General features: G+C 37.7%; 1 pseudogene; it reads right to left on the bottom strand.

The window, feature by feature from the left end:
- Nucleotides 1–43,659: 43,659 nt before the first annotated feature.
- Nucleotides 43,660–58,485, bottom strand: LOC118846791 (annotated as a pseudogene).
- Nucleotides 58,486–72,089: the final 13,604 nt, after the last annotated feature.

The following is a 72,089-nucleotide window of genomic DNA, read 5'->3' as shown; positions in this document are numbered from 1 at the left end:
AGTAGCATTTAAGGCCAAATTTGAATTCAGGTCTACCTGCCTCTGGACCAAAAGGAGGAACCCCATGCTTTGACTCCCCATGGTGATCCCCATGGAGAAGTTAAGGCACTGTATGACACACAAGTAGCCAGACCATTCACATAAGAAAGTCAAACCGAAAATCTAGGCCTTACCCCAGAGAGTGTTCAATATGTTGGAGTAAATGTTGTAACACTGAACCAGTTACCTATTCTCCAATTTTTCTTGAATACCTGGTGGTAAGCAAAGATGCAGGCTGAAATTGTACACAATATTTTCAAGGAAAAATGCCATCAAAATATCCTGTTTATCTGGAGAATGAAAGTACCTGAAAGCCTTTGGCACTTGGGGACACATTTTATCTCTGGAAGGAAAAAGGAAGATCATAAGCAACATTCTAGTGGTGACAGTCCATTTCATCCAATTTGCAAGGGCTTACCAAAAGACTACTCACGTATGCAAGGTGCTACATGGCAAGAACTCTATATAGAGCTTCCCTGCCAGAATCCATTTGGATCAAGGTAAACTTGAGAGCAAACGTATTCAAATAATATGCAATTTGAATGAAATAAAAAAGTCTAGAATGCAACCATAGCAGCATCCTCAGTAGACCCACAGCCAGCAGACTCAAAGCTTTTTAATCACAGCCTAGAGAACATGGTGGGAATTCTGAGACCTGAGCAGAAAGCTCACTAAAGTCAGCATGAGGTATTCTAGTGCATGCATAAAATTCTGCCAAGAATTATGCCACAAGTTTTAGTCTGTACTTGCTAATGTTTAGATAAGAGCCATATCTTCCTATTGATCTGTGCTTTGGAGTTTAACATGTGAAGACTCACAAACTGATCTGAGAGAACACTTAAAGGAGGCTTCTGCTTAGAAGAATTCAGAAAGGAGGAGACAACAATAATATTCTCAAGTTCTCCAGCAGCAGCAGCTCCAGCCAAAGGACAGAGTTCTGCAACACAATCTTGGTGTGCAAGGAAAATATAAAATAGAGGATCAGTAGAAAGCCATCTCATACCAAATAGCTGAAAAATTGAGTAACCTGACAGTCTACAAGATTGCCCCAGAGAATAGTAGGAACTCTAGAAAAGACCAAAAATCGTAACCATCTGTGGCTTTTAGTAGAGTCAGTCTTATTCTCTCCTATCTAGGAAGACAGGAATGTTGCAATCCCTCTGTATTCAGCCATATAATCCCCTAGAAAAATAAAGTCCTAGAAGTTTCTTCCAATGAAAAGATTATTCCATGGACTTAGCCATTAAAGGGAATATAGTAGGATGATCGTGACCCTATTCCAATACCAAATTCTCATTTTCTCTTATATCCCCTCTCTCCGTATCTCTCTCTCTCTCTCTCTCTGCCTCTCATCTCCTCACCCCAGATTCACAAAGAAAGTGATGCAATGAACTCCAAGAAGTTCCCATCTACCAAGTACAGACCTTAAGTTGGTGCCAGACATTGATCTATATCAAGGAGATTTGCATCTAGATCCGATTGGAAAATAAATGCAAGTTAGTACCACTGACAGGTTAGGAAAACTTGCCAAAGCTGTCTCCAGCCCGAAGGGTAACTCTGCCCCAACAAGAGATATGAGAGCAGGCTGAATCTTGGGGTTGTCCTTTTCCCGATTAATATTCCAGTTGTGGAGGTCCTCAGGAAACTGCGTCAATCTAAACTACAAATACTTCATTAAGGAGCTGGAGATAGTGACATAGCACCATAACAAGATTCCCTTTGAGAGATATCTCAAATCTAAGAGTAACACTCTAAGTATGGAATACTATATAGTATTTTTAGTGTTTGAAAGACCTGATACTGAATACCGATTCTTCCACTTACTTATGTGACTTTGAGTACATCATTTAATTTTTGTGTACCTCAGTTTCCTCATTTTAAAAATGATGGGTTTGAGTTACATGACCTCTAAGGTTGACTCCAGTTCTATATTTATGATTTCTATCCTGGTTTTTGTTCCATATATAGTGCAATGGACCACTCGGTGCTTAAGAATTGAGATAAAATTTGTTTAATTAAAAAAAAATTAATGACCCCGAGTAAAACCAATCCATGAGGTGGTAAAAGCAGTCCACTTTCAGAGTTTTAGTACCATATTTATATATTCCTTGTCCAAAGGGCCAATAATGGTGCTAGGTCAATCCATTCAGTAATAAATACCTCAAAGTGACTTCATCTGCTGCAGAGTATCTTGTCTCACAAGAACCCCATTTGGTGCTGTGGGAGGGTGGGGAGTTTACTCAAGCCATCCCATTTCTACTGACATCCTGGCTCCCAATAACAAGTAAGTGGTGAAGGGTTGCCATTCTAGCAGCCCCAAGCACTTCTTTTTTGAGGGAATCAATGTAGTTCTAGAACCCTGGATGTTAGGTAGCATTCGTTGGAATTGTTTATAGGCTCCTGTGAATCCTTGTGTTTTGTATTTTCATTGGAATGAAATGAAGGCTGTCCTTCATCTAATGGATACCTTTAGTATCTATTAGTGCACAGAAGCTGAGGGACCTTTTACCCACATCTGTGAAGACCTAGATATAAGCTATATTCTGATATTCCCAAGGAAGATTCTAGATGATGTGAAATGAAACAAATTGTAAATTACAGCGGAAAACCTGGGTAGGGAGCATTGGAATATGTAGCCAAAGGTATGAATGGTGCAAAGCCCCACAAGATTGAATTCAGTGTGTGATTAGGAGCTCAAAGGTTAAAAGTAAAATTAATTTACTAACAATTACCTCCATCTAAAAATAGAATGTGTTGCCTTGGAAGGTAATGAGACTTTCATCATTACAGATCTTCAAACAGAAATTGGATGGCATTTTGTTAGGAATATTGTAGAAGGAATTCCTGTTCAAGTAGGAATTGAACTGCTTGATCTCTGAGGTCCCTTTTAACTGAGATTCTATAATTTTGAAGCTTTCCTGTAGGCCCGTAGCATACTTTAAAGAGACAGCTAGTTTAGAAAGCGAGAACTAATTGGGTTTATGTACCAATTCGTGAAATGACTTGATTTAATGAATCTCTCCTTCCCCTTACCACTCCTGTCCCTCTGAGAGACACAGAGGTGGGTGGGCTCACCCTTCCTAGCAGGCTAATGCATATCCACTTGTGTAACTCTTCACTCAGTAAGGTTTTTCTTTTCATTTTTTTTCTTGTCATCTCTAGGCAGCACAGACAAATAGGAAGTATGAGGTGAACTGCCTGGGGCAGTTAACATAAAAGCAATCACCCAACATTAATCTAATATCATACCATGAGGAGGATATTTGAAAAGAACTCTTTTTGTGAGAACACGGCTTTCTTGTGCTCTATAGAGAAGACACCAGGGGCAAGTGGGTGGGGTCGACACATGGAAGGAGTGGAGCTGGAGCCTGCCGTGCTTTCAGAAGGTGAAACTGCTCTTTAGTTTGACTGAGCAACCCCCAGTGAGCAATCAGCAGCCCCTGAGAGAAGATGTCAAAGATGGCACCCGAAAGTGAAACCTCCCAAGTACTTATTTGAATGAAGCATTTTCACATGGCTTGCCAGACAGGAGCACAATGGCAGTAAGACAATGGCTTTCTTTTCTTTTGAGTCTTTCAACTAGGGACACTAGTGAATGCCGGAATGTCTAGGAAATACCAGGCACAGGAAAACAGGTGAAGGAAATGCATATTTCAAAATCTGCCCAAGAACAGACTCACTATACCAGACTTCCAACAATGGGCTTTATTAAATTTTGATTCTGATTTGGTAAAATGTACTCCAACCTATACATGAATGAATAAACCTTTAAATAAACATGCATTTGGGGAAAGAGACTGGAATATCAGTAGGAAGGGGTTCTAACCATGAGAGATTTGTTAGTCAGTCAAGCATTGATTAAACATTTCATATGTGCCAGACACTGTGCTAAGCAGTGGAAATACATCACAAGCAGAAAGAAAGAACATCTTTGCCCTCAAGGAGCTTACTTTCTAATGGGGGAAGAAAACACATAGAAGGAAATTAAAAGAAAGGAGGAAAGATGGAGGTACCAGGTTTGGAGCATGGTAGACAAAGTCTGAAATTTAGTCTGGAGAGGAAAGAGACATGCCCAGCCCAGGAACCATCCCCAATTGGAGGTTGTGAGATGAGTCATCCAATTAGAGAGAGGGACCACAGAGGCAGAGAGTACTCCCAACTGAATACAGACATCATTTACTAGTTAGTTTAAATAATAGCATAGTTATTCAAGTCCTAGGAGGAAACTCAGACAAGGAAATTATAAGGAAAGTCTGGGAACCTCAGATGCCAAGCACATTTGAACTATGCCCCGCAAAGGAAATTAGGGCTTAGAGGAGGCCAGGCTCAGTCCTACTGAATTACTTGAACTAGTAGCTGAGGAGTTGGAGTGACTTCAAGTGATTTATGCAGATAAACTTTGAATAACTATTTCTAGAAAACCTTAGTTTAAAGGAAGTATAACTCTGATTAGAGCATATCCCTTTGCTTTCACATTGCAAGGCCATGATACAATTCACATTTAGGGCTTTTAGAAAGGAGAAAGCATAGGACATGGAAATCATTTGTTCCGCCATACATAACTAAAATCTGCTTTGGTGTAAGCATCTTACTTTAAGGACAAAGCTCATGAGGATACTTCCATAGTGAATGGCTGTACATTTAAAGGTGACTACTCATTCTTCCTACTCTACCACTCCTTTTATATTCCTCTTCTTCCTCAGTTACCTTCTTATCAGCTTGAAGTAGATATTATAACAATAATAAACTGCTCTAAGCTGCTTAAGAATAATATAAATGGAAGCAATGTGCTTCCTGTACATAAAGAGAGATGATACTATTAACCACCATAAATCATGTATGCATACTCAGTTGCTTTTACAGCAGTGGGAATGAATTTTTCTTCTCCATCCATATCCCCTATTCTAGCCAAGGGTTGTATCTGATACCTAGGTTTAGGCAAGGAGTCTGAAAGAGTGAGAATACTGGTCTGTGGGTTGAACAGACACTTAATCTGAGTCCTCCTGGATTCTGTTTCTATCTTTTAGAGTAAAGACTGATCATTTCAGATGCTAATCCATTTAAGTTGTAATTTCCCAGACAATATGAGCCATTAGTGATTAGTTAGTTCACCTCAAAGTGCCAGAGTAAGGTGCACTCTTAGAAAGGCAATGACATAATTGCAATCTAAGTGGTCCAGATAACTGGCTATAGATCTGCCAAGTTCAAATAAGGTGAAAACCTTGTGAAGATAAGTGGTTTTTTTACAGTTTTTCCTTTTGTATCTTACCACAAAGTTTTTCTCTCAAGTCTGTAAGGAAACCAACATGATAAATGGACCAATTTCACCTGAGACAGTTAATAACAAAAAAAATTCTAAAAAATACACCATTTTCAATATTGCATAAGTTATCAAATACAGTAAAAGAACAGTTGTGAATAATAGCAGCATTGTAGGAGTGGCTCAGTATTTACCGTGCACATCACTTGCATGTGCATTAAGTGGTTGGCATGCATTGTCTCATATTTCCTTCTCCCTTCTAATATTTCTGAACAATAAAAGCCTTCAAATAATTCACTTAGTCTTTTTAGTCTAATAAACATGGACTGGCAAATAGTACAGCATTTTCCATGACAAAGATCTAGGTTATTATTTTTCCCTTTGACTTGGCAACATGTATTATTTATGGTGATCTCTTAATATTTTATCAATGCATATATAACTGAAAGGCCTTTCTTGAAAATAAAAGGCACATTCAATATTTCTAACTAACTTTATGATGAACATTATTACCCATGCCTCAGTGTGTCCCAAGCCTTATTTTTCTTTGTTTTTTGAGTTCCAGAATACCTCCAGGAATTTTTAATTTACATTTGAATCAGAGATTTCCAAATGTGACACTGATCAGATGTTGTTTCATTGCCAGCTCTTCAATAAATACTCCTTAAGCAAATAGAGCCCCCAAGTCCATCAGTTCAGGAAAAGGAGAATCATAATGATTAATCATTAGCCATTAGACTTGGGGGGCTCTATTTGTTTAAGAGCTGGAAGGGACCTTATAGATTACCTAGTTGAAGCCCCTCATTTTTACAATAGAGGAAACTGTGGCCCAAACAAATTATGTGACTTGTAAATGACACGGATGGGTGCCAGAATTGTTCTTTCTACCACAACTAGCTATCATCTTCATAAAGTTTCTGCATAGCCTCCAATTCATTCACTTCACTGTATTCTCACCCCCCAAAAGAAATATATATATATATGTATATATATGCATATATATATATATGGAAAACAGTGCTTAAAGAACTTTCCATCAAGTGACTTTTTGTCAGCTTATTCAATAGTACAAATATATTCAATATTCAGCATATAACTATTGAGCCTTTACTTTGTACACAGCAAATATTCCAAAATTCTACAGTTTTGCTTAGCCTAAAACAGGCCCCATCCCACTTCTGTCTCATAAAAATTATTTACGAGGCCTTCTATCAGTTGTTAGAGATAAACAGAATAGGAACCTGGCTTATTTATAGCCAATCACAACTTCAATTAATTAAAAAAAATCAATCGACTAGAATTGGATTTTTTTTTATCACCTGATAAGTGTCTACTGCTGGGATAAGGTCCATGGGGGTCTGGGGAAGGGGAGGGGAATTAGGGAGGAATGCAAAAGAGGAATAAACCACTGTCATTGCCTATGGGAAGTTTATAATCTGGTAGGGAAGATAGGAAATAGGATAGGAAACAATAAGTAATCAAGACAATGTATGATAAACTCTAAAATTAGGTAGGACAGACAACTTGTGAATAGCATAGCATATACTTAAGTAGGAACTAATTGTCAAAAAGGATTTGCCAGTAGTCAGCTATAATATAATAAATTGGTCATTTCCTTCAACAATGCAGATTATAACCCACACATACGTCTCCATGTGTGACTGTTATCCATGCCATCCCAGCAGTTTGTCACAGGGGATGCACCTGAAGTGATGAAACAGCTTCCTCAATTTATCATGACATCATAAGGATACCAATATATACCAAAGAACATGTTTAAAAAAAAAGGAATGAGCAAATCAAAGAGGGCTAAAGCCATCAGGGCTTTGAACTAGGCTTTGAGGGATAAAAAGCATATGAACAGGAAGAAAGGAGGAAGAAGGACATTCCAAGTGGATATGATAGCATGGACAAAGGCAGAAGCAAGATTGACTGTGATGAATGCCTATGAGTGAGTCAAGAGTAAAAAGACCGCTCTAACTAGAGTAGAAAGTTGTTGGTTGGTTGGTTGTTGTGCTTTGTTCTCAAAAGGACTAAAATGACATCACTATGTCAGAGTCAAGTTAGAGTGTGTCTGACTGTGGCTGATTAGACCAATACAAGCTCAGAATGCTTTACCACAGGTCAGGCATAAATAGTCCACCTCAACATTTGGGGTGGATTCTCTGAATTTGCACATCTCATGTTCTTTTTGAGCTACTTCAATCCTGCTTTGCTTCTACAGCACAGCACCTTCTTTGATAAGGGCACACCGTGATGGGTGATCCTGTGCCGGTGTCTCCCATATCATGCAATGAATTTCAAAGTTCTTTTTTTATATTTTTTTATTTATTTAATATATTTAGTTTTCAGCATTGATTTTCACAAGATTTTGAATTACAAACTTTCTCCCCATTTCTACCCTCCCCCCCACTCCAAGATGGCGTATATTCTGGTTTCCCTGTTCCCCAGTCAGCCCTCCCTTCCATCACCGCACTCCCCTCCCATCCCCTTTTCCCTTCCTTTCTTGTAGGGCAAGATAAATTTCTATGCCCCATTGCCTATGTGCCTTATTTTCTAGTTGCATGCAAAAACCTTTTTTTTTGTTTTTGGACATCTGTTTTTAAAACTTTGAGTTCCAAATTCTCTCCCCTCTTCCCTTCCCACCCAACCTCCCAAAGAAGTCAAGCAATTCAACATAGGCCACATGTGTATCATTATGTATAACCCTTCCACAATACTCATGTTGTGAAAGACTAACTATATTTTGCTCCTTCCTATCCTATCCCCCTTTATTGAATTTTCTCCCTTGACCCTGTCCCCTTTCGGAAGTGTTTGTTTTTTATTACCTCCACATCCATCTGCCCTCCCTTCTATCATCCCCCCCTTTTTTATCTTCTTCCTTCTTTCCTGTGGGGTAAGATACCTAGTTGAGGATGTATGGTATTCCCTCCTCAGACCAAATCTGATGAGAGCAAGATTCACTCATTCCCCCCTCACCTGCCTTCTCTTCTCTTCCTACAGAACTGCTTTTTCTTGCCACTTTTATGTGAGATAATTTACCCCATTCTATCTCTCCCTGTCTCCCTCTCTCAATATATTCCTCTCTCATCCCTTAATTTGATTTTATTTCCTTTAGATATCTTCCCTTCATCTTCAATTCACCCTGTGCCCACTCTCTCTCTCTCTCTCTCTCTCTCTCTCTCTCTCTCTCTCTCTCTCTCTATATATATATATATATATATATATATATATATACATATATATATATACACACACACACACACATACACTTATACATACACATTCACTTATACATATATATATACATAAACACACACACACATACACTTATACATACACATTCACTTATACATATATATATACATAAACATATATATATATGCATATTCCCTTCAGCTACCCTAATATTGAGGTCTCATGAATCATACACATCATCTTTCCATGTAGGAATGTAAACAAAACAGTTCAACTTTAGTAAGTCCCTTGCAAAATCTTTTTCTTGTTCTTCTTCTTGTTTACCTTTTCATGCTTCTCTTGATTCTTGTGTTTGAAAGTCAAATTTTCTATTCAGCTCTGGTCTTTTCACTGAGAAAGCTTGAAAGTCCTCTATTTTATTGAAAATCCATATTTTGCCTTGGAGCATGATACTCAGTTTTGCTGGGTAGGTGATTCTTGGATTTAATCCTAGCTCCATTGACCTCCAGAATATCATATTCCAAGCCCTTTGATCTCTTAATGTAGAAGCTGCCAGATATTGGATTATTCTGATTATGTTTCCACAATATTCAAATTTTTTCTTTCTGGCTGCTTGCAATATTTTCTCCTTGATCTGGGAGCTGTGGAATTTGGTGACAATATTCCTAGGAGATTGCTTTTGGGGATCTATTTGAGAAGGCAATTGGTGGATTCTTTCAATTTCTATTTTACCCTCTGGCTCTAGAATATCAGGGCAGTTCTCCTCGATAATTTCTTGAAAGATGATATCTAGGCTCTTTTTTTGATCATGGCTTTCAGGTAGTCCAGTAATTTCTAAATTATCTCTCCTGGATCTATTTTCCAGGTCAGTGGTTTTTCCAATGAGATATTTCACATTGTCTTCCATCTTTTCATTCCTTTGGTTCTGTTTTATAACATCTTGATTTCTCATCAAGTCACTAACTTCCACTTGCTCCAATCTAATTTTTAAGGTAGTATTTTCTTCAGTGGTCTTTTGGACCTCCTTTTCCATTTGACTAATTCTGCCTTTTAAGGCATTCTCCTCCTCATTGGCTTTTTGGGGCTCTTTTGCCATTTGAGTTAGTCTATTTTTTAAGGGGTTGTTTTCTTCAGTATATTTTTCAGTATTTTTTTGGTCTTGTTTAGCAAGTCATTGACTTGTTTTTCATGGTTTTCTCATAATCTTCTCATTTCTCTTCCCAATTTTTCCTCTACTTCTCTAACTTGTTTTTCCAAATCCTTTTTGAGCTCTTCCATGGCCTGGGACCAGTTCATGTTTTTCTTGAAGGCTTTTGTTGTAGGCTCTTTGACTTTGTTAACTTCTTCCATCTGTATGTTTTGGTCTTCTTTGTCACCAAAGAAAGAATCCAAAGTCTGAGATGGAATCTGGGTGCATTTTTGCTGCCTGGCCATATTCCCAGCCAACTAACTTGACCCTTGAGTTTTTCAGTGGGGTATGACTGCTTGTAGAGTTTAGAGAACTATGTTCCAAGCTTGGGGGGATGTGCCAGCTCTGCCCTACCAGCACTCCTCCCTCCCCAAGAACCCCCAACCCAGACTGGACTCAGATCTTCAGCAGGCTCTTCACTCCTGCTCTGACCTGCCACTTAATTCCTCCCACCAGGTGGTCCTGGGGCCAGAAGCAACTGCAGCTGTACTTCTGTAGCTGCCCCACCTCCACTGCTTCCGGGACCGTAGCTGAACTGAGAACTCCTTCCACTCCCGCAGCTTTTCCCACTAACCTTCTCTGTTGTCTTTGGTGTTTGTGGATTGAGAAGTCTGGTAACTGCTGCAGCTCACTAATTCAGGGCACTAGGGCCTGCTCTGCCCAGCTGCTGGTCTGGTTGGTCTGCACCACTCACGCTGGGCTCTGCTCCCAGCTCCATGTGGGATAGACCTCACCCAGAGACCATCCAGGCTGTCCTGGGCTGGAGCCCTGCTTCCCTCTGCTGTTTTGTGGGTTCTGCTGTTCTAGAATTGGTTCAGAGCCATTTTTATAGGTTTTTGGAGGGACTCAGTGCGGAGCTCATGCTAGTCCCTGCTTTCCAGCCGTCATCTTGGCTCTGCCCCCCTGAATTCCAAAGTTCTTGAGAGAGAAATTAAGAGTGTTTTTTCTGACCACCATGTGAGTGCTTGCCATGTGTGAGTAATCCATGAAATAGTCTTTTAGGCAAGCATTTGTTTGCCATTAGAAAAACATGGCCAGCCCATCAGGGTTGCAGTAGAATTTGAATAGTTGTTGGTTTAGTTTGAGAAATGATCTCATTGTCTGGTATCTTATTCTGCCAGGTGATCTTCAGAATCTTCCTAAGACAATTCAAATGGAAGCAATTTAGTTTCCTGCCATGGTGCTGGCAGACTGTCCAGGTTTCACAGGCATAGAACAATGAGTTCAGTACAATGGCTCTGTACACCTTCAGTTTGGTAGTCAGTCTAATACCTCTTCTCTTCCACACTTTCCTTTGGAGCCTCCCAAACATTTAGCTAGCTCTGGCAACACATGCATCAAACTCATCATCAATGTATACATTCCTCAAAAATATCCTGCCAAGGTAAGTGAATTTATCCATTACCCATAGCATTCAAAATTTTGCATTTGTTATAACCAATGATTCCATGTATGATCGTGTGGTGCTGGCTAATGGAACACCTATTTTTTTTGGTATTAATTGTTAAGCCAAAATTAGCACTAGCAGTAGAAAATTGATCCATACTTTGTTGCAAGTGAGCTTCTGAGGCTGCATTGAGTGCACAGTCATCTACAAACAAAAATTCATGCACCAACACTCCCTCCATTTGGATCTTGGCTTGTAGCCTTTTCAAGTTGAAGAATTTACCATCAGTGCAGTAGCTAACCTTGATGTCCTGTTTGTCCTCATTGAAGGTGTTTGACAATATGGCTGAAATATGCTAAAAAACATGGAAGCAAGGGCACAGCATTGTTTCTCTCCATTGGTGACTGGGAAGCACAGGAGCACCATCCATTATCCAAAATCCCAGCAACCACGCCATCATGAAATTGACATATGATGAACTTTTCTGGACAAGCAAATTTTGACATTATTTTCCATAAGCCCTCATGACTGACAGTATCAAAGGCCTTGGTCAGATCTAAAAACATTGTGTTTAGACCTCTGTTCTGCTCTTGGCATTTCTCCTGGAGTTGTTGGGTAGCAGATACCATATCAACCATTCCTCAGCCCTTCCTGAAGCCACAGTGGCTCTCAGGTAGATGATCATCTTTCACATGAAGGATCAATCTATTAAGGATCTTGCCAGCACTGACTAAGAGACAGACCCCATCCCTGTGATTGACAGAGGACAATCTATTTCCTTTACCTTTGTAGAGATGGACAATGGAGGCATTCTTGAACTCCTGGGGGATAATCTTCTCTTGCCATATAACTCAGAAAATTTCAGTCAGAGTAGAAGGGACATGTAAGGGAAAGTCAGAAGAGGATACTGAGTAAACAGGGCAGGGCTGGATTTTGAAGTATCTTCAAGGTGTGGTAGAAGACTTCATGGTTAATATAGTAGGCAATAGCCAATTATAGGTTACATCCATAACACCTCAAGCTGCTACACTCCAAGGTCAGAGACTGATGGGAACTGGATTTATAACATTTATTTGGCAAAACTCTATATCCACAATGACTCCCTTCTACCCTTATTCTAGGAGTCTTTTAATGACTCACCTCATCCACTACCCTCCAATTCTAATAGAACTATTTATCAACAACCACAGACTTTGCCTCACACCAAACTCTGAGACCAATATGTCCACTAGAAATGGCAAATTAAAAACAATAAATTAATCCCTGAATCCATAGTTGGTAATTCAGAAGGGAGTTAGGGTTCTTGATTGTCATATTCTGATTTCATGCATTGTTTCCAATCATTATATTATTGTGTTGTTCCCTGTGACCAAGCCCTTATCTCATGCCAAGAGCTCAATAAATGTGTATTTGTCCTTTTCCACTGTTTCTGAGTCCCTCACAACCTAATTTTCTATTCTAGTAATCTATAATTCTGGAATCTGAGCTTTGGAAGGAAACAGAGGCAATTTTAGTACAAATCATACCAGAAAAGAAATCCTCCCCCCCACTACAAGCTAACAAGAGGTCATCCAGCCTCTGCTTAAAGACTTCCCATCATGGGGAATCTATTACCTCCTCCTTGATTCCATTCAATTTTTAGACAGCTCCAACTCTTATGAAGGTCTCATTTTTCCCCACAAAAGGAGTTGAAAACTCTCTCTACAACTTCCAGTCATCACTCCAGTTGTTCTGCCACAGTGGCCCTGGAATTTGTAATTTGTCTTCCCACAACCTATACGCTTCCATCTGCATTTTCTGTGGTTGTGTCTTTGTTACCTTTTATTAACATCTCTCTGGAAGTTATGTTTTGCCTCAACCTCTGCCTTGTGCCTGCTGGCAGAAATCCCTAATGCTGTTACCTGTCCATTTTACAAGGTCTCCACAAGTTCCTTTCTGCTGATATTGACAGCATATCTTTCTTATCGAGTGTTGGCAGAGACTTGCCCCAACCACTCACCCTATCTCTGTGGTTCTAACTTGTTCCTAATTCTACCCATTTTTCATCCAGCCTGGAATACTTCTGAGTGGTCAGTGAAAGGGGATTTTTTTCTACTCTTAATATTGATATACTTCAATCTCACACCTATATACACTATCCACACCACAAAATAATCTTGCCCTTTTCCTAAAGGCAATCGACCAATTGAAGAATCTTTTTCCTTAGTGTTATATTTCAAAAATCCATTCTAATGCTGTGGAAGAAGGGGTAAAATTAATTCCCATATTAAGAAGAATTAATATAAATTAATGACAAACCATATTAGAGCTAGAAAAGTCATCCTCTACAAGCTCTGCCATCTACTTACCCATGACCTTAGGCAAGTCACAACCTCTCTGGGCATTGATTTTCTTATTTGAAAAATATGTTGGTGGGACTAAATTCCAGCACTAATTTTATGATCTTATAAAACTTAAGTTACCATAGCTTAGACAAAATCAATAGCTTTACAACTTTCAGGATGTTAAAACCAATGTGGGTAAAATTGGTGCTACCACAAAACAGAATCAATATCCCAAAAACATAACCCAAATCTGATACCACAAATTTAGGAACCAATGAAGGTTTATTGAGCTTACAAGCAAGGGAGCCCCACCACAAGAGAACAAAAGGACAAAGCTCATATAGGTTTCAGTTTAGGCTAGTAGGGAAGGTAATGAGGGATGTGGTATCCCACAATTGGACAGACCTGCTGCTGGGGGCCAGTAACAGTAAAGGTTCTTATTCAGGTTATCTATCTCTTGTAACCCACCCCCCCACACCTCATCCCACCCCCACCCCTGCCAAGGCTGGTCTTTCAACAGTAAGAAAGGTCACACACCTGGTGGGGGTCACGATGCAAAAAGGGTCAGGGGCAAGATAAAGGAACTTCAGACAAAATAGAGTTGCTTTAGCTTTCTTTGCTGCCCACACCAACTGTGTGAAAGTAAACCAATCATATTAACAATATAGCTCAGTAGCTACAAAAGGATATGTTTTTGCCCATGACCACATGCATTTGCTTATTTGCTGACAATTTTCTCTTTTATCATATTGAAGGGAAAGAGGGAGAAAGGTGAGAGAGACAAAGACAGAGACAGAAAGAGATAGATGGAGGGAGGGACAGAGGGAGGAGTAAAGGAAGGAAGGAAGGGGAAGGAAGGAAGTGAGGAAGGAAGGGGGGAAGGGAGGGAGGAAGGAAGGGAGGAAGGAAGGAAGGAAGGAAGGAAGGAAGGAAGGAAGGAAGGAAGGAAGGAAGGAAATAAGGAGGGAAGGGAGGAAGGAATTGTATTAGATTTTCTAGAATTTCCCTCTAGTTTTAAAATTCCATTAAAAGACTAGAAACTATTTCATGAGCATGTGACACAGATCTTTTCTGGTATCCAAATTCCTATTTATAACCTACTAGGTCAGGAGGTTTAAATAAGGTATTATATAAAGGTCAGGAGTTCTTTACTCAGGTAGAAAATATAATCACTTAACCTAGTTAACTTTTCGATGTTCCATGGTCCAAAATGTAATTCTAACCCTAGCCAGTAAAAAATGAAAAGCATACTCATAATCACTAGAGGGATTAGATGAAATAGCATGCATGGAGCTATATAAATAATGTCAATAGATAGATAGATAGATAGATAGATAGATAGATAGATAGATAGATAGACAGATGAATTTTCTACTGTGGATGGGTCATTGGCATCATCTTCATATCTGAAACATGGCACATGAATGATACCTTTTCTGTACTTAGAATCTCTATGGTTTCTTGTATTATTCACCACTGAACCTTCATATTCCTTTGTTTCTTTACCATCACAAATATAAATTAATCATTCCCAACTTGAATTTCATAAACTCCCCATCTCCTTGGGTTTATAAGCTTTCCCCTTCATCTTACAATAATGAAATGATGATTGACTGGAGGTTCTGAGTGTACTTTTCTGTCCCTCAATCTAGCACAGCTTTTGTGAAATTAAAACTTTTCCAAATTCATCTTTTAACTGAAATCCATCTAATGTTCTTCACAAAGCTGCATTTTTATGATTCAGAACCAGGGGTGGGGAGCCTGCGGCCTCGAGGCCACATGTGGCCCTCTAGGTCTTTAAATGTGGCCCTTTGACTGAATCCAAATTTCATGAGGCCACATGTGGCCTTGAGGCTGCAGGTTCTCCAACCCTGGGGCCTTTCTGAAAGTTCTTAATACTATTGCAATCATTATAGCTGCTTCAATTTATTTGACCTATATTTTAAAATACTTTTCTTTTATGTGAAAAGTTGGCACTATTCACCTACCATAAAGAGGATATGATTTGGGGATATTTTGTTTTGTTTCATTTGTTTTTCCCAGACAGATAACAGATTTCACTGAACTGCGTTCTGTTTTACCAATGCTTTCTTCCTACTCCACACCACTGATTTGAAAGGGCTGACTAAGACTAAAGGTACGCAGTGAGTGGATAGTTATGCACCAGAATAAAGTTAAATGTCCCATATGGAAATAAAAGTCGTGACCTTAACCTTGTGACTTTTCCAGTTAAATGAGCTAACAAATTAAAGGCAGTCATATCTGCAGGAATAGTATGCTATTTCTGGTATAGGAGTATAAACCAATTCAATTTAATCCAAAAAGGATTTAAAGATCAGTAAAGTGGGAGGCATTGTGTTCAGCATTGGAGACAAAAAGACAAAATGAAAAATTTTCCATTCCCCCAAAGAGCTTGATTTTGAACAAGAGATAAAATATATAGAAAGTTGTTTTTTTTAATTAAATCTATCTTTGATTAGTTTTTCTATATGGGATACATTGCCTTTATTCAACAAAACTATTTTGTACCTACAATGTCATTCCTTTCCAGGCCACACGACAGAGTTTTCTCCACCATGGTACTGTGCCTGGTACCTTTGTCTCCTCTTTCTCCTACCTTCCCCTTCCTTTAATGTATCTTCCCCAAGGACCGCCTTATTCTATATATTCGTATTAGTGCATTGCCTGGCATATAGTTAGCACTAAATAAATGCTTGATAACCATTAACCACAAAATCTCATAGACGGAAAGAATTTCCAAAGCCATCTAGTCAGAACCATCCCTAAATAGCAATAGCTTCTAAAACATGAATGAACATAGAGCAGGTGCTTAATAAATGCTTGTTGGTTTACTGACTTAACTTCTAGTGAGAGAAAGCTCACTACTATGTATGAGGCTCTGGGCTAGACTCCAATTTCAAACTGTCAGGAGTATTCTATCCTGAAACAACAATAAAAACAAAATACATCTTCCACCTTTCTCCCATCAGCAGGATTTGGGGACTTTGGTTTAGTCTTGCTGTTTGTTTAGGCTCACACACTTTGGCTCATAATAAAAATCCAAATGTTCTTCTGAATATCAATAAGCCTCCTAGCTAAAACTAATAATTCGCTCCAGTTCTATATATAATCCACATTCCGTGCTTCACCAATAATTCCCTTATTTTCTTAAGCCAAAATGAAGGAGTACAAATTTAATTTAATGCTCTGCTCAGTCTAGACACACTCTATTGAATTCTACATTTAATTTGCATGGAAGCAGCACTAAAGCTTATGTCTGCATTAATTTACCAAACATTTTCTCAAAAGCCCTGACATAGCATTGTCTACACATGACTAGGGGCACCCTGGAAAATCTCACTTATTTGCAGTGATAAAACAGGGGTAAAAATCACTTTATTTTTCCTCTTGTCAGACTGATAAAAAAATAAAGTACCTTACTTGACTACAAGCAGTAAACTTTTAACCCAAACAAAAAGAGGTACAGACTAGAAACTTGAACCCTGCTTTGTAGGAAAGCAAGTACATTACTTCACTATGTTAATTTTCCCCAAAGTGTATTTGAATGAAAATACTTTGTCAGACTCTATCATTATCAAAAATCACTAGAGGTTATTCTGTGGGAAAATGATGATACCTTTTTTATAAAAATGTCTTTCTTATTCCAAAACTTGGTTTAAAATATATTTGTTTGAACCAGAATGGTGACAAAGGGCTATCGCCAATGTCATTTGAGAACTCTATTTTTTTTTCACACATCAAATGACACCCCTGAGGAAAAAAGTCATCTATGCTTCTATTTTAGCCACATGAGCATGCGTTTGTTCTAGTGTATCTAGGTGAAAAAAGGAAAGAGAAAATGCAAATTTACCTTAGAATTGGAAAAATAAGTTAATGTGACTATACACACTGAATTGTTTCTAGGACAGAGTTGCTAAATAAATATGGATGACTACAATGGCAATGATATGTGAAGCTAGGGCTACAGTTTCTGTGACCAACCTGTACTTGCTTCTCTACCCAGTAAGAACCCAGAGATATGCTGTCAATCAAATTCACACTTTGTAATGTCCACCATCCAAATATCAGATGGAGCTCTGGAGACAGCTAGGTGGTGTAGTGGATAAAGTACAGGATTCAGACTCAGGAAGATCTAAGTTTGAATCCTACCTCAAATACTGCCTAGCTGTATGACTCTGGGAAAGTCACTTCACCTTCTATGCCTTAGTTTCCACATCTGTAAAATGGAGATGATAATAATAGGGCTGTTTTAAGATAAATTGATTTAACATCTACAAAATGCAATCTTTAAAATAGTAAATAAATAGTAGCTATTATTACCATTTATATAATAAAATACATTATAATAGTATTACATAATACATTATATTATATATGATCAAGAATATATTAATATAATATATAATTATAAAATATACTTAATACGGTAATTTCCTCTTGACTCTGCTCCTATAGTGTCACTATTCTGTTGTTGATCTTGAATTTGGTATGGATTATTAATTAATTCCCCATTCCATTAAAGTTTGCTTCTTTCTGTCTGTCCCACTGAATTTCAGTCAAGGTCACTCAGAATTCATGCTATGGAAAACCTTTGTAAGAATAACAGCAATATATCAACACAGGCTGACATCATTAGATTTACTAATTGCCCCTCCCACCAGCCTATAATCAGTCCAGTTCCCATAATAAACTCCAGGCAGCAAGCATGATGAGCAATGCTTATAACCTGAGCAAAGGGCAAGATTTTCACTCTAGCCTTCATTCTCAAATTGATGCTATATACATCTTGAGGTCTGTCATGCTGAAATCTGCAGGACCACAGTGAGCCTCACTGGGTGTTCTGATAGCCATGACTCCCCACATCCATGCCTTGAAAATGGGTGTGAATCTAGAAAAGTACTTCTGCCACTTATTCAATAACAGGTAAATCTTAAAGTATTCTCCTCGCAGGATAGAATGCTGCCTGAATATCAATGTTCCAACAATATTAACTTGCTAGACAGTGGGTAGCTTAGCTCAGGAGCCCTATCTCCAAAAACTTCCTTTCTTTTCTCTTAATCCTTTCTTTAAATACCTCATCATCTCACCATGATGATTATCATTCACTCAAGCCATGAGAATACTCAGGGCTGTGTGGATCCAATGTGAATACTGAAAATAAATGGGCTCCATTATTTTTGCACTGAAAGATTTACATGTCCCCCAATCTTGCCTCATGTAAAGAATATGAGATTCGTCCCTTTAATAGAATGACTGTAGCTATTGACTTCTGGGTACATAACCAATCTTTCAATGAACAAGCAATTATTAAGACAATGCTATGTGCCAGAAATAGTGCCAGAAATAGTGGAGCTCTGGGGAGAGGTCGTAGATAAAGATATAGATTTCTGAATTACCTACTTAGAAATGATCGTTAAAGTGATGTTGATGTCACAACCATCAACTTAGTGACCCAGTGTCATCTTCAGTGTCATCTTCTATTTTTCCTTCACTCTTACTTTCCAGATGAAATCTGGTAATAAATCCTGCTGATTTCACTTCTGAAATAGCTCTCAAATATGGAATTTCCTTTCTACTCCCACTGAACCATCCCATCTCAAATCTTCTTCACTTGCCTAGACTTAAATGGTCTTCCTGCCTTTCCTTCTCCAATTCATCTTTCTCAATGTTGCTCAAATAACCTTCCTAATTTACTTCTCTGTTAATATCACATTTCTAGTCAAAAGTTTTCAGTAGTTTCCATTGGCTTTAAAGTCTTTAATTTCACATCTAAGATATTCCCATAATACAGTTCTTAGCTATCATTCCCTACTATATAACACATAGTTAAGCCACTCTTTCTTATTCTCCACCTGGTCTTTTATATTATCTCTATTTCATACATATTGTTGATCTGAGGTACCACCTCACACCTATCAGACTGACTAAAAAGGAAAATGACAAATGCTGGAGTGGCTCTGGGAAAACAGGTACTTTAAGACATTGTTAGTAGAACTGATCTATCCATTCTGGTAAGCAATTTGGAACTATGCCCAAAAAGCTATTAAACACTGTGTGGAAGAAAACCAAGAAAACTACATTAAACTTAAAGAGTAGGACCCTGATAGCATCGTATGACTTTAATTGAAGCTGAAAATCCCTAGTACCTGGGTCAAGGCCCCACCCCCTTTACCTACTTGTTCAAACTACCGAGCATATCCTATTAAGAAAGACTTTTGTTATTGCAATATAATTTCTCTGAAATGTATCACTCCTCCATTTCTCTGGAACTGCTCTAATTCAAGACCTAACCTAGCCAGGGACTGGTTGGAAAAAGACCCATATATACAAAACTATTTATAGTAGTTCTTTTTGTGGAGGAAAAGAACTGAAAACTGCCCATCAATTGGGAAATGGCTGGATAAGTTATTGTGTATGAATGTGGTGGAATGCTGTTATGCTGTAGGACATGAAAAAGGGAATGGTTAAAAAAACTGGCAAAATTTGTATGAAGTGATGCAAGGGAAGTGAGCAGAAGAAGGAGAATGATGCACACAATGACAACAATACTGCAAAGCTAAGCAACTTTGAAAGACTTAGGAACTCTGATCAACGCATTGACCAACCACAATTCTAAAAGATTTTTAATAACACATACTATCCAATTCGAGCTAGAGCTGATCAACTCAGAGAATAGATTGAAGCATAATTTCTTTATTTTTCTTTTTTCTTTTTTTGGTGGGGGGGAGATAATGGCTAATGTGGGGATTTGTTTTGTATGACTATAGATATCTGTAATGACTTTTGTTTTTCTTGCCTTCTCAGTGAGCAGGATGGGGGTGGGGTAAAGCAGAGGAAGAAGAGAATTTGGAAACGAAAATTAAAACTGAATAAAAATACATTGTTGAGTCATTTTCTAAAGGGAAGTAGGATAATTGCTGTAAAGTTTACGAAGTATCTTATATATGTTATCACATTGAACCTCTCCATTTTATGGATTAGGAAATTGAGATATAAAGAACTTTCCCTGGGTCACACAGCTAGTAAGTGTCTGAGGCCAGATTTGAACTTAGAAAGATGAGTTTTCCTGACTTTAGGTCCAGCACTCTATCCACTGTGCCACCTAGCTGCCCATATGCATACATACTTAAATATATACATGTGTATGTATACAGAGAGGTTATTTATGTGTGTATCTATGTGGATATATATGAATATATATGTATAAATATATGTGTGTATATAGGTAATAAAATTTCATCAGGGTTCTTGGTTTATATAGTTTTAGTATTTATAGGACCCCAGAGATGATTTGCACAATTTCCTGATATTACAGGTGAGTAAACAGATCCAGAAAGGAAAGTGATTTACCCAAGGTAACATATCTCATGACTGTAAGGCCTGGGATCTTAAGATCAGCCTCAAATTTCAACATAATATTCTCTTTACTTCAAAAGATTGTTTTGAGAAAAGAATTTCATAAACTTAAAAATGCTTTGTAAATGTTATTAAAATAATAATAAGGATTATTTTTTTCTACCACAGCCAGAATAGTAAATTGGTTAGAACACTAGATTTGGTGTCAGAAGACTGATGTCCAAATTGTAGCCTTGCTGATCTCTCTCTCTCTCTGTAACCTCTCACCTACAAAATAAGAGGTTGAATTCAGTGATCTCAAATGTCATCCTAGTTCTAAATTCCATTAAATTTGGCCTCCTTTTGGAAGAAAATACTATGAATTAGTTATATTTTAGGCAGGAACTTTAACTTCTTCGTGAACTTCAATGCTGTCAGTTCTGACTTTGGAAGTAAGAATTCATGATTTTCTTATAAGCTGTGGCTTAATTGTAGCATCTTCAAGATATCTTTTTCAGCATTTATTCTCTCTCACTCAAATGCATCGACTATCAATCCTACAACAGGCACTGAGTATAAATACTGAACAAGGACAAGGGTAGAGCGAAGCCCACAAAATCTTCCATATTACTGAGGCTACCATTTCCCTGTAACAGCAGACTTATTACATCCCTTTCAAGAATACTTTCTTTTGTCCCTAAAAGAGAATATCATACAAATTGATTAGAATATCATTGTTGAAGCACGACTTCAACACAGGCTAACTATAAAATATAGTGTTGATTCCAAAATGCATACTATGTTATAAAAATGCTTGTTTTATTCTATAAATATGTATTAATGTAAAAAAAGGGAAAAATAAATAAAAAGAAGATGAAGTGCTTGGGGGAAAATGGATACAGAAGAGAATGGCTTTAAAAAAGAGACTGGAAAATAAACTTTGGGTTTAAAAATTGGAAAAGGCAAAAAGCTCATCATAAAGTCCCACGCCTCTATATCACAACGTGAATTTTATTTTTTCAATTGGAAAGTTTGTCATGATGAATAATGAATATCACCATTAAAAATGAAATTGATCCTATCTTAACTGAGGAAAATTGGGTAACAGTGTGAAATCATTTCAAAATCATTTGTCTGAAATCAGACCACTGACTAATTATGACTATGTGTATAACAGATCAAAGGATCTTAGTCAAAGATCCAGAAGAGATATCAAAAGTCATCTAATCCAACCCTTTATTCTATTGATAAAAAAAAAATTGGGACAGAGAATTTATGCAATTTACCTGAGGTCACAGAGATATAAGGTTAGAGTCAGTATTCAAACCAGGTCACTTAATTCTAAATTCAATACTATCCTATAGTATGTTATGTTTGTACTATGACATGTTTGATTTGTTAGCTAGATCCATTTAATAATAATAAATAATAAACTTGTGTACAAAGGCAAGAATTCAGAGAAAACCTGACTCCCTCCCTCCTCCCCACTTCAGCCCTATTAAGTGAGCACCAGAACATACATAGACCTGAGCTAGCTACCAAGGGTATGCTGGGAACTGAAACAGTTTACTCATTCCAACCCAAGTTAGGTTTGCTTAAGGTGATTTCCACTAGAAAGGGGAATATTAAGTCTAAAAGACAAATCTGACCTAAGAGACTGGGTAGGTCTGATTCACACAAGAGATAAAATAGACCTGAGGCTATGGGACATCACCCAAATGAAGGATTATCACTTCCTTCCAGGGAAGAGTTCACATATCCACCGGAATAAAATAAAAATTCATCAGATTGGAGTGGCATTTCAATGGAAAATAAGATAATGGCCTCTCAGTCAAAAAAAAAAAAGGCAAGTAATTGTATGATATCACCAGTTCTATGGAGAAACAGATAGCAGCTCTGCAGGAAGAGAAGCATTTCAGATGGAATTCAACCCTAATAGTTTTACATTTTCCAGACCAATTGAGCTCTTAGTCCCACTGGTAGTATGGAGGAATGTGGCTTTGAATGTATTATAGGGGAAAAAGAGAGATTTCCCTTTTGGTTTACCAGGCTATCTTGTTTAATTAAATGCTTTAGCTTTGACTTGTTATATATTTGATATGGTTTAGTTAAAAAAAAGTACTAGCTGGGGATTGTGCTTTTGAACAGACTGAGTCAAAGCATTCCTTAAACCAATCTGAGTGGTGGTTTCGGAGGTTACATACACTTGAACTCATGGTCTACACACAAATGTTTTAGAAAGGACACACACACACATACACACACACACCTCTTATCCTTTTTAAATTAACAAAATACATTTCTCATCAGATGAAGTAATAAAGGGATACAGGCAGCTAGCTGGCAGACTGGATAGAGCACCAGGTCTACAGACAGGAAGACTCATCTTCCTGAGTTTGAATCTGGCCTCAGGCACTTAGTACCTATGTGACCCTGGGCAAGTCACTTAACTTCAGCCTCTTCTGTAGGACATATCTCCCAGGGTTGTTGTGAAGAACAAGATCATAATTATAAAACACTTCTCACAGTGCCTGGCACATACTAAATGCTATATAAATATCAGCTTTTATTATTATTCCACTGTCTTCCCCTTCCCTGAAAAGTCACACTACAAAATTAGCCTTCCTTTTCCTACTCTTTCAGATCAGACCTTCAATGTAGCTATTCTATATTAAAAGGAAAAAAATCTATTTCTCAGGTGACAAATATAATAACTCTCTAAGGTAGGGTGAAGGCATTTCATAGGCTCATATAAAATCAAAAGCCATCAATTCCAAAACTCTTATTTTGCAAATGAAGAAACTTGGGGCCAAATATATTAAATAACTTGCTTGGCAAGGTCACACAGATAGGAAACAAAAAGAAGCAAATTTTAAACACAGATCATCTGATTCCAGAGCCAAGATGATTTCCACTGTACAGTACTGTATTTGCATTTTTAATGAGGACTCTGTTCAGCTGAGTTAATGTATATGTAACCAGGGGGTCAAAGCCCAGTTGGAAAAAACTATCCTTCTTGGCAATTGATTGTTTGATGTTCCATGCCTATGAGAAGGGTATAGTAATGAGAGCTTCAGGATAGAAGATACATTATTCCACATTCTCTTCAAGGAGAAGTTCTTGAAGGGAGAGAAAAACTCTGGGAGGAAGCAGACATGTAGAGGAGTTGGCAGCATGATCAAGTCCCTATCTTCAACTTACCACATACTATAAACTTTTGTAGATTTCTTCTCCCTTGGGAGAAATCTGGAACCCCTCTTTCTTGGTTGAGCTGAGATATCTCACTCCCAGGAGGAAAGCTCATTCATTGTATTTTGTCTAGCATACTCTCATATGTATAACTTCTCGGATTTCTCTTTACTATTGGCTTAGATAAATGTTTTTTTTTTCCTATTTGCCTTGTGTGATCTTTGCGTAACTTGAATTTGGTAGGAAAGGAGTCAAGCCTTGGATATACAGACTGGGGGAGTTCTTCCCCATTAAAAGATAACAATTAGGAGCACAGCTTGAATTTAAAACTATTTCTGCTAGATTAACAACATTTAGGGAGGTATATAGGTATATTTTAATAGATTTAATTAATCTCTTTAAGGAGAGCAGAATTACCAGCCTTGGGGCTCCGATCTCCTGCTTCCATTGTGGTAGAAATCAAAATCTCTTTTGGAGAAAGGTAGGTGAAAAAAACTCTAAAGATATCTATCTATGCCACGTCTAGACAAACCAAAGTGGAATCACCTGACCTACACACACACACACACACACACACACACACACACACACACACACACACCCCTTACATAGACTATGTAGTAAAGATATTTTTGAGCAGAGGTATCTTCCCAGTTTTCTTTGCCTGCCCTGGAATACTTTCCATTTTGAAAAGTTGCCAAACCCCTAACCCCTGATACTGAAATCTCTTTGTTCATTCTTACCACTTCAGGCCTTCACACATCCTCAAAGAAATTCTCTCTAGAAATCAATTTAAGACTTGACAGTTTGAGATGATACAAAGTTCCCTAGAAACAAGTTAAAAAGTGATATATGACTACCAAAAAGTTAATATCAAATTCATTCCATAATCTTAGAATAAGATTTTTAGTCAAAGATCAACTTTATTAGACAAATTGATAAATTTTTGACACTTTTAAGTTTATCACTCCAGAGTTGTAACTAAAAAACTAGAATAAGGACAATAATTTAAAATGCTGAGTTTCTGATTCAGCAAATAGTAATTCTGGGATATATAACATGCCCAGTGATAATATTGGCAAAGGCCTAGTATTCTAAGCATAACTAAAAATACATTTTATCATACTGCAAACCCCAGGTTTTAGAAAATAACTCAGGTACAACTTGGATGATTTGCTCTTCTTGTCCAATCCTAACCTATGCCTCTTAAACTACCAACTCAAATCTTGCCACCTCAAAAATACTTTCTGTAACCCCAGCTCACAACAAAGGATTTCCTTTCCTAAACATTCCTTTAACATCTTCACTTGAGCCCAAAACAGCCTGGAGTAAAGGAGTTTTGCTTCTTCCCTGGGAGGAGCTATTCAATGGGCTACTTCAAAACTCATACCTTATAGTACTCAGTTTTGATGTACCCAGATCATGACCAGTGAATTCCATCTCTTTTCCAGCTTGCCATAACCATGGTGACCCTCTCAGGGTCCACCTTTCTCCACACAACATGAAAAGGTAAATGCTAAGTCAATTCCTCTTCTGAGGCAACTGCGCCCATGTTCTATTTATCCCTACCTCCTGTCACCTCTCTTCTTCCTCTACCCTGCCTTGCCCCTTCCCCCCTTCTGGGTTTCTTGCTACTGGACTAATTTTTATGCCCTCTTTTTTACATTTCCTATCCTTTATATCTATTGAAATTCTCAGTGCTCAATCAGCATTAAGTGGGAACAACATGGCCAAGTAGATGGAGCATTGTGCCTGGTGGTGAAAAGACCTGAGTTTGAATGTGACCTCAGATACTTGGAATCTTTGTGATCTTGGGCAAGTCACTGAATCTCTATTTTCCTTGCTTTCCTTAACTGTAAAATAGGGATGACAATAGAACCTATCTTTCAGTGTTGTTGTGAGGTTCAAATGAGTTGATATATATAAAATATTTAGCATAGTGGCTGGCATATAGTGATTGCTATATAAATGCTTATTCCATTCCTTTTCTTTCCCTTCATCATGGTGTGGTATTTACCATAGAATCTCAGGGTTGGAAGGACTCTCTAAAACCATCTAGTCCAATCTATGCCTAAATAAGAATTACCTCTAAAATATAATTGGACAGTTGGTCATCCAGACTTTTTAAAGCCATTACCTCTGAGATGGCTCATTACGCTTTAGTATAGCTCATTTTACATACAAGCAAGGTTAAACTTAAGATTTTGCAAGCTAGGCTTCAGCAGTATGTGAACTGAGAATTATCAGAAGAGCAGGCTGGTTTTTGAAGAGTCAAAGGAACTAGAGAACAAACTGCCAACATGCTCTGAATTAGGGAGGAAGTAAGGGAATTCCAGAAAAAAAAATCTACTTCTGCTTCATTGGCTACACTAAAGTCTTTAACTATGTGGATCATAACAAAATGGGGCAAGTCCTCAAAGAGATAGGAGTAGCAGATCATCTTATTCATCTCCAGAGGAACCTCTGTGTGGACCAATAAGCAACAGTAAAAACCAAACATGGAACAACTGATTGGCTTCATATTGGAAAAGGAGTATGACAGGTTGTTTTATTGTCACCTTATTTATTTAACTTATATGTAGAGTACATCATGCTAAATGTGAAGTCAGATGAATCAAAATCCAGAATGAAGGTTACCAGGAGAAATATCAATAATCCCATATATGTAGATTATCCAACTCTGATGGCAGAAAATGAAGAAGAATTAAGAAGCCTCTTGATGAGGGCAAAAGAGGAGAGTAGAAAAGCTGACTTGAAGCTTAACATTAAAAAAAACTAAGATCTTGGCAAATGCTTCCTTCACTTCCTGGCAAATAGAGGAAGAAGAAATGGAAGCAGTGTCAGATTTTTTATTCTTGGACTCAAAGATCATTGCAGATGGTGACTATAGCCATGAAATTAAAAGACCCTACGTCCTTGTAAGGAAAGCTACGGCAAATTTGGATAGCATACTAAAAAGCAGAGATGTCACCTTGCCAACAAAAGGCCATATAATCAAAGCTATGTTTTTTTTTCCAGTAGTAATGTAAGGTTGTGAGAGACAGAGTATAAAGAAAAGTGAGTGCTGCAGAGCCTATGCTTTCAAATTGCGGTGCTAAAGAAGACTTTTGAGAGTCTGTTGAACAGCAAGAATATCAAATCAGTCAATACTTAAAGAAATTAATTCAGAATATTTACTGGAAGATCAAATATTAAAGATGAAGTTTAAATACTTGGGCCACATAATGAGAAGATGGGACTCATTAGAAAAGACCCTGATGTTGGAAAAGACTGAAGGCAAAAGGAAAAGAGATGGCAAAGGATGAGAGGGATAGTGAGCATCACAGAAGCAATGAACATGAGCTTGGGCAGACTTCAAGAGACAGTAGTAGATAGAAGGGCCTGGTGTGCTGTGGTTCATGGGGTCCCAAAGAGTCTGACATGACAGAATAACTCAACAACAACAACAACATAGCTCTAATTATTCAAATATTTTCCTTTCTTTACCTCAAACTAAAACCTCTTCTCTTGTAACTTTTGCCCATTTCTCTTATTTTTGCCTCTGGAGCAAAGCAGAACAAGTCTTTGTCTGTCACCTTTTCCAGGGGACAGAATTTTAAATATTTGTAGATAGCTATCTACAATCTTTTCTACCAAGTGTGTGATCCTGGCTTGATCACCTTTCTAAGCCTTAGCATCTGTATGTATAAAATTAGCCAATATAGGTTAGTAGACACAACATTATACTTGTAGTTGAATGACTGTGGTTCAAATCCTGACTCTGCCACTTACTATTTATGTGACTTTAGGCAAATCATGTTATCTCTCAAGTCTTGTTTTTCTCATCTGAAAAATGAGAATATTGGGCAAATTAACGAGCTGTAGGTATATGTCCATAAGACAATCTGAGAACTATTTTCTTTCAAAAAAAATAATGAAATAAAAAGCCTGAGTATTACAATTCAGAAAATAATAGAATAAAATTATTTCAAATATCATTACATTAAATTATATAGCATCAGTAGGAAGCCAACAGAAAAGAAACCCAACAGCTGCTCACTCAGAAATGTAGTCAACAAGTTCTGGAACTTCAGCATTGAACAAAAAATATTGCAAAAACTCAAGAGAAGGCCCTTCACATATCAATTAAAAACAGTCCAAATTCCAAAAGAGTATTTTTTGTATACTACAATTTGTCATAATCGTGGTGCACCTCTCAGGGGCCACTTATCTGTATGCCATCCAGAAGGGTATATATTTGTTCACTTCCTCTCCTAGGGTAATTGCATCCATGTATTGACTACCTCCTATCTCATTCCATAACCATGAGAAATGGAAGGAGTAGAATAGAATATTTGAAAAAGTAAAGGCAAACAGTTTGCACCTCTGCATGGCATTACCTCCAAAGATAAACTTGGCTACCAATTAAAAAGAAGATGGATTTAAAGCAGGAGAGAGGTTGGAAACATTTCTACGGAAGAAATTTAATATGATCCCAGAATTTAACATGCAAATTTATTAAACAGAATAAACTTAAGAAAATCTAATTTCTTTTAAAAGTCTCACCTTGTCTGAGGGTCACTGAGAGAACAAAAAGAGAATATTTATAGGCAAAGGCCATGAAAAGGAATCAGGAAATGTCTTAAAGGTGTAGAATAGGAAATTAATAAGAATATAGAGTTGAATAAAGAGAGGACCTTGGAAATGATCTAGTCTACCCCATCTGACATATGAGGAGACAGACTCAGAGGGGTATAGTAAGTTGTTTTAGGTTATAAAGATAGTAGAAGTTGGACTTAGTCCAAGTTCTCTGACTCTAGATACTTCCAAAAGACTATGCTCTATCCTTAATGAATTAATGAAAAACCCATGAAAGTGGGTCAGACCCTGTAATACCCTAGTGGAAGAAAGGTATAGGAAAGGGTAGAGCCCAAATGACTATTTCTTGGAATGGTTCAAAATTCATTCAAACAAAGATGTGGAGTGATATGGAAGGAAGAGGTTGTATTCCAGAGTTCAGAATCATTTTAGGGGCCAGATGATGGCCGAGTCAAAACAAAACAAAGCAGCTGGTAGCAAATGAAGAGTTAAATAAGTAATAAGTAAATGTATATTATAAGAGAGAGTCAGACAGTAGAAATAGAAAGAGTCAGAGACAAAGAAAGAGACACAGACATAGAAAGACAGAATGAGAGATTTAGAGAGAGAGGGAGAGACACAAACAGATCAAGATAGAGGTGGTGTGATATAAGGGATAGAGAATTGACCTTGGAATCAGCAACAACTGGGTTCAAGACCCTCTTTGATACATTTCAGCTGTATGACTCTTGATGTCACTTGACCTTTGCCAGTGCCCTAGGCTACTCTTTAAAACTCTTAAATTGCAGAGCAAGTATGGATTTGCATTGGCAGAGAGTGTGTTTTCTCTCTTGGAGTTAACCATACCAATGAAGTCCCAGGTCTGGTCCAAATTCCCCTCCCACTCTTCCTCCTACCTTCCCCTAACACACTGTAGATATAAATGTATGCAAAAGTGGATGATTGTAACATATATTACTATAAAACCATAACATATTTTGTTCCTTACTGTAATACTTGTCTCTTTCCTAATTTCTAGAATGATCTGTACTGGGAATTTCTAACTCATTAAAACAGCAATCTGGTAACAGTGGAAACTACTGGGGATTGAAACAGTCCAACTTCTCTCTTTAATGTTTTCCATGCTCTCGCTTGCTCAAGGCTGTTGTTTGCCATCATCATCAGTCCATCTATTCAGTATTAAAGTTTTTCAGCACCTTACTGAAAGTTTTCATCTGGACTTTGCAAATTAATATTTCATACAACAGTTTGTCCCTGGTGGAATAGCTAGAATGCTTGATATGTTTTGGACACTTTGACACCTAAAAGAAAAACAAATGGAAAAGCTCTGAGCTAGGGGAACAATAGGTAAGTAAGTGGATCACAGTCTTAGAGAGATAAGCAGTAAACAGATTTTAATGATGCCACATTTGCATTAGAGATAGTTGAAGGCAAACAAGATCAGCTTCTATAGCATCAAAAATGAAAGAGGGGGAAAAAACTATTTACTAGGATTCAACTAATATAATTAAAAATAATGAGGAAAAATTAAACTGGGAAAATGCAAAGGCAACTGCAGGGGATACATCAAGATTGATAAAACAGCAAAATAACTTTTAAAAAATAACAATTCAATAGTGCTCTAAGTTAAAACATTGACCTCAAAATAACCCAGGGAGGTAGGAACAACATCAAAGTACTGATTAGAGCAAATCATAAATCTTGTGAAGTGCTCTGGTCCACTATATTTAAATTCATACCATTTGAAATTATTATATAAAATATAGTCACTGGTTCCAACTCAACAGAGATACAGAGTACCAATATAAATAATACAACCATTTCATGGAATTCATTATTTGCACTAATTGAGACCTAGCTGTATCTAATTAGTAATGAAAACTTGTCAAATGTATTCTTCACACAGTTCTCACATTCATTCCATTATCACCCCTCACAGGGCCATCACCCAAGTTCACATTAGTCATCTTCCACCAGGTCTATTGAAATAGCCTCTTAGTGGGGCAGAGCCAAGATGGTGCTGTGAAAGGAAGGAACTACTGGAGCTCTCTCACAAATTCTGTCAAATAAATCTAAAAAAGTGAATGTGAGCAGATTTGAGAGAGTTAGAAGCCAATAGTAGACTGAGAGAGGTAGGAGCACCGGGCACACAGATGGGCACCAGACCAAACCAACCAGAAACAGCAGAGGAATCCAGCCAGCACTCTCTTCTGGGAGAGTGCTGGGTGAGCGAAACGCCAGAGCAGGAACAGGCCCAGGGCGGAAGCACTGGCTAGGGCAGTGATGGTGATCAAGCCCTAGGCCTCTCAGGCCAGGACAGGAGTCTGGCTGTGATCCAGCCCCAGGTCTCCCAGCCCAGGACAGGAGGTTGTCAGAGAGCAGAGCCTGGGGCTGCGGGAGCAGCTAGCCCCGAGGCCTCCAACCCCAGGAAAATGCAAGGGCACCAGACCAAACCAACTGGGAACAGCAGAGGAATCCGGTCAGCCTGCGGGCCTAGGGAGAGCTCTGGGTGAGTGAAATACCAGAGCAGGAACAGGCCCAGGACAGAAGTATGGGCTACGGCTGTGATCAAGCCCCAGGCCTCTCAGCCCAGGACCGAAATCTGTCAGAGAGCAGAGCCTGCAGCCACAGGAGCAGCTAGCCCAGAGGCCTCCAACCCACAGTCTAAAGGTTTGTACTCACATTCTTGGACTCCCAGTAGCCAGGATATGCAGGTAAAATGGCTCGTATCCCTCCCTTGAATAAACCCAGAGAATAAAACCCCAGGAGAAACAGAGGAGCCAGAAGGGTGGCTTCAGTAACAAGAGAAGTCGGGGAGAGGGCTCTTCCTGTGGTGGCAGAAGGAGACTAGTGCAGGAAGAGAGGTGTCCCAGCAGCCCTCACCTTAGCAGAATGAGAGTAACTGAGCCCCAGGGGCTGGAGCTAACAAGTCAACACCACGACCCCAGACTTGGCTTTGCACAGCCAGAGGAAGTGGCAGACATGAGAACAGACAAGAGCTGAGACCACCCATTCTGTAGAACAGATCTGGGGAAGAGAAGACCCCCCCCAGCAGTCAGACCACCCCTCCCCCGCACCTCACAAAACCAGAGGCCATAGCACATAAAGCTAGATCCCCACACAAAAAACTTGGAACAGAGCCCCTTGAGTCACAGAAGCAGAGATCCACTTCAGAAACCAGGAGGAAAAAAAAACACCATGAAAAAGAATAGTAAGAAGCTTTCAAAGATGATAGATTCTTATTATGGAGACAGGGATGATCAAAATACCAATTCAGAAGAGGACAGCATGGACACTACACCCACATCTGAAACCACGAAAGGGAAAGTGAACTGGTCTCCAGACCTAAAAGCATTACTGGAAGAACTCAAGGAGGACTTTAAAAACCAAATAAGGGAGGTAAAAGGAAAAAATGGAAAAAAAAATTCAATGAGGAAAACAAATCTTTAATAGGTAAAATCGGGGAATTGGTTAAGGAAAATCAGAATATATTTGGAGAAAATGTCTCATGGAAAAGTAAAATCAACCAAATGGAAAAGGAGATAGAGAAGATAAAGGAAGAAAACAAAACATTAAAAATTAGAATTGGGCAAGTAGAAGCTAATGACTCTATGAGACATCAAGAATCAGTCAAACAAAATCTAAAAAAATGAAAAAAATATGAAATATCTGATTGGAAAAACAACCAAAAATAGATCCAGGAGACGTAATCTAAGAATTATTGGTACCTGAAAGCTATGATGAAAAAAAGAGCCTGGATAGTATCTTCCATAAAATCCTTAAGGAAAATTTCCCAGAGGTCCTAGAACCAGAGGGTAAAATTGTCGTCGAAAGAATCCATCGAACACCCCCTGAAAAAGATCCCAAATAGAAAACTCAAAGAAATTTTATAGCCAAATTCCAGAACTACAAGATCAAGGAGAAAATCCTGCAAGCAGCTAGAAAGAAACAATTCAAATATCATGGAACGACAGTCAGGATCATGCAGGATCTTTCAGCTTCTACATTAAAAGATAGGACAAATTGGAATATGACATTCTGAAAGGCAAAGGAGCTTGGACTACAATCAAGGATCAACTACCCAGCTAAATTGAGAATAATTTTCCAGGCAAGGAGATGGACATTCAATGAAATAAGTGAATTCCAGACTTTCCTGATGAAAAAGGCCAGAGCTCAGTGGAAAATTTGATCTCCAAATACAAAACTCAAGAGAGTCATAAAAAAGTAAATGGGGGGGGGGGAACCCTAGTTTATCAATAAGGCTAAGTAAATCCTTATATAGGGTTATTTTGTTTTATATGTGTTTAATATATATATATATATATATACACACATATATGTCAATCTTGAGAATAGTATACTTATTATGAGAATTGAAAGGGATATTCATAGACTGTGGATGTCAGCATAAAATAACCGATATAATAATAAAAAATATAATTATAGAGATATAAAGGGATGTTTCTGGGAGAAGAGGTAAGGAGGTAGTAGAAAAGGGTAAATTATATCACATGAAGAGGCACAAAATCATTGTAATAGAGTGAATGAAGGGAGGGAGAAGAGCAGTATCTGAGCTTTACTCTCATTGGATTTGGCTCAAGAAGGGAATAACACCCTGATAAGTATAGGAATCTAACTTGTACTACAGGCAGTAGGAGAGGAAAGGGGGAAAAAAAGGGAAAGGGGTGGTCAGAAGGGAGGAAAGAAGCAGCAAGTGGAAAACAGGAAGATAAGGGAGGGGAATCAAGAGGGAGGGTAAACTGAGGAAGGCGGCAGTCAAAAGCAAAACTTGGTTGAGGAGTGGAAGGGGAAAGGGAGAAATAAAAGCATAAATGGGGGGAAATAGGATGGAGAAAAAGGCACAGGTAGTAATCATAACTGTGAATGTGAATGGGATGACTTCTCCCATAAAACGGAAAAGGATAGCAGAATGGATTAAAAACCATAATCCTGCCATATGCTGTCTACAAGAAACACATTTGAAACAGGGAGATACACAAAGGGTAAAGCTAAAAGACTGGAGTAGAATATATTGTGCTTCAGCTAAAGTAAAAAAAAAAAAACAGGGGTAGCAATCCTAATCTCAGACAAAGCAAAAGTAAAGATAGATCTAATTAAAAGAGATAAGGAAGGACACTTCATCCTGCTAAAGGGCACCATAAACAATGAAGCAATATCATTGTTTAACATATATGCCCCAAGTGGTATGGCATACAGATTCTTAGAGGAGAGGTTAAGGGAGTTATGGGAAGAAATAGACAGCAAAACCATAATAATGGGAGACCTCAACCTCCTCCTCTCTGAATTTAATGAATCTAACCTCAAAATAAATAAGAAAGAAGTTAAGGAGGTGAACAGAATTTTAGAAAATGCAGATATGATAGACCTCCGGAGAAAACTGAATGGGGATAAAAAGGAATATACTTTTTTCTCAGCAGTACATGGCACATACTCAAAAATTGACCATTTACTAGGGCATAAAAACCTCACAATCCAGTGCAGAAAAGCAGAAGTAATCAAAGCATCCTTTTCAGATCATGATGCAATAAAAATTACTTGTAATAAAGAACCACGGAAAAATAAGCTGAAAATTAATTGGAAAATAAATAATCTTATTCTAAAGAACGAATGGGCCAAAGAACAAAACACAGAAACAATTAATAACTTCATTCAAGAAAATGACAGTAATGAGACAACATACCAAAACTTATGGGATGCAGGAAATACAGTTCTTAGGGGAAGTTTTAGATCTCTAAATGCTTACATGAATAAAATGGAGAAAAAGGAGGTCAATGAATTGGGTATGCAAGTGAAAAAGCTAGAAAAAGAACAAATTGGAAATCCCCAATTAAACACCAAATTAGAACTACTGAAAATCAAAGGAGAGATTAATAAAATTGAAATCAAGAAAACCATTGAATTAATAAATAAAACCAAGAGCTGGTTTTATGGAAAAAACAATAAAATTGATAAACCTTTCATCAATTTGATTAAAAAAAAGAAAAAAGATAATCAAATTAGCAGTATCAAAAATGAAAAGGGTGAATTCACCTCCAATGAAGAGGAAATTTAAACAATAATTAGGAATTATTTTGCCCAATTGTATGCCCATAAATTTGACAACCTTAAGGATATGGATGAATAGCTACAAAAATATAAATAGCCCAAGTTAACAGAAGAGGAAATAAAATTCCTAAATAACCCATCTCAGGAAAAGAAATTGAGCAAGCCATCAATGAACTCCCAGGGCCAGATGGTTTTACATGTGAATTTTATCAAACATTCAAAGAACAATTAATTCCTATACTTTATAATTAAAGAAGGAGTCCTACCAAATTCTTTTTGGCACAAATATGGTACTAATACACAAACCAGAAAGAGTCAAAACAGAGAAATAAAATTACAGACCAATTTCCATAATGAATATTGATGCAAAAATTTTAAACAAAATCTTAGCAAAAAGATTGCCTCAACTTATCATGAGAACAATACACTACGACCAGGTAGGATTTATTCCAGGAATGCGAGGCTGGTTCAATATTAGGAAAACTATCAGCATAATTGATCATATCAACAACAAAACTAGCAGAAACCATATGATTATCTAAATAGATGCAGAAAAAGCCTTTGACAAAATACAACACCCATTCCTATTAAAGACACTAGAAAGCATAGGAATAAATGGAGCTTTCCTTAAAATTATAAATAGCATCTACCTAAAACCATCAACAAGCATTATTTGTAATGGGGATAAGCTAGATGCATTCCCAATAAGATCAGGGGTAAAACAAGGATGCCCATTATTACCCCTACTATTTAATTTGGTACTAGAAACATTAGCCGTAGCAATAAGAGAAGAAAAAGAAATTGAAAGAATTAGAATAGGCAAAGAAGAAACTAAATTATCACTTTTTGCAGATGATATGATGATTTACTTAGAGAATCCTAGAGAATCAAGTAAAAAAACTACTTTAAATAATAAACAACTTTAGCAAAGTTGCAGGATATAAAATAAACCCGCATAAATCCTCAGCATTCATTTACATTACTAACAAAGCCCAACAGCAAGAGATAGAAAGAGAAATTCCATTCAAAGTTACTGTAGACACTATAAAATATTTGGGAGTCTGTCTGCCAAGACAAACCCAGGGCTTATATGAACATAATTATGAAACACTTTACATGCAAATAAAGTCAGATCTAAATAAATGGAGAAATATCAGTTGCTCATTGTTAAGCAAAGCTAATATAATAAAAATGACAATTATACCTAAATTAATCTATTTATTCAGTGCCATACCAATTGAACTACCAAAAAATTATTTTACAGAGCTGTACAAAATAATAACAAAATTCTTCTGGAAGAACAAGAGGTCTAGAATATCTAGGGTATTAATAAAAAGAAATGCTATAGAAGGTGGCCTAGCCATACCAGATATCAAACTGTACTATAAAGCAGCAGTCATAAAAACTACCTGGTACTGGCTAAGAAACAGAACCATGGATCAGTGGAATAGGATAGGTACACAAGATGCAGTACTCACTGACTACAGCAATCTACTTTTTGATAAAGTCAAAGAATCCAGCTTCTGGGCTAAGAATGCACTATTTCACAAAAACTGCTGGGAAAATTGGAATATGGTAGGGCAGACACTGGGCATAGACCACTGTCTTATACCATATATAAAAATAAAGTCAAAATGGGTTCATGATTTAGGAATAAGGGCTATGCTATAAGCAATTTGGGAAATCAAGGAATGGTTTACCTATCAGATTCATGGAAAAGCAAAGAATTCATGACATAACAAGAAATAGAGAGCATTACAAAATTCAAAATGGATAATTCTGATTATGTTAAATTGAAATGCTTTCGTATAAACAAAGCCAATGCAACAAAGATTAGGGGGGAAGCAGAAAATTGGGAGAAAATCTTTACAACTAGTGTCTGATAAAGGCCTCATCTTTAAAATATACAGGGAACTGAGCCAAATTTATAGAAATGCAAGTCATTCCTCAATTGAGAAATGGTCAAAGGATATGAACACAGTTTTCAGAGGAAGAAATTAAAGATATCTATAAACATTTGAAAAAATGCTCAATATCACTACTGATTAGAGAAATGTAAATCAAAAGAACTCTTAGGTACCACATCTCTCCTGTCAGATTGGCTAAAATGACAAAACAGGAAAATGATACATGTTGGAGAGGATGTGGGAAAATCGGAACATTTCTACATTGCTGGTGGGGTTGTGAAATGATCCAGCCATTCTGGAGGGCAATTAGGAACTATGCCCAAAGGGCTATAAAAATGTTCATACCCCTTGACCCAGCAATACCACTTCTAGGGTTGTATCCCAAAGAGATCACACAAGTGGGAAAAGGATCCATATGTACAAAAATATTTATAGCAGCCGTTTTTGTGGTGGCAAAATATTGGAAATCAAGGGTATGCCTATCAATTGGGGAATGTCTGAACAAGTTGTGGTATATGCAGATAATGGAATACTATCATGCTATAAGAAAAGGGGATGATACGGACTTCATAATAACGTGGAAAAACCTGACTGATACAATGCTGTGTGAGCGGAGCCAAACCAGGAGAATATTATACACAACCTCAGATATATGGATTCTGTGATGATCAACCCTAATAGACTTTGCTCTTCTCAGCAATGCAAGTTTCAAGGACAATTCCAAAGGACTCATAATGGAGAGAGCTATCTACAGTCAGAGAAAGAACTATGAAGTAAGAATGCAGATTGAGGCACAGTGTTTGCTCTCCTTTTTTTGTTTTCCCTTGTTTTTTCTCTTTTGTTTGTTTTTTTTTTTTGGTTTTGTTTCTTCTTTCTCCTGATCCATTCCATTGGTCATAATTCTTCTTCACAACTTGACCACTGTGTAAATAAGTTCAATGCAAAGTTATATGTAGAAAATATATCGAATTCCATGCCATCTTGGGGAGGGAGGGAGGAGGGGAGGGAAGAAAATCTGGAACTCAAAATTATGTGGAACTGAGCATTGTAAACTAAAAATAAAAATCTTAATTATTAAAAAAAAATTTTAAAAATGAATACAATTTTAAAAGAAAGGGGAAAAAAAGAAATAGCCTTTTAGTTGCTCTCAATGCCACCAGCCTCTGTCTCTAATCCATTCTCCTCACATCTGTAAAATTGGTGCTCCTAAAGCACAAGTTGAAGCATGTCAGTATCCTGATCAAGAAGTAATGGTGCTTCCCTGTTGCCTCCAAGACAAAACACAAACTTTCTTTTTCATTTAAAACCCTTCATAATCTAATTCAAACATAAGCTGCGTTTCCTCAGCACTTACTCCTCTCTATACAGGATATTTGATCCCCTGCCTCCCTACCTTTGCATAGGCAGGATTCCATGCCTGGGATAGTCACTTTTCTCACTTCTCCCTCTTAGGGTTCTTAGATGTATTCAAGTCTCAGCTCATGAGGCATCTCCCATACAAGATCTTTCCTCCCCCTCACTCTTTCCCCACCCCAACCTTACCCCTACCACCACTTCCCAAACAATTTGATTTTTGTAGTATATATTTTGTATTTATTTGTCTGTTTTTTCTTTCTAGTAGAATATACATTTCTGGAGTGAAATAGCTATTTTCATTTTTCTTGTTGAATCCCTAGTGCATAGGATAGTACCTGGCAAATAGTAGTACTCAAATAAATGTTTATTGAATTTAATAGAATTGTAAATGATAACTCCATTTTACAGATGAGTAAACCAAAGCTCAAAGAATTGTGATTTGCCTATGGTTACTAAGGCCCAGATACTGGATTTGAACCCTAAGCCTACTTAACTCCATTCCCAGGGCTCTTTATGCCATGCTACATCTTACTTCACATGGCATATTTTCATATATAAACTAATGGAATGAGAAACTCAAAAGAAGGAGACAACCTGTGCTGGGAGTCAATTTTGTTAATGTTCTCATTTCTGCTGGTGTGCTAATGTCACACCTTAAAATAAGTTTATTTGTCTTTTTGCACTGATAGGCACTTCCAACATAACCTGATGTATCCTGATGTAAGTCAATTTCAGTTCTATACTATTGTCAAATTCAAAGGTAAAGATAATGAAAATTCAATAAACTGAGTCCAAATGTAAGATAGCCACCAGTCTTCAGGTGACCTCGCTAAGGTTCAGACAGGTTTTGGACTTGCTTGACTTAATAAATGATTATAAATAACTAGTAATAAACTAACAGGACTAGAAAATTAAGCAGATATGCTGGAGTAAAGCTGCATAGTAGTCTAGAGAAAGATAAATTCTTTTCACATCCAATGGGAGGAAAACAATGGGTGGTAAAATATAAGACCTTTGGGATACTAGAGAGAGTCTGCTATACTGTGAATAGATTGTCTTCACCTCCCTGAATGATTACCTTTACTTGTCAGTGAGTAACTATATTTTAAGATCTGAAAGGTATAGACTTCAAGAATAACCTATCATGCAAGCTTTATTATTTCCTTCCTATAATAAAAAAGCCTTGAGTTTTCTCTGTATAAAAAGCATGGGATTATTTTTAAAAAATCAATCTGATCCTCAGTGCTGTCCTTTTTGAGTCACACACAGGAAACCTGACAGGCTTCATGTTCCTCTCCAAAGACTCATACTGAGCAAATAGTCTTATATAATCAATGAATGAAATGACATAAGATGACAAAGTGAGTTGACCAATATTTTATAATCATGTTATTTTAGTTTATTGGGCACATTCCAATGAGCATAGGATATGTTTCAATATTATGTGATTTTCCTGTTAGTTTTACCATAACTGTATCTTGCCACTGTACTGCAGAATAGTAACTGAATTTGCCATCAAATGTACTCCTATGGTTTTAATGACACTTTCATGATTTTGAAAAAAAGCAACACTTTTTCTATAATAAAGATATTTGAATGATCAGGGCAGGCAAATATAATTGCATTATATCAAAACACTTCTTTTTATAAAAGTCAATGGCAGTCCTGAAGAACTATAAGAAATTATGACTATTAAAAGAATGAATGCATCATACTCCATATAGTGATTGAACTCTTTGCTACAGATAACCCTTAACAGAACTCACAACCTTGAGTTTCAATGGGATACTGATCTATGTTTAATGATCAGTCAGTCAACAAGTATTTAATAAAGGTTTATTATGTGCTAGGTACTGTGTTAAGGGTCCCTAAGGATTCAGTATTAAATCAGTTTTATTGGCTATCTCTAGGCATATGACCTCTCCATCTTGTATCTCTCTCTAGTATTATATGTGATTTCCCCCTTCAGTCCAATGTGCTTCTCTTTCCTCTCTTTCCCTTCACTTTTATGTCTTCCCTACCAATGTTATACAATGCAAAAAACATTGGATTTCAAATGAGAAGACTTGGACTTGAGTGCAAGTACTAGTTATGTGACACATGGGAAGGCATTTAACCTCTCTGATCCTCAATTTATTCAACTACATCACAGGGACAACACTACTTGTACTACCTCATGGGGTTGCTATGACAAATGTGCTTTGAAAACCTAAATAAATTGTTTTTGTTATATGAAGGTGGTATTATCATTATAATCCAAGATAAGATCACACAGCTGAAGTCTGTATGATTCATCATGAGCTGAACATTTACCTTTAAAACAATTTCAATAAAATTATGATTAATTTACATTTTTCATATTTACATAATGCTTACAGGTTTGCATAGCACTTTCTTCACAACAACTAGATGAAATGAGGAGGTGAGTCACCAAAATTTATATATCTTTTTTGTTAATTTTGTTCATTTATTTCTATCTATAGCTAATAGCTAATGTTTACAAAGTTTTTTAAGTTTTGCTGAGCATCTTATAAATTTTTTATTATTCTATTCTCACAGAAAATCTAGGAGATAAGTACAATGGCAGCCACACTTCACAAATGATGAAAATTGAGGAAAATAAAACCTACACAATTAGCCCAGAATCACATAGCTAGTGTCTGAAGATGGATTTCAACTCAGTTCTTCCTATTTCCAGCTCTAGTACTCTATTCATCTCTCTATCTACCTATCTACTTGTTTTTCTAGCCAGACTTATTATTTTATCAGTATAGCAAATTCCCTGGTTTGGAAACTTCTTCCACACATAAGTTTATCTGTAACTCAAGATTTTGGAGAGTTATCTAGATGTCTGAGAAGTAGTAACATTCTCAGGGTCAGAAAAGTAGTATGTGTCTGAGGCAGAACTTGATCCAAGATATTTCCTACTCTAAATTCAGACCTTTGGGCATTATGTCAGTCTGATTCTTACAATTACAAAAGAACAAAATTGTAAAAGAAAGCAGATTTGCTAGACATCATGAAAATGACCAGAAAAGGTGAGGAATAGGGGTGAGAGGTGGGGAGAGTGAGGGGAGGGGTATATATAAGGTGATCTAATTTCTAACAATCTGAAGAGGGATGATGGGATGGGTAGAAGAAGAGTCCTCAGGATGTGACTTGGAATTTTAAAAGGAATAAAAAGAACACTATGAAATCCCAGACTAGGAGGAGAGTTGCTACCAGGGTACCACTAAATTTAGAAAGTCTCAAATTGGTACCACAGGTACAAGATGAGTAAGGTGGCTTTGTGTAGGGAATGTCAGTACTTTTGATGCCCAGTCAGCAAGCTGCCTCACTGCAGAGCTGCCATCCCTTCCCAAGGCTCTAAGGAAGTCAGAGACAAGCATCTCTTAAATCCCTGGGCACTTCCTTCCCAAGCCAAGACTGATAATTGGGTAGGAGACGGGAAAATGTCCTCCCCCGTCCAGTCAGGGATGAGCTTAGTATCTGGTGACAGGAACTAGAACTAGTTGGGAGTGCGGGTTTAGGGAGGGACAAAGAGAACTGTAGGATTGTCCCATCTCCAAACCATAGGTTTAAGTAGCTGTCCATGCTCTCCATCACCTATGTATCCTCACTCCACTTGGACCTCCACTTAGTGATGGAAAGTCAGTTCCTTCAGGAGGGAGAAATTCACCCATAGCAATATCCTAGCATCTCACCACTGTCTGGTAGGAAGGAAAATTCCATTGGTATTGGGCTTAAAAAGACCATATGCTATTATTGTTCCTTCCCATTTTCTCAAGAGTCCTAGACCTTTCCTCTCTGACTTAGAAGGAAGAAGAAATGAGCACACATGGACCCTATATGAACACTATGGGGAACAACAATAAGCTCTCTGCTGGATACACACACACACACACACACACACACACACACACACACACAGAAGGTATGGAGTACTTCTAATATCAATGGGATGTCTCTTTCCACCCTTTAAGGGCCAAGCTCTAAGGTGCCACTACAACTCAGCACCTCCTCTTTTGACCACTTAGCTCATCCCAACCTTCCTTCCACCACTGAGGAAACTCCAAAGGATGGTCTGAGAAGGACAGAATAATGATTATCAGAGGATTTTCTCAGACCCATTACTTGGGGCAATTCCATGCTTCTCCCTCATCCTACCTCATGTTTATATACCCAACATGTCTCAACAGGGAGGTATAAAAATTAAGAGACACCTATTGTTGTCATATATACCCCAACCCTCAGCCTTAGCTTGGGTAAATGATGCCCAAAGCATCAGAGATGCCAGACTCCTTATTCTATCCTGCCATAAAAGTATTCATATTCCTTACCCCTACAGTCCCATTTTTGTACCATGTAGAACAGTTACTGTTCTGCGCTGTGAGAAGTAATTTTCTTACTGAGACATCTTGCATTTATAAAATCCACTGTCTTATGTTCAAAGTCCTTTCTAAAGTGGCCATCTCCTACCTTTCCACTCTTCTTACACTTCACATTCAAGTAACACAGGCCTCCTGGCTATTCTTTAAAGAGACACTCTATCTCTTGGCATTTTCTCTGGCTGTCCCCTATGCCTGAAATTATCTCCCTTCTCAATTCCTCCTATTGGCTTCCCTGGCTATTTTTAATGCCCAGGTAAAATTTCATCTTATACAGAAAGCCTTTCCCAAACCTTAAAAATTCTAATGCATTCTCTCTTTTAATTAGTTCCTAGTTATCCCATATACAATTTGTTTGTACATACCTGTTTACTTGTCTGCCCTACTAGATTATGAGCTCCTGGAGGGAAAGGTTTATCTTTTACTTTTTATTATATGCCCAGAGCTTAGCAGAGTGCCTGGCACATAGTAGGTGCTTAGTAAATGTTATTGACCAGAAAAAGGGCAGGATCAGGGCAGGAACTGCTCTTTTCTAGCCCCAGTTATAACTATGCCTAATTATTTATTGCACATTGTGTCAGTAGTTGAACATAGGCGAAATAATACTAATTCATTTCTTGAGAGATTATCTGATAATTTTTTTGTTTCTGAATTTCCTATATGGAAAATATCTAGTAGTTTCAAGGCAAGCTTTGTTACTAAATCTAATCTCCTTGCAACCAACCAAAATTGGAAGAGGAAGAAATTCTTCAGTGAAATGATAGGGAAATTGTCTTCAAAGTGTCGTCTGTGTGTGCTAATCACTCCAAAAATTAACTTTCTTCAGACATTTAACATTTATTGAGCATCTACTTTAAATGTAATTATCAAGTAGTTTGAAAATGAATGAACTAGAAATGACATATCAATACTTTTTACCAAAAATACACCTATCTCTTCCACTGAATTCATTTGGTACAAAGGCACACATACATGATATTATATGAATAGCTGGTTGCATGTACTTATAAATATTTGTGCTTATTTATATGTTGGATGTGTGTTTAACAAGTAGGTTCTCAGTGAATGTTATTATTTCCTTGGGCTTTGATGAAAGATGAATGTGGAGGCTTAAGAAGTTGCAAAGACTCTTAGAATGTAGTAAGTCAATATGAGATTCCCAAGGAGACTGTGATAATCACATACTCATCTGATTCTGCTTAAAATAGACTGAATTTTTCTTCTTTATCATTTATTTTAACACAAAGCTTTGTCATTGCCAATTTTATGAAAAAATAAAATGTACTAAAAACAAGTGCTTGTGTGGCATGTTTGGTAAACGATGATCAGAAAAATGGTCTCTCTTCAGAGCTGTCAGAAACCACTTCTTCCTTCAAAACCATTCTGTTTCCTTAGCATTAAATCTAGATATGTCTCTGACCATCATGTAGCAGAGACAGAAGATGTTGAGGTGGTCAAAACTGGCAATAATAAACCATTCTCCATAATCCCCAAGGCCTTCAAAATATTCCCTTCACACATAGGATAAGGACAATGTTCACTAACTCAGGGATCTACACAGGTTTTGTGAAAAACATGCTCACAGGGCAGAATATGAAAGGTATCATTTTGCTTGTAGCTCTCTACTCATACAGTGCAATGATCAAATATGGGTCTGTTTCACCCTTCCTTACTGTTTTTGTCAGTTTGCTGAGGGCTTTCTTGGCTACATCTCTAAGACAATGCTGGTTGCTGACCCAGGCATTTGTGGACCCAATCTTCCATATGAACTAAAATACCAGCCATGCTAAAGAAATAACCATCAAAATCATAAAGGATATTGACAGGAAGACTCAAGAACCATGGCTGAAGTTCTCTTGTGGTACATGAGTCCCAATAGCTGTGGTCATTTGTACAGAGATGTTCTTTACCAGATTAACTCAAGATGCCCTTACCCCTCAATTCTGTAATAATCATAGCAACAGTATCTCCCATTCCTCAGTGAGTCATAGTGTCTTCATTAGATTTATTGTTATAGAAGACAACAGTAATTGCATTGTGGAAGGCTGTCTGTGATATTTTCTCTTGAAATATAGCTCTCCCCTCTGCAGCAAAGCAATCTATTGTTTGATGTCAGGTGGAACATGGAAACATCTTCAAGGATCATATACCAGATTATCTGCAATTCTGTGTAGCAGCAGGGGAGTCATGACCTGGCCTCTGACCTCCACCTTGGGGGAGTCAATGCTATAGGTCTGCCATAGTCCAGGTGCCACTGCAGCAGGCCAGCTTTATCTACTGACACATTTCTGAGCATGCATTGGTACTCCTGGGTCTCGCTATCCACCCCAGTAGCCCTCAGGTACCAGTGCAGCACAGCCAGGAAGACTAAGCTGGGTTGCCAGACCCCCTTTCAGCAGACCATGGTGCTCCAAAGACTTGGGATGTCAAGCAGGACAGGGAGCAGCAGCGGACAGGGTAGCTCAGAATAGGAAGGGTGCACTAAAGGCATCGAATTCATGGGGTTGTGTAGACTGAAGTTTTCAATGGATAATCAAAAATCATTTGAAGTTTACCATCTGTTACTTGCTAATACAGCAGCTCTTAAGCAACTCCTTTAAAGTCTACATTTCTAAACTCAGTCTATAAGGCATCCTATTTCTATATGTAATATTGCCTCTCCATCCAAACACAATGAGTTCCTAGGATGGAGGAGAGACAAAAATAAAGAACAAACTGCAAAATCTTTGACAAAGAACTTTGCTCCCCACTTCAATCTAAGGGGAAACTAAGTGGTAAAATGGAGGCAGCTCCAGGCCTTGGGTCAGGAAGACCTGAGTTCAAATCTCTCATGCACTTACAAGCTGTGTGACCCTGGGCAAGTCACTTAACACTGCCTCAATTTTCTCATCTGTAAAATGTGCTAGAGGAGGAAATGGCAAACCACTCCAGTATGTTAGCCAAGAAAACCCTAAATGGGGTCTCTAAGGACTGAACAAAAAATAATCTTGTCTCATGTTCCTCCCATACAGGAATCCTCCTATCCAGACCACATAAGTCACTTTGTCTTTTTTCTCTGAAAATACTGTGCACATTCATGACTCCATGTTTTTGTTTAGATTACTTTCTCTGCTATAAATGTCTTTTTCCCCTCTTCTTCATTTGTCTAAATCTATATTTATTTCACAGCGATGGGACAACATGTAATAGTTGAGAGAGCCCTAGAAAACCTTAAGTCAGAAAGAGCTGGGTTTGAATCCCATCTCAAACATTAGCTGGGGCATTTCAGTTAATCTCTTAGATTCTCAGTTTTCTCATCAGTAAAATGGGGGTAATAATAGCACCTCTCTCCCAGGGTTGTTGTGAAAGTTAAATACATATACATACTTTAACAACCTTTTAGAATTATATGGGATCAGAGGATCATAGATTTAAAGCAAGGAGAACTTTAGAGGAGGTCTAGGCCAAACCCCTCACTTAATAGATGAGAATTTGAGACGTCTGATTCTAGAGACAACATATGTTCCACTGTACCATGTCAACTATATATAAATATCAACTATTATTATTTTTCCAGGCTCAATTCCTGTACCACTTCTGCCATAAACTGTTCACTGAAATACACACCTTCCCAGTCCTCAATGATTTTTCCAGCCTCTGAAATGCTACTGCATTTAGCAAGCATTTATTAAATCCCTGCTATCTGCCAGTCACTAGAGATACAAAGACACACAAAAAAATCCCTGTACTTCAAAAGCTTAGATTCTATTAGAGAAAAAACCAAGCATATATACATAAATATGTAAATAAACATAAAATAAAGGTAAAAGAGATGTTCAAAACCCTTACCTCAATTAGAGAAAACCTAGATTTCCAGGTTTACTCAATCAACAGGAAGTATGTGGTAGGATTGAATCAATCACTCGATCAAAGACATTAAGGTAAGTGCCAGAAATCCCGATAATCAAGTGGAAAAGAGTAGACCACATTTAGCCATTGGATGAAATGGATAGATGCTGTAGAGCAAATCTATTGGAATAAGCTAAGAACACTTAGTCATGACGGGTGGGACGTATATAAAACAGCAAGTTATTTCCAAACCTGAGCATTTGAGTATCTGGCAAGCTAGACGAGAGAACAGCTCCAGTCAAACCTCAGATAAGTATTCATTTTAGGGGGAAGGAAAAGAAGAGTAGATGAGTCTCTCCTCATACCCACCCTATGCATAAATACAGAAATACCCTTTGAACTTTAAAATATCTAGAAGATTTAAATTTTATATTGACATCCTAGGAGTGTCCCTGAAATAGTACTGACTAGTGGTAGTGTCTACGTTGGGGATTGAGAACAAACTAGACACACCAAGGAAAGAATGTAGCTTCTGTACCCTCTAAAAAACCCAATAGAAAGCTCCATCATAGCCATGGGGAACTTCCTGACGGTCCCACAAAGTGGGTGGTGGGGGTGGGAGGGGGACAGGAAGGCAAGGATATCCAACAAAAAAAATCTAGAAGTTTCAAGTTCTTCACTTGACCACATGTCCTTGTAAGTTTGAGCCTACTTTCTCCCAGTATCTGTATGTACTTATGAGAGGGCATGCCCTGGTTTGCAGAGAGGTGGCATTTTGTACCAGTTGTTCATACTACATCACCATAGTAAATATCAATTTCTGAAAGCTAATTAAGTCTGACAGAATAACTGAAATCAACTGATAACTATTAACCAAAGCACAATGGTGGGAAGTCACAAGTTACACTGCTAGAAAGCCACTTTTCCCACCTACCCTACCCCTTGTCCATCAGGTTCATCTATAAGCTGGAGGAGGAGATGGAACCAGCCAACCTCAGGGGACCCATACTACCAATGTAAATAGGGTTTTGGGATGGTAGCCTCAGATGTTGTGTTTGTGTGTGCATGCAAAGTCTATGCAAGGTAATTTCAAGTGGGAGCATCCTGAGGAAGGCTTTTTATTGTAGGTGTCAACTGAGGAAGGAAGCTAGAAATCTAGGACATTGAAGCGAAGAGATCTTCTAGGCATGGGGAAGAGTTTGTGTATAGGTGAAGAAACTGGAAACAGAAGGTTGTATCAGAGGAACAGCAAGTGGCCCAATTTGGTTTCAAGGTAGAATGTACAGAGTGAAAGATTGTATGACGAGTCTGGAAAGATAGGTCAAAGCCAGATGGCAAAGAACATTAGATGAATGAGGAGTTTGGTGTTTTTTTGTTTTTTGCTAGAGACAACAGGGAGCAAATTCAGCTTCTTCATCAAAGGAGTGACCTGATCAGATCACAGGGTGCACAGGGTTGCTGGCCTGTTAACTGTCTAATTGATAGCAACACTTACTTCATAGTTAATATATGTCAGCATACATTGTCGTTTAAGTACTGAAGGCATGTCACTTAAGTCTTACTCAGATGGATCACAATAGCATGAAAGGGACCCAGGTTTCCATTATGCCAGTGGATCACAAACTCTGGCAGGCCTCCTCAAGATGAAATCTTTCAGTACACACCCAAGGATGGAGTGTGTACCTGCCATCTAATAATAGCTAAGATTGAGTTAGTGTCTACTATGTGCCAAGCACTGTGCCAAGCGCTTTACAAATACTACCTCCTTGATCCTAACAACCCTGAGTGATAGATGCTATTATTATCCCCATTTTACAGATGAAGAAACTGAGGCAAGCAGAAGTTAAATGACTTACCTAGAATCGTACAGCTAGTAAATGTCTGAGGCTGGATTTGAACTCAGATGTTCCTGATTCCAGGCTTGGTACTTTATCTACCGTGCCATCTCACTGCCTCTATAAGCCAAGTGTGGAGGATTCACCACAGGTGAGTAACTGGGTTTGCCAGTCTTCTTATATTTTACACCCCATAATGAACTCTGCAGTCCAGTAACACTGGGCTCCTTGCTGATCATTGAACAAGATACTCCATCTCCTTAGTTTTCATATTTTCACAGGCTGTCCCCCATACCTTGAATTCTCTCCTTCCTCATCTCTCTCTCCTGGCTTCACTGGCTTCCTTCAAGTTGCAAGTGAAATCCCATCTTCCTCGAGAAACCTTTCCCAGACTTCTTTCATCTTAGTGCCTTCCTGCTTAGAGTATCTCCAACTTACTGTGTATATATCCTGTTTGTACATAGAGGTGTGCATGTTGTCCCCATTCAACTGGAAGCTCCTTAAGAATAGGAACTTTTTTCTTTCTGTCTTTCTTTGAATATTCAGTTCTTAGGACAGTGCCTGACACATAGTAGGCATTTAATGAATTCTTGTTAACTAACATTTTTTTTTAACAACACCACCTCTTAAAAAATGTCCACTAAGGCACAGAGAGGTGTGACCTTTCCTGATAGAGTGTACCTACACTGATGAAATTTTGGTGGGGAGGGGCCTTAAAATATTGAAATATAGGTGTTTATGAATTCTCCCCAAATAAATTTTATGACCCCCTAGGGCCGGAGGAGGTGTGTTATAATACTTCTTTCAACACTCAGCTCTTAGAACAATCTAACATCTTTGGGGTTAAAGGAGGCGGGGGTAGGAAGACCTGCAATGTCATTGGTATAAGGAACACTCTTTGAAGGGAGAGAGAGTTCTAATGTAGATATTCAGCTCCTCTACAATATTTAGTCAGTAACCTTGGACTCATAGAGCTTAAGGGACTTGTCCAAGGTCCCCCAGCAGGGACATATCAGAGATGTGACTTGAACTCTTGTCCTCTTAAATGTGAGACCACCTGTCTCTCTCTCTCTGTCCCCCTCTGTCTCTCTGTCTCTCCCTTTCTCTCTCTCTCTCTCTCTCTCTCTCTCTCTCTTTCTCTCTCTCTCTCTCTGTGTCTCTGTCTCTGTCTCTCTCTGTCTCCCTTCCCCTCTCCCCCCCCCGCCTTTCTCCTCTGCCAAGTTGCCTCTCTTATCTACATGGTGGGCCATAAAGAAATGTCTATTGCTAATGACTATAGCGAAGGGAAAGAGAAGATTACACAGGCATTTAATTTCTGTCCTACTCAATATGGCATTTATCATATATCGTCTTTTCTCATAGATGTCTTCTCTTCTAGAGGGTAATCTCCTCCATAACAAAAACTATGTCCTAGTCTTCTTTGTATACTCCACGACATTTAGCTCAGCGTATATTAATGAATTAATGAATACTTCTTTGGTTGTTGTTGGTCATCCATAACTATATAAAAATATATACATATATATTTGTAACATATCCTGAGGAGTCAGGGAACATGCATTTATTAAACACCTACTATGTGCTAAGCACTGTACTGTTTTACAAACAATAATCCTGTGAGGTAGGTTCTATTATCATGCCCATTTTATAGTCAAGGAAACTGAAGCTGACAGACAAAAGGCCTTGCTCAGGGCCATACAGATAATTAATGTCTGAGGCTGGATTAGAATTCAGGGTTTCTTGAATCCAGGCCTGCCCCTCTATACACTGTGCCATCTAACTACACTTGAATTTGGAATACAGGTGCCCAGAGTTACAAAATCTATGCGTCTCTGTATCCAAACGTAACAAAGCCTGAAGCTGTCACCGTATTTGTATGATTCTCTTTCCACACAGGACTGCATGTGTTTCCTCTGTCATTGGCTACTACTTCTCTAATAGGCACTGCTACCATCTCTGATGAACTCCGCTACTTATTTCAGTTTCCAATGAGACATCCTCTGCCTTTGATGAATCCCCCAAATTCACAGTGGACTGGGAGCTCCTCTCCCAGAATATTAATTCATTCAAGTTCAGAAAAAATAGGACAAAAAAATAGAATCCTCTTATGCTCGTAGACATGAAGCATCTGGATGGGAGGTAGGATGGAAGGCAGCCATGCTTAATCCTTCCCCTATACCTGACTTGTCTCTCTATATACCAGGAAACAAAAGAGGCTGAGATGGGTATGTCATACATTTTTGTATGCACATCAGATCCAGCTCAGACATTTCACAGTCATCAGTTATACTGGCTCAATAATAAGTTAGAGAAATCTTCATCATTCTATAGTACCTACGACTCATGATCAGAAACCAAATCCTTTTCCATGCAGTGCTGGAACTTAAGTCATGTGCTCTAAGGATTAGAGAATTCTTGAGCTGCCCAGGCCTCTTACACATTTATTATATATGCTTGCAGTGGGAATAGAATATTTATACACAGAAAAAAAATTGTGAATTTATAAATTAGTATCTTTAACTCAAACTTTGGAGGTGGAGTGGAGGAGGTAACAAAATATTTAAATATAGTATTTTCAACTTATGAGACTGTTTTCACGTGCTTTACACATTTTGTATACTACTCAAATCTAGGCTTTTAAAAATCTGTGTTATAATAGCAGAATCTGAGCACAATAAGTAGTTAAATTTTAGACATCAATCAATCAATAAACATTTGTTGAGTGCCTACTATGTGCCAGGCACTGCACTAAGAGCTGGGGATACAAAAAGAGGCAAAAGACAGTTCCTAGTCTCAAGGCACTTACAATCTAATGCTACAAACAACACACACACGAATATACATAAGGCAAGTTATATACAGGATAAACAGGAAAATTATCACTTTATGTCCTTACCTCTTATTCTCTGCTTATAGAATACAAATGAGTTTATTTGGTTCTAAAGTCCAGCAATACTTTGACATGGGAGATTTAAATAAAGATTACAAAATAGACTTAGGTTTAAAAGAAAATTTTGCTGTATATGTGTATCTGTTCCTAAAAATAGATCCTTAACTTTTACAAACTTTTTTTTTCCCATTGCATATGTATTAAAGAAGGTGAAAGGTATTTTTTTTTCCCCTCCAATAGACCAAAACATAATAAAGTCGATGTGTATTTGCACAGCCTTAGCCTGAACCCAGTCTGTCGTATTTGCCTATTTATTGTCGGTCCTCTTTAGGACACAGTGCCATTTGCAGGACTAAGAAAACTAATGAAAACTAATAAAGCAAGAAAAGCAGAGCCCGTCATGCATGCAGCAACACTCTCACTCTCCTTAAAATACAGGATGCAAAGTGAAACAGTAGGCTAGGGGGCAGGAGTGCAGAGAAGTGTCTATCAGGAAAGAACCATCAGAGAAAAAGGAAAGGGACTGAGAAAGACAAAGTTAGGTCATAGTTCAAGGACAAGGTCAAGTGGCACAGCATGGGAAGTTCAATTCTATCTAAAAAACATTTATTAAGCATCTACTGTACTCAAGGCAATTGCTAGGTGCTAGGATCATAAAAGCTAACATTTTACAAAGTAAACAGCTCCTGCCCTCAACTCACATTACCGTGTAAAAAGATAATGAAATTTAAGATAATTTGAGAGTCACAAAAGCACTAACAATGGGGACGGGGTGGGGGGGTGGTGGTAATGAATGCATCATTTAGGAGGCAGTGCCTTTGCAGAGCCTTGAAAGAAACTAAGGATTGTAAGGAGGAGCAGTAGGTATAGGATGAAGGTAAATGTGTATGCACACATTGTATCCTATCTCCCAATGCATTCCAAGCAGGAGAGACAGACTGTGCAAAGGCCTGGAGACAGGAAAGGGAAATCAGACTTTGGGGAAGCTGAGTGCCTAAAAATAGGAAGGTATTCAACATAAACAGGGACATAAGGATGCAAGTGGGGGGAAAGGAGTTCCATTTTGAAAATATTAATCTTGAGATGCCTATGGGACATCCAGCAGACAGTTGGGGCGTAGGACTAGAATGCAATAGCACAATTAGGATTATATCCAGAAGTTTAGGAGTCATTTACATTGAGATGATAATTGAACCAAAAATAATAATAAAACTGTTTAAGGTTTGCAAAGTGATATGTATATATATAGTGATATATTAATACATATGTGCATATGTCAATAATAATAGTAGATAGCATATATATACATATATACATATGCATACACACATATATGGCATCTACTATGTGTCAGGCATTGTGCTAAGCATTTTACAGTCATTGTTTTGTTTGATCCTCACAACAACTCTGGGAGGTGGTGCCATCATGATCATTATCATTATTATTATTTTACATATAAGGAAACTGTGGCAAACAGAGGTTAAGTGACTTACCCAGGTTCACATAGCTAGTAGGTCTGAAGAAGAATCTGAATTTAAGTCTTTTTGATTCTAGGTCTAGCACTCTATCCATGGTACTAACTATTTCCTTAGTTCCCATGGGAACAACCGAGATTATTGAGAAATTGTGCAGAAAAAAGAGGAGAGGACCAGGAAAGATTCTTGGGGAAGACTCTCAGGAGGTAGGAGATGGATGGTGAACCAACAAAGGAGACTGAGGAGTTGTCAAGTAGATAGAAGGAGAGCTAGGATGGGTGTCAAAAGAGTAATTAAGAGAGAGTATGCAAGAGAAACTATCAACAGTATCAAAAGCTGAGACGCCCTAAGAAGGATGAATATTGAGAAAAGGACACTGACTTTTAGAATTAAGAGATTGTTGTAAATCTTGGAGAGAACAATTTTAGTTGGGTGGAAGGAGGTACAGGTCCAGTGTGTTTGTTTTCTGTTTTGATTTTTGTTTTTCCCCAGAGTTTGGCTTTGAAAGGAAGAATGTTATCAAATAATATTGGTTGAGGGGATGGCAAGTTAGAGGTAAATTTATTTTGTTTTTCTTTTTTTTAAAGGATGGGAAAGACCTCAGCATGTGTGTTGAGAGTGAGGGCTGAGTGAGTAGCTAAGAAGAGCTTGAGGGTAACAGTGAGAAGAGATGGGAATGATCCTAAGGGAAAGGGCCTGGAGGATCCTGGGTTGGGATGATATAGCTAAATATAAAAGTTGGCCTTGTCAAGGACAGAGATTGTCTCTTTCTCAGAGCTGAACAAGAGCAGAGAGAGAAAGGAGCCAATGAAGAGGGCTTGGCTTTGAGGAGGGGAGGATAGTGAGCTAGGGCTTGGCAGGACTCCCCTAGCCCTACTCTACTATACACATGTTCATGTGAGAACACTTTAGAACAAAAACAAAAACAAAAATCAAGCCTCTGCACAGAACAAAGTGATCTATCCTATGTGTCCTAAAATTATGTCAGAATACACCCTTTTTCAGCACTTTGCCAAATAAATAACCTTGCTTGGAGTATATTGTGCCTAAGGCCATAATGCAATCAATCTCCTCTGTCTCTCTCTCTCTCTCTCTCTCTCTCTCTCTCTCTGTTCATGTGTATATCTATACATTATATATATATATATATATATATATATATATATATATATGGTATATCTATCCATTATATATATATGTGTGTGTGTATGTATATATATACACATGTATACATACAATATATGCATATGTGTATATACACATATATCTATATGTGTATATATGTGTGTATATGTATACATGTGTGTATACATATATATTATATATGATATATATGTATAATGTATGTGTATATATATATATGTATGTGTGTATGTATCTGCCAAAGTGCTGTGTCTTTCAGGCTCCACTGAATGTAGAAGATTGACCATGTTGACAGCTGATCCACTGTTCAGTGCAGCTAAATTAAGACAAAGAATGTGCAGGTTGGATGAAGAGTGGGAGGAGGTAGGAGAGGCAGGGGCTCTGAGACTCCTTGAGTACAGTATAAATTATCTTGGCCTGTAATAGAAGTCCTGCTGGTGACATAGATCACAAGAACAATCTGACTTTTCCAACATCAGAAAGCTAACCTAGAATCAAAAGCAGAGGGAGGAAAAGAGGGAAGGAGAATTAGGGAGGGAATTATACCCTTCTGTTAGAAAAGTTTGAGAGTTTGGCAATGTTTCAAACATTGCTAAATCACTGACAACTTTAAAAGAAAATAGAACTATATTTTAAAATGCGTATTTTTAATAGAACAAATGATGAAAAGCTTTTGGGTGGATAACATGTCATTCCGTCCTCATGGTAACACATCATCCCATTGGTGGGTATATAACATTTTTGCTACATGTGCTCAAAACAGAATCCTTTTCTCTCAGAGGGTAGTCTTTCCAGCTTTATTAAAGAGTTCAGAATTTCAGTAAATCAGCTTTATTAAAATGTTTTTTTAAAAAAAATCCTGTTTCCTTATTCTAATAGTGGGAGTTTAAATATCTCATTCATCTGACATTTAATTTTGTCATTTTATTTATCATTATTTATTTATCATTAACTTTGTCCTGTTACTTCAACATCAAATTGTGACCACATGGGCACTGTCTAGGGAAGGAAACTTCATTTAGTTGAGAGAATTTAGAACTAGGAGCTAAATGTCCAGAGATCTTCTTCCTGGCTTTGTTGTATCCTTGTATTCCTAGTCAAGAAGTTCATACCTAAGAAGTCAGTATCAAACCACTTGATGCCTCAGTTTTCCCCTCTGTTAAATGAGGACTCCAATACACGTTGAGTCATATTCCTGATTAAAAGAGTAGAGAGAGGAATATAATCATTTCATAGTTCTTCATGTTATGGAAGAGAAAGCAGTGGTAAGGATAATTCAAAGCAAGGAAAGAACCCTAAGCCATTATCTTTGGTATAAGAATACATTAAGTTATTTTATTTTCTAAAAGCAGATTTATCTTTCTAATTATGTTGTGTTTAGACTGCTATTAAATTTCCTTAGCACAAATCTACTGAGAATAGGGACAAGGTGGGAAGCATATTAGGTATCCAACAAAGGTCGACTAGGAATTTAACATTTTTCTCACAGCTAGACCACAATCTAGATAATACACAGGTTAATAATCAAGAGTTGAACATGATAATAATCTTATTCAAAAAATTTAATCTCTTTGCATAAGAGATGTTGTATAATTATTCAATACAGTAACACTTCTTCATAACACAATCTGCTACGACTCTGAACAGGCAGTTTCTAACTTTCTTACAGAAATAAATTGGCATACATAGGGGTTAACACTATACCAAACAGACCTTGAAGCAATTATATGTAAAAAAATTTAATATTCATTTTTTTAAAAAATTGAGTCCCAAATTTTCTCCCTCCAACCCACCCTTGCCCCACCGATTGAGAAGGCAAGCAATACGAGATAAATCATTACATGGGAAGTCATGCAAAACATATTTCCATATTAGTCATGTTGGGAAAGAAAACACATACACACCCACAAAGAAAACACACACACACACACACAAACAAACAAAAAAAGAAAAATAAAGAAAATATGAGTTAATCTACACTGAGAGTTTCAGTTCTGTCTCTGGAGGTGGATAGTATTTTCCATCATGGGTCCTTTGGAATTGTTCTGGATCACTGATTTAATCAGAGTACCTAAGTCTTTCATAGTTGATCATCCTTAAAATATTGCTGTTACTATATAGAATGCTGTCCTTGTTCTTCTCACTTAACTTTGCGTTAGCTCCTATAAGTCTTCCAAGGTTTTTCTGAAACCATTCCCTTTATTTCTTATAGCACAATACTATTTCATTACAATCATATAACACAAGTTGTTCAGCCATTTGCCAATTGATAGGCATCTCTTTGATTTCTAATTCTTTGCTACCACAAAAAGAGCTGCTATAAATATTTTTGTACAAATAGGTCCTTTTCTTTTATCTTTTATTTCTTTGTCATACAGACCAAGTAGGAGTATTGCTGACTCAAAGGATATACACAGTTTTATAGACCTTGGGGTGTGGTTCCAAATTATTCTCCAGAATGGTTGCACCAGTTCACAACTCTACAAACAATACATTAGTGTCCCAATTTTTCCACATCCCTCCATTTGTCATTTTCTTTCTGTCATGTTAGCCAATCTGATAAATGTGAGGTGGTATTTCAGAGATGTTTTAATTTGCATTTCTCTAATCAATAGTGATTTAGAGCATTAAAAATGATTTTTTAAAAGCTTCTGGCTTGTGAACCAAAAAGCAAAACTTTTTATGCTCTTATTTTTTAAATGTATTTAGTATTTTCCACCAATTACATGCAAAAACAATTTTCAACATTAATTTTTTGAAACTTTGGGCTCCAAATTCTTTCCCTTCCTCTCTCTTCACTTCATTCATTGAGAAGGCAAACAATTTAATATGTTATACAACTGTAGTCATGAAAAATATATTTCCATATTAGTCATGTTGTGAAAGAAAACAGACTAAAAAAAAAGTCAAGAAAAATTTTAAAAAATTTAAAGTATGCTTCAATCTGTATTCAGACACCATGATTTCTGCCCCTCTCTCCATCCCAGGGATGGTTAGCATTTTTCTCCCTAAGTCCTTCAGAATTGTTTTGGATCATTGTATTTCTGAGAATAGCTAAATCATTCGCCACTGATCATCTTACTATATGGCTATTACTTTGTACATAATACGTTTCACTTTGTATCTGCTCATGTGAGTCTTTCCAGATTTTTCTGAGAATACCCTGTTCATCATTTCTTATAGCACAATAATATTCCATCACAACCACATACCACAATTTGTTCAGTCATTCATTAATTGATGGGCATCCCCTCAATTTCTAATTCTTTTGCCACAAGAAAGTACTACTATAAATATTTTTGAACACAAGGGTCCTTTTTCCTTATTCCTTGATAATTTATTGAAAGATAATATCTAGGCTCTTTTTTATTGTGGTTTTCAGTCCAATAATTCTTAAATTTTCTCTCCTGGATGTATTTTCCAAGTCAGTTGTTTTTCCAATAAGATATTTCACTTTGTCTTTATTTTGTCATTCTTTTGATTTTGTTTTATTGTTTCTTGATTTCTCATAAAGTTGTTAGCTCTCATTTGATCAATTCTAATTTTTAAGGAATTATTTTCTTCCTCAAACTTTTTTCTCTCCTTTTCCATTTGGCCAATTCTACTTTTCTAATTTGGTATCTTTTTCACGGGGTGATCGATGGATTTTTTTGATGATAATTTTACCCTCTGGTTCTGGGACCTCTGGGAAATTTTCCTTAAGGATTTCATGGAAGATACTGTCCGGGATCTTTTTTCATCAAAGCTTTCAGGTAGACCAATAATTCTTAGATTGTCTCTCCTGGATTTTCCAGGTCTGTTATTTTTCCAATCAGATATTTCACATTTTCTTCTATTTTTTCATTCTTTAGATTTTGTTTGACTGATTCTTGATGTCTCATAGAGTCATTAGTTTCTACTTGCCCATTTCTAATTTTTAATGTTTTGTGCTTTTTCCTTTATCTTCTCTATCTCCTTTTCCATTTGGCTGATTTTACTTTACAATGAGACATTTTCTCCATTTATATTCTGATTTTCCTTAACCATTTCACCAATTTACCTTTTAAAGATTCGTTTTCCTCATTGAATTTTTTTTTCCATTTTTTCTTTTACCTCCCTAATTTGGTTTTTAAAATCCTCCTTGAGTTCTTCCAGGAATGCTTTTTGGCCTGGAGACCAGTTCACTTTCCCTTTTGAGGTTTCAGATGTGGGAGTTCTGTCCATGCTGTCCTCTTCTGAATTGGTATTTTGATCTTCCCTGTCTCCATAATACGAATCAATCGTCTTTGGCTTCTTAGCATGTTTTTTAATGTTGTTTTTTTTCCTCCTAGCTTCTAAAGTGGATCTCTGTTTCTGGGGCTCACAGGGCTCCGTCCCAAGTTTCTTGTGTTGAAATCTGTGGATCTGCTCACTGGCTTTATGTTATATGGCCTCTGGTTTCATGAAGTGTGGGAGATGGTTGATCTGGCTGCTGGGGGTCACCTCTTCCCCAGGACTGTTCTACAGAATGGATGGTCGCAGCTTTTCTCTCTGCTGGTGTCTGCCACTTCCCCTGACTGTGCAAAACCCAGTGTGGGTTCCTGGTGTTGACTTTTGTTAGCTCCACGCCCTGCGGCTCAGTTACTCTCCTTGTTCTGCTGAGGTGAGGGCTGCTGGGACACCTCTCTTCCCGCACTATTCTCCTTCTGCCACCACAGGGAGAGCCCTCTCCCCCACTTCTCTCACTACTGAAGCCCCCTTCTGGACCCTCTGTTTCTTCTGAGGTATTATTTTCTCGGTTTATTCAAGGGAGGGATTAAAGTCATTTACCTGGCCACTATGGCTCCCAGAAGTTCAAAAAGGCGAGTTTCAAACCTTTAGACTGTGGGTTGGAGGCCGTCAGACTAGCTGCTCCCGCAGCCACAGGCTCTGTGCTCTGCTCTGAGAGACTCCCTTCCTGGGCTGAGAGGCCTGGGGCTCGATCGGGGTCTTAGCCAGTACTTCTGCCCTGGGCCTGTTCCTGATCTGGCATTTTACTCACCCAGTGCTCTCTCAGACCTGCGCACTGGCTGAATTCCTCTGCTGTTCCTGCTTGGTTTCGTTTGGTACTGTTCCACATGCCTGGTGCTCCTACCCCTCTCAGTCTACTAGTGACTTCTAACTCTCTCAAATCTGCTCAGATTCACTTTTTTAGATGTATATGACAGAATTTGTGAGAGAGCTCCAGTAGTTCCTTCCTTTCACAGAGCCATCTTGGCTCTGCCCCCCATTCTACTTTTTAAGAAGTTTTTTTCTTCAGTGAATTTTTGTGCTTCTTTTTCCATTTGGCCAATTCAGCTTTTCAAGGCATTGGTCTCCTCATCTGACTTTTTGAACCTTTTTTTACCATTTGGCCTAGTCTGTTTCATAAGGTATTATTTTCTTCAGTATTTTTTGTGTCTCTGTTACCAAACTGTTGACTTATTCTTCATTATTTTCTTGCATCATTCTCATTTCTCTTCCCAATTTTTCCTCTACCTCTTTTACTTGATTTTCAAAATCCTTTTTGAGCTCTTCCATGGCCTGCGACCAATTCACATTTTTCTTGGAGGCTTTAGACGTTGGAGCTCTAACTTTGTTATCTTCTTAGTGTGTGTTTTGATCATCGTTGTCACTATAGTAACTTTCTAAGGTCAGAATTTTATTTTTCTGTTGTTTGCCATTTTTCCAGTCTATTTCTTGTCTTTTTAACTCTTTGCTTTTAAAGTGTGGCTCTGTTTCCAGGGTATAAGGTGCTCTGTCCCAAGCTTCAGGGATTTTGTTAAGCAGTTTTCAGAGATACTTCTAGGGATCTGTAAGCTTTCTAATACTATTTTTTTCCAATTACATATAAAGAAAGTTTTCAACCTTCAGTTTTATAAGATATTGAGTTCCAAAGTTTTTTTCTCCCTCCCTTTCCTCCTCCCCAAGATGGCAAGCAATCTGATATAGATTATACATGGACAACTATATTAAACATATCTCCTTATTAGTCACATTGTGAAAGAAGAATTAGAACAAAAAGGAAAGACTGAGAAAGAATAGAACAAAAAAGATGAAAAGAATATGCTTTGATCTGCATTCAGACTCCATAGTTCTTTTTCTGGATGTTGACAGCATTTTCCATCATGAATTTTTGATATTGTCTTTAGATCACTGTGTTGCAGAGAAGAGCCAAATCTATCAAAGCTGATCATTGCATAATGTTGCTGTTACTGTGTACAATGTTCTCCTGGTTCTGCTCATTTCACTCAGCATCAATTCTTGCAAGTCTTTCGGTTTTTTTTCCTGAAATCTGTCTGCTCATTATTTCTCATGGAAAAAATAGTGTTTCATTACATTCATATGCCACAACTTGTTTAGCCATTTCCCAATTGATAGGAATCCCCTCAATTTCCAATTCTTTGCCATCACTAAAAGAGCTTCTATTAATATTTTTGTACAGGTGGATTGTTTTCCCTTTTTATGATTACTTTGGGATACAGACCTAGGAGTGGTATTGCCAGATTTAAGGGTATGAACAATTTTATAGCTCTTTGGGCATAGTTCCAGAATGGTTTTATACATACATACATACATACATATATATATATATATATATATATATATATATATATATATATATATATATATATATACATATAAACATATATCTCCAGAATGGTTAGATCAGTTCACAACTCCACCAACAACGAATTAGTTAGTGTTCCAGTTTTCCCACGTCTTCTCCAACACCCATTATTTTCCTTTTCTGTAATATTAGCCAATCTGATAGGTGTGAGATGGTAGCTCAGAGTTGTTTTAATTTGAATTTTTCTAATCAATAATGATTTAGAGCATTTTTATATGACTGTAGTTATAGCTTCAATTTCTTTCTCTGAAAACTGCCTGTTCATATCCTTTGACCATTTACCAATTGGGGAATGACTTGCATTCTTACAAATTTGACTCACTTCTCCACATATTTGAGAAATGAGGCCTGAATCAGAGACACTGGTAGTAAAAATTGTTTCCCAGTTTTATGCTTTGGGACCTCTGAGTTTTCAGTTCTTCCACAGTGGTAGGATCTAAGGAGAGGCGTGTTTACCACTGTCCAGGCCTGCTCTGGTCTCTGAGTGAACACAAGCATTCTTTTCTACCCTGGAACTGTAATGAGGACCACTCCAATGAAGCTGTAAAGAGACCCCTGTAATCTGCTTCTGATCAGTTGTTCTACCCCCTTACCATCTGTGGGCTGAGAGCTCTGGAAGCAGCCACTGCCATTGCAGCTGCCACTGCTGATTCAGTGGCTCCCAAGTACTGTTTTGGTTTTCTGGGGCCTGTCTTCACTGGCCCAGACTGCACTGGACTACACTTCACTCTCACCCAGTGTGACAGACTTTTCCTGCCAACCACATGAGAAGTTTTTTCCACAGTTATCTCAGGCTGGAAAATTATTCACCCCATCCTTTTGTGGATTTTGTTTCTCCAGGAATTGTTTTATGGCATTATTTAAAGTTTTTCGGAGGCGTTTTGGCAAGAGATCAGGCAAGTTGCTGCCTTTTCTCCACCATCTTGGCTCTGCCCATTCTGCTCTGCATAATAGCCAAGGATTTCAGGGAAAATCAAAAGTTGGAAACAACCGTATACCAGCAGCATCCGACTTGTTAACATCCAACAAAGACTATATATTCAGTGGAATAGTGTCTAGCCAGCTACTTTCTGGAGGATAACATGTGTCCAATTAAAAAGATACCCAATGGAGCAGCGTCTGTCTGAGTGCCAAGTATGCCTACATGTTGGTCAGAGACAAATGGTTTAATGGAATCATCAGAAAACAACACCGGCCCTGTAGCATCTAAAATATGAGCTGTCCCTTTATGCATGTGTACTACCACACTTTACCTACGTTTGTACGTCTCCATGTACGTGCCCTACATACGTTCACTCTTCCCACTAATGGTAAGTATATTTAAGGAAGTTTGTGTTCCAGTTATACAGAGATGGAGGAACTTTCACTACTTTTTTCACTGTGCCATTTATCAAATGCCATTGATCTAAACTAATTTTGTGTTCTGCCTGATCATTAAAAGTAAATACAACAACAAGGGCTTATGAGTTATGGTTTTAGCCAATATATAGAATACCTTCTCCCTGGATTTACCTCCTCTGGGAGACCAACTCTAATGAATATCCCCAGGCATAACACTTTTAGTGCTTGTGGAATTAAAGGAATCCACTGGAGAAAAATTAATGTTTTTTTTTTCTTTTGTTTTTAGGCTTTAATATGATAGCTAGTATTTGTATATGTTTCCTTTGCAAGTCAGACCTGTTGTTTTAAGATAAGTTTGATATGATAGAGTGATCAAGTATTGATATCTGTTATATTATTGTCATCATTGTAAATATGGAAGCTGGTATAGCTGCTGAATGCTTAGAACACTGACATCCTGTAATCCACCTAGAGGCACAGAGGAAACTGCTAGGGTAACTGCATGGAACAGCAGAAAGATCACTGTCTCTGTAGTGACAGGACATGGGTTCAAGATTCATATACTTATATGTGATCCTGAACTAGACACTTAGCCTCCCAGGGTCTCAGTTTCTTTATCTTTAAAATGATGGGATTGAACTAGATCCTACCCCCAATGTTCCTTTCAAATCTAAATCTATGATCCTATCATCTTAATTCAAAGAGTACATATCATATGAGAGAATTTTGTGAGATTCTGGAGCTACTGCAAGGAGATATTACTAAATGATAAGACAAAAACTATATTTTCTGCAAATTACCTGAGTGAACAGACTATTCTAGAACTGCTACTAAAATTAAAAATAAATCGGATTAGACTTGGAAATTAATCATTAAGACTTTTAACTGATCATGAGATGATATTTTGTAAAGTAAAAATTCAAATCAAAAAAGAAGTATCCAAAGATAGCTCATCAGGAATGACCCTGAAGAAAAAGGTATCTTCAGGGTGAGGAGCAGCTAAAGAAACTGATAGGCTTCCATATCCCCTGGTTCAATGGTGCTAGACCCAGATATTCTGCATAACAGGGAAACCATTGAAATACGTGTAAAAAAACTTCTTTGAAAAAGAAAAACTTCTTTTAAAAAACCTTATTATTTGATAAGAACTGCTGAGAAAATTTGGATAGTAGTCTGGCAAAAGTTAGGTCTGGACCAACATCTTCCATGTTTTACTAGGATAAACTCCAAATGGACTTATGACCTAGATGTAAAAGTTTACATCATAAACAAATTAGAGGTTTAAGGTAGAAATACCTTTCAGAAGTATGGCTAGGGGAAGAGTTCATGACCAGAAGATAGAGAGGATCACAAAAGATAAACTGGACAACTTTGTTACATAAAATTTAAAAGCTTTTGCAGAAAAAACACCAAAAACAATTAACTGGGGGAAAGTCTTCATAGCAACTTTCTGATGAAATTCTCATTTCCAAAATATATAATGAATTGAATCAAATTTATAAGAGTATTGTGGTTAACAACTTAGTCAAGAGAGTGAGGAAAAGTTTTTTTTTTTCCATGTCTCTTCTTCCTTCTCTTCTAGGCAAAGTCAAACATGCAATATGCAGATCCCAGTTCTGCCTTTTGCTACCTGTGAGACCAAGGCAAGCTTCTTAACCTCTCTGGGTCTTAGTTTCATCTTGTATAAAATGAGATGGCTGGATCCAATAGCTTTCCAGATTCCTTTCCAACTCTAAAGCTATGACAACAGTGGGTATTTGCAAATACAAAAAATTTAAATAAGGTTCATCTACATTTCAGAAGAACATCCAGTTGAGGTGAGTCAGCTAAGTGTTTTAGCGTAAGGGGGTGGGAGATCTAGGGTGAAGATTATATAAGAACTTCTGTAAGTGAAGGGAAATGAAGATGTGAAGAGATATGATGAAAAATCAGGAATAAGACCCCTGTGATCATTGGGGGAGTAACAGCCATACTATTACCAACAAAAATAGCTGGCATTTTTATACCAACAAATTTCTAATCCCCTCTGATTGGAGGAAGGAGCAAAAAATAAAAATAGGATAAAAATCTCCTCTTGAAGTCTTTCTTCATAGAGGCTTCAAAATTTTGAGTTAATTCTTCATTTCCTATCATTTTCCAAACATCTCTGCTTGATTTTGACTCCATGAGCATCATGTGACCCTGAGGTATCTGGCAGTAACACACAGAGTCCTTCCCACCTTTTTCAGCTTCCCTTTGTGTATTATTTTCCATGCTTGGCACAAAATAGGTGTTTAAAAATTTTATTCATATATATGTGTGTATATATATGTATGTATATATATATACACACACATATATATACATATATATACACACATATATATATACATACACGTATACACACACACACACACACACACATATATATATATATATATATATATATATATATATGTACACCAATAATACCTTAGGATTTGCAAAACAGTTTATATACATTGTAACATTTGAGCCTTGCAACAACCTGGTGATACAGGTACAGAAATTGTCTCCATTTTGTAGATGAGCATTCAGACCGAGAGGGGTTAAATGACTTGCTCATGGTCACCCAAAGCCAGTAGATGTATTAGGCAGAAGTCAGCTGAACTCTATTCATTACACCATGCTGCTTTTTAACAGTTCCTCACAACAAGGGGAGGTGGGTGGTGCCTGGGGTGAGTCTTGACAGAAATCAAGGACTCTTAAAAGCAGAAAAAAATGATGATGTCCTCTAGGTACAGAGGATGGTTGTACGCAGAGCTGGTGTTGGGGTGTCACTGGCTAGTAGTCCAATTTGTCTGAAACATAGAGTTTGTGAAGGAAAGAAAATGAGTAAGTTTGGAAATACAGGGAGCAGAAAAAACATGCAAAGAATTGAGTCACAACTTCTATCTGGATCAGAAAAGGCTTCATGGCAGATATGGCACGTGAGATGGGTTTTGAAGGGTATGAAAGTAGACGAGAGTCATATTCTGTTCATTATTATGTAGAATTAGCTGGTCCTTAAAACTGACTCAGCACTGTGAGTAACCCAAGTTATGCATTGCAAGCTATTCTCTATAGGCTAGGTGCTTTCACATATATCAAACTGAAATCTTTGAAATTTTAATGAGGAATCAGATTTGGGGAGACATAAGGGAGTAGCCACTACTCTAGCATATTATAATGGAAAGACAATAGGACAAGGAACCAGAAACTTGAGCTCTTATCCCAACTTCTCCTTTATTATCTGTGGAAAGTAGTTGGGTAAGTCATATCATCTCTCTGGGTCTTAGTTTCCTCAATTGTCAAATATTGGAAGTGAGTTAAATGATTTCTAAATTCTCTTCCAATTCTAACATTTTATGACTCCATGATTCATTGGTCAAGTTTCTACTGTGTAATTTACATAAAAAATCATTCAGATAATCTAGTCACAAATGATGTTTTGGTACAAATTAGCTGCATTATTTCTTTGATTCCTTGGCTTTCTCAATGGATGTCTATAAAACATCAATACTTGGCAAAATATGGGCAGAAATATATGGACATACATGCTAGGGAGGCTCATTAACAGGTGCCCTGGAGTATGAAAACAAGCCTCAAGCAGATCTCAGTCCCATGGGATACCTTACAAAGAAAAGTCTGTCTAGTGACCATCTCTGCCCTATTTGTTATATGTGTATGTGAGTGGTTTTATTCCTGCTTCTCCTAAACTACTCTGATTACAGCCAGAAGAGAAGACTTAACACATAGGGGCACCTACCCTCTCATCCAAGCAACCGTTAGGGAGCTCTGCATTCTTGTTCCTGTGTATATCCCTTCTGCCTTTCATTGCTTCAACTCAAGAATCAGGAGAGGATACTACACCCACCAGGAAGGAGGTCACTTTTAACTGCTAGATAATTGCGTGTTCTGAAACTCACTTCAGCCAGTTGTATCATCTGTACAGTCAAGACACTGAAAATGAAAAAAAAATTTCCCGTTCAGATCAACCCACCAGAATCCACCCCTCAACTCAATTGCCCTGTTTTCTGCTATTCTTCATGTTAACAACCATCATAGATAGGCCTTGTTCCTTGAAACTTGAGAATCTATTAAAGAAAAATGTCTTCTTTCCATTAGGAAAGGTTAAACCAGTTAATTTGCTTTATTTTCATCAGGATCAAGTATGTATGACAAGCTGCGTCAAATCATCGCTACTCAGGGGGTTGATGAAATGTAGTTCTCTCCACCCCAGATCACTTATTTTTCAGTTCATTAGGAAACTCCCAGGAACAATGCATAGACATTCAGTGTTCTTTCTGTAAAGCAGGGAATTAATGCTTCACTTTTCTTCAAGGTTGAGTAAAACAAATTTATACAGCCCTCTCCCCATACTCCCCATACTCCTTCTGTTCACAATGACTGCCCAAAACACAGCTTTCTGTGTCAATCCACAGAACTCTGCTGTCAATGTTAGTAAGAAAAAAATCTTAGGAGAAATGAATTCAAGTCCCATGGACCCATCCAGGAAACAAGACCTTCGTGAAATCCAACACCTAAATCCAATGTGTGACAAAGTATATCAACAAGATTTTTTTTAAAGATAGAATATAAGACAATAGCATTAAATGATCTCTGTTTTTAAAAACAGAGCTGATGAAAAGGAATGAAAGTAGTGTAAGCATACAAGCACAAAGCAATATTTTGGTGAACTAGTTTTCTCCTACCATTAGAGATGCCATAAGAACAGTGGCCTGCCACAAAAGACCACCTTGGGAAATCAGTGCTACAATTGATCAGGAAGAATCATATCATTTCATTTCTTATCCCAATGCAATTTTCCTTCAGTTGTGAGTACTTCTCAGGCTAACCATTTAACTTTATCTAGTGAGCATGATATAGAAAATGCCCTTGGCACTGCGGGTATAAAGATAAAACAAAGCTTCAAAACCAAAATAGTTCTTGACTTCAAGAAGCTTATGCTCTGCTGATCTAGAGACAAAGGCAGAATTTTGGATATTTTGATATAATTAAGTGGATAGATAGGCACATCTAGGTGATGTAATGGATATAGTGCCAAGCCTGGAGCCAGAAAGGACTCATCTTCCTGAGTTCAAATCCAGCCTCAGACACTTACTAGCTGCGTGACCCTAGTCAAGTCATTCAATCTTGTTTGCCTCAGTTTACTTATCTGTGAAATGAATTGTAGAAGGAAATGGCAAACCATTCTAGGATCTTTGCCAAGAAAACCCCAAAAATGGAGTCACAAAGAGTCAGACACAACTCAAAATGACTGAACAATGATGAAATTGGATAGATGAATAGAATAAAGAATTTATTAACATTTGCTATAAACCAGACACTGTACTAAGCACTGGGGTACAAATAAAAGCAAAGAAGACTATTTCTGCCCACAAGGTTCTCATAGACAAGAGGAAAATCAGGAAAGAGTAGTGTCATGACCACTTGAGAAGAGACAGTACCCAGAATTAGAAGCTGATTAATAATGCCCAATGTTCCAGAGAGATCAAGGAGGATCAGAATTTTTTTTTTAAAGCCATTAGATTTAGAAATTAAGAGATCATTGGGAACTTTAAAGAAATCATTTTCTGGTGCAGGGTGAGGACAGAAGCTAGACTGCAGAGGGTTTAGAGGCAAATCAGAGGAGAGGAGGTAGGAACACCTATTGTATTTGACTCTATCAAAGAACTTAGCCTTGAATGGGAGGAGAAATGTGAGACTATAGCTCATCGGCTCAGTAAGCTCAAATAAGAGGGTTTTTTTCTGTTTTTTTTGTTTTGTTTTGTTTTGTTTTGTTTTGTTTAGGTTTTGTTTTTTTTGAAGGATGGGAGACATAGACATGTTTGTAGGCAGCAGGGAAGAAACCAATATATGTTGAGAGACTGAAGATAAGAGACAGTGAGGATGATAGGGGAGTCAATTTGCTGGAAAAGTCAAGAGGGAACAGGATCAAGGGTGGCTGTAGAGGGGTTTGACTTGACAAGGAGCAGGGCCTCCTATTTATCTGTTACCAGAATGAAAGATAGTGGTTAGTGGGAAAAAAAAAATCTGAGTCAAGTGAAGTAAAGGGAAGAGAGAAAGAAGTATCTCTCTTCAAATAGTCTCAATTTTACCAGTGAGGAGGGTTATATTGCAGCCAGCTTGTACTAGCTCCTAAAAGCTGATTATTAAATTTTCAGGGTAAGTACTTACATCTTAGAAATCAACAAATACTACAAATCAGTTTGATACATTGTTTTGTTGATTTCCAGATTTAAGAAAGAGATGGAGAAAATGTTAATGATGCAAATTAAACATAAATCTCATATGTGCAATTTTTTTCCTGGAAAGCTGATTGTTAAACACTTACCAGCACATCCCTGAGTACAAAGCACATTTTTCACTTGAAAAGGTGGAGGGAAGGAGTGCAACGGGAGGACAAAAGATCAATGGAAAGGATAGAAGCAGTCAATAGAGAGAATAGAAGAGCATTCTCTATAAGGGACGAATGGTTTGTCACAAGAAACTGCTATCACAAAGTCTATGAAAGTCCATTCACTTTATACAAAGAAGAGACTTACTGAACTTCATCACAAACCACTTCTATCTGATTCACCGTTTGGATCTTAGGAGTGCATAGAATTTGGGCCAGGTGTACCAAAGTGGGCTGGCACATGGCTTGCTCACTATTCACAGTTACGATTCTGACACATTTGGCTATTTTCCAAGCCAAAAACGAATTTGAAGAGGGAAAAGGTGGCTATTAGAGGAAAGTACAGTAACAGCACTGAGAAGTGAAAGGGAGGTGATAGTAAAAACCAGACATCAGAATTTAAAAGCATGGCTAGTTGGCAATATAGGACCAAACTATCCTATGTACCTCAGTAGTCTTTGGTGATATCATTGCATAACAACATAATTATCATTCTTAGTTATACCCCTGAATTATCACAAAAGGTCAAATTGCATTTAGTATGGTCCCTATAAGAAAACAAGGAAATATACAAGACATTTTCAGGGAGTTTACATCAAAGAATGATCACTCAAGGGAGCTTGGCCTATCCATCCATACAGGAAAGACCAAATTGATGAATAATGTCTATTACTCATATTTTAGCATGCATCTGAATGGGTGCTCTATTGAGCTTGTCAAATAGTATATCTATCTTGGAAAGACTTAATAAATAGGCAATGAATTAAAAAATAAGGATGGCAGGTCATATTGTTTTAGGAAATTTGCAAGGCCACTTTACTGACCTCAAATTTTCCTTGACAGCAAAAACCAATCTTTTTCAATACAAACATTTTAGTGATGTAGTTATATGGCAGTGAGACCTGGATACCACTGGCTCTGAAGAACTAAGGATTGTTATTGAACAGAGGGCAATGGGAAAGCACATGGTGGGTGTGAAGAGGTGGCAATATATAAACAACAAGGAATTTTAGAGAAGAATCAAAGTAAAATATGTCATCTAAGAAGTGTGTGACAAAAAGAGAAGAAGTATTGGCCACATGGTGAAAGCAAGGAAGGAAAGGCGGAAAAAGTATTCCGCAGATACACTCACAATGCTGGGAGAAATAGAGAAGGGTTTCTATCATATTGGATGGAGCAACCTCTGAGGTGAGCTTCTAGGATCACATTGTGAAGGGGCCTTGTGAACTTGTTTTCTTGAGTTGCCCTATTTTCCAGGATGAAACCCCACTGAGCTAACATAATTTGCCATTTTCAACCATAACTGTACTCTCCGTATGCCCTTGAGAGTCAAACTAGCTACAAGACAGGCACCAGTCAGCCTGCACCAAACTGATAAACTGTCTCCATAGCTGAGATCCTTGTAGATAAGCAGACCATCCTCTCTTCAAGGTCCCACAGTTACCAATCCCTCCTGCTCTCTTTCTCTCTTTCTCTCCCCCTCTCTAAGCTCCCTTCCTTGTCTCATACCTCTCCCATCCTTTCTCTCCTCACAGGAGATTTCTTTTTTTCTGCTGTAACTCTTAAATAGCTAAGGTCTTGCCTGCATCATTGGCCTCCTTTGTATTCTGTACAAGAAGGAACCAAGCAGGCATGCTTCTGCTTTCTCTTGTAATAAAATAAGTTATTACTCAAGTCTTTTGGAATTGTGATTATTGGTTAACAATAAATTGGTGTCAGAAGTGGGATATGATGAGAAAAAGTAACTCATACTGACCAGAGGCTCTGGACCCAGGGCTAGGTACCAGCATGGGAATCTTTTGTGCCTGTCTCTGATCTCTGGTTTGGTGAGTATCGCCTCTCCACTCCTACCTCGAACTTTTGTGTTTTTCAGTTGATTTCATTATTATAAGAGAAAGTCATCTGTGGCTAAGGAGAGGAAGGACCCCAGCTGGAGAAAGCTCTCAGGTAAAGCAATCTATAAACTAACCAAGGTAGACTCCGATTTGAGCCACTCAGGGCTCCAGATTCCAATGTGGTTGGTACCCAAGCCCAGTTTAAGGGTAGGAAGTCCTGGCCTAAGGGCAAGTGTCTTTCCAACTTAGGTTTAGGAACCTAGCTTAGACAAGCTGATTTTGGGCTGCCACCCAGTTTGGGTCTGTTATCTTTTTTCCTTCTTTCACCTTAGTAAGATGCGCATTTTAAACTAATTTTGTAAATCTAAAGTCTAGGCTAGTAAGAGATCTTCAACACTGTTTAAAGGACTTTCAAAAACTAGTGCCCCTCATTATTTTAGGAAAAGGACCTGAGTATCCTCAAGGGTGAATAACAAAACAGGAGGAAATTTTGGGAAGCTTGAAGTAGACCTTTCAGTGCTGTTAAGAAAGACGTTGAAATGTCAATTGCTGGAGAGGATTCTGGGAAGATGGCAGAGTAGGTCAGAAAATTCCAAGCTCTCAAGATTTTCCCCCACAAAAGAGTTAAAATAGCACTTCAGGGCCAACAAAGTGTGGGTGGAGACAAAGAAGAATAAGGATCTTCCTGGGACAATTTGAGAAGATTGGAAGAAAAATCCCAGGACCAGGTTATGTCTCTGTGAGGAGTAAACACCTCCAGGCTAGGTTCCATTTTAACAACAAGTAGCCAAGCCACTTAAACAACTAGTGGCAAGCCCCAGGGTTACTTGGTTTGACAGGCTGCCTCAGCCCAAGCCACTGGAACTTTGTACCCCAGAATAGTGAGGGGAGTTGTGAGTTTGAACCCAGGAAGATTGCAGGAACCTCTGATGACTAAGAATGCCAGACCCAGCTGTTCTGAGAGGAATGGTGGGGGTGAGAAGGAACCAGCACACACTGGGTAAGTGCAGAAGCAGTGGGGCAGAAAGCCCCTGGCTGGGGGCACTTACAGGAGGTTGGCAGTTTGGCTTTGGTTCCAAGCAAGAAGAAACTGAAGATCTGGGGCTAGAGGCACCATTTCCCATACCCCAGGGCTAGAGGCACCATTTCCCATACCCCAAGGCTAGAGGAGATTACAAAACTCAAATTACTACCACCAAAAAAATGCACAAGGAAAGGAGAAAGAATCCAACCATAGGAACTTACTACAGGAATAAAGATGACCAGCGTTCATCTTCAGAGGAGGATATTGAAGTAAAGAAACCCCCAAAGAGTAATATTGAATGGTCACTTGCCCAAAAAGAATTTATAGAAGATCTTAAAAAAAGACTTTAAAAATCAAATGACAGAAATGGAGGAAAAACTAAAAATAAATAAATAAATAAAAATAATCCAAGAAAAACAAGAAGATTTTGAAAGGAAAGTCAACCAATTAGAAAAGGAAATCCAGAATCTCAAGCAGGAAAATGCCACCTTGAAAATTAGAATTGGGCAAAGTGAAGCCAGTGAAATTATAAGAGATCAAGTAATAATTAAACATAAATATATGAACATAAACATAAATAATGAAAAAATAGAAGAGAAGGTGAAACATCTTATAAGAAAAAGAATAGATTAGGAGAATAGATCAAGAACAGAAAATACAAAAATAATCAGAGAAACTAAAAGTTATGATCAAAAAAGAATCTCGAAACAATAATATAAGAAATAAATAAAGAAAATTGTCCGGAAGCATTAGAATAAGGCAGGGAAGTAGAAATAGAAAAAATCCATTGAATGCCACTTAAAAGTGATCTTATAAGGAAAACTCATAGGAACATCATAGTTAAGTTCTGAAACCCCCAGGGCAAGGATAAAATATTAAAAGCATCAAGATTAAAACAATTTAAACACAATAGTGCCACAATTAGAATTACACAAGATCTAGCAGCAGAGACTTTAAAGGACCACAGGTCTTGGAACAAAATATATCGAAGAGCAACAGACCTGGGGCTCCGGCCAAAAATAACATACACTTCAAATTTCAGTATTACCTTGAATGAAAAAAAAAATGGACATTTGACAAACATTCAGACTTTCAAGACTTTGTTTAAAAAAAATCCTCAACTTGATAGATTTGACATACAAGAACCAAGAGAAACATAAGGTATATACCAAAGACTGACTATAAGGGATTCATAAGAACAGACTGTTTACCTTTTATATAACAAAAGATGTAAATGTATGTCTAAAATTCTTATTAATAATTGTCGAGTTCATAAGAAGGAGGGGGATAAACCTATGATATAAATTCAAAAAATAAAACCATTTAGAAACAGTTAAAAAGAGTGACTATTTTATACAAAAGAGATGCAAGAAGAAGAAATGATACAGAGGATTTAGATGGTGGAGGAGGGCTGGTAGTTCTGGTAACCTATTTTCATCGGGAATGGGTTTAAGAG

Source organism: Trichosurus vulpecula, chromosome 4 (assembly GCF_011100635.1).
Source record: "Trichosurus vulpecula isolate mTriVul1 chromosome 4, mTriVul1.pri, whole genome shotgun sequence".
NCBI classification, from domain to species: domain Eukaryota; kingdom Metazoa; phylum Chordata; class Mammalia; order Diprotodontia; family Phalangeridae; genus Trichosurus; species Trichosurus vulpecula.
Note: the sequence above shows the minus strand (reverse complement) of the source record. Positions and strands in the feature narration are given on the sequence as shown.